A 72,089-nucleotide genomic window follows, 5' to 3' on the forward strand; every position below is an offset into this window, starting at 1 on the left:
TACTTGGTTTCATAAGTATTGAAAGCCGGTTTGTACTTCGTGAGTGATTGAGGGATGGGTCTATCTTTGCCCAGAATAGATTTTTGTTTGAGTTGACTCAAAAGAAAATTTGTTTACGGACTTAAACCAACAAGAAACAACGAATTCATAAAAGAGAAAAAAAACCACACAACAAACGCTAAACACGAATGAACAAACACAAAGACTAACTAACAATCTATTAGATGAGTATTAGTTTGCCAATTAGTATTGAAACCAACAAATAAAACTACGGAACAATAAAAAGAAACTAAGAAAAACTGAAATTTGAGCTCCAAAATGACTTGTGAATAGTAACTTGATGATGTGGCAGTCTACTATTGGGCATGGTTCTTGGCAATTTTTAATTTCTCAAGTTGAAGCTTTGGTCAATTTACAATTTGGGAATTGGGGAATTTGTTTAAGGAAAGAAAATCCAAATAAGTCTTGGAGCCTTTTTTCAACTTCAAGTTTCAAGACTTGACTTTCTTGTACCCATCCTTAAAACATGGATCCTTGTATCATAGGAAGTTGTTGGAAAGGGGTTGATAAAGTCTTTGGTGGTTGGGGTCTTTCAAGACTAATAAGTCTTACACCTTGTTTCTTCACTTTTAGGATCTGCACTTCACTTTATGCTTAACAATTTATGAAGGGGTGAATAACATCAATAACTATAACAACATCCCACCAAGAACAACAACAATCTTCAAGAACAATCAACAACAAAACCACCACAAACGGCTAAGTCTCTTTAGTTTTGTAGTTTTGATTTTAACAAGAGGTGAAAGTTGTGATGAACAACAAGAACACAACAAAAACCTTTCAATATCTACAACAACAACAAATGTTCAACCCAATTCCACAACAATGTCACCATGGCCAAGAAGAACAATAATGCCAACAACAATCGGCCAAGTTATGTCCACAACAACAACAACAACAACAACAAATACAAGCTCAAACTTAGATATAGACTCAAAGTGTTAGTGAAGAAAAATACTAACACTTGAATCACTTAAGATAAGTAAAAATATTTGCCAATACACAACAAGAACACAATTTTCTGCCAAGAACACAAGTTGGACAGATTGCTTTTTTTTTTAGAATTTTCAAAAAAAAAATTCAATAATTTTTTTTGATTTTTCAACTAACAAGCCCAAGATTGATCTTGTAGGAACAAGATCAAGCCATGCTCTGATACTAAATGATACAAGAATTACAAGAGAAACACGAAACACACTCCAAATTAGTCCACTCATCGTAAGGATCCAAGGACCTTTTTGGAGACCACTCTCTAATTCACTACCACAATAATAATACGAGATAAAAATGGTGTATTTGACACCAAAATAGCCACCACAAACTAACAAAGAGTGTATCAAGATAACAAGATAAAGAACAAGATGAACAATATCACAATGGAAACAACAATGCACAATTTTAACTAGAACAACAACAAAGAGTACAAGAAATGTAAAGATAGATAGATAGACAAAGTGAAGGTATAATCTTAAGAACCCAAGAGCCTATTCTACTCTTGGACCCTTAACACTACACACTACAATACCTATCTCTTCGGTGAGCACAAGAGAGACCTCAACCTCCTCTAGCACCTAACGTTCCAATCATGAATCCAACACAAATGATTTCACACTCAAGTTGGAAATCCTAGTTACAATATTTTTCAGCCAAAAGGCCTTTCTCACAAGAGAGAAATGTTCTTAAGCGTTACAACTTTCAATATCAATAAACATTTAAGACTAAAAACCCTAAGAGGTTCTATATATAATGTATTACAAAATAGAATACAAATTGACCACAATACTCCTCAAGGGTGAGGTGCCCATCAAGTGTAACTTAGGGGCTATTTTTAGTGCATTTAGGCCCTCTTTTACACTCCATATGTGCACTTCCTTGGACGGATTCAATATGCCCTTGTTCTTGTCCATCCTCATGGCCGTACTCGTATTAGCTAATGCCTCTATTCAATTCATCATACAATTCAATTTATGGTAATCAAGACCCTCACAAACTATTCATATTTCATTAACAATCTTTTACCACATCCTCACCACACTTTAGCTCAACACATAATTCAAGTTCATCTTCATATAAAAGAACTTCAACCTCTTATTATTCTTTAACTCAACAAGGTCATCGTTTCACAATACATGACTTATAATACTTTTACAATATCATTTATTAATCATTCATACTCATTGGGCCATTGCCCTAGTTCAACACATCACCATATGTGACTAGAAAATCCACTTAGATATTTTCACAAACACCTTATGTACATACCTTTAACAAGGTTATTTTAATGGTAGAAATCATCAAGATCAGGTTTACTCAAGACCCTCATGTTAAACCACATTCTACAATCACCCACGTATTCAATAACATATATAAACATGAGTATAAGTAAGAAATAACATTATAACAAAATCATTCTTATTTGATTTCAAAATCAGTATGTACACTTACTAATCCAAGTGCAAAACACATGGGTTTAAAATAATCTAACAAGGGGAAGAGTTATATGCCTGAAACAACTTGGTTCACCAAGAGTCTTGACTTCACTTTGCCTCTTGAAGATCACCCTTGAAACCCTAGCCTTCAATTCTTTAAATATGAGTTTGAGAGAGTGTTTAGGATGTTTGATCCCAAAGTAGATGTTTAGGAGGCTACAAGAACTTATATAGTGAAAGGACTTAAGTTTTAGGGTGTATAAAATAACCATAGGGCCCTTACTTAAAAGTTAGAAAATGGACCCATCCAGGGGTACGACTCACTAGGGAAATCGTACTGTTGGGTACGAGTAGTACCCTAACTTGTACCCTAGGCTTCTCTGAGGTTACCTACACTATTAAGGGTACGAATACACACATTTTAGTTGTATCTAAAGGGTACGACTGAACCCCTAACTTGTATGCTTTAACCGTATCAAAAATAGTCCACTCAAAGTTCAAGTCCAAACTTTATATGACTCACTTGGTATGACTCGTACCCTTTGGTACGATTGAGGAAGAGGTCACTTGTACCTAGGACAGTGAGTAACCCTCACCACACTGCCTAGGATATGAGAGGAGAGGGGAAGAAGGATACGACTCATACCCCTAATCGTACTCACCCAGTGATATCAATTAAAGAAATTTTTCAATGGTTCAAAGTTTAGGTGTTTCGGTATGGGACACCGTGATGAGTTCTTTACTTTATGTTCCTTTGGGTGTAATCCCCGGTGGATGAGATGCTGTGGTGGGTTCTTTTACTTATGCATTAATGGATGTTTGTATATCATCTTGGTCTTATTGTGATTATGGTTTTATTAGTGATGCTTTACACTTTGGATTATTTACTTTTTATATAATGGTATTTGTGCATGATGAATAGATATGTTATAGTTTTATTCTATCTTGATTATTGATTATATACAGTGATGATGAAGACAATCCAGGTTCGATTCTATACCTTGACTTAGAAATATTATTTGACATTATATTATCTTTATATCATGATTTAGTTTAGTTGGTTGATGATGCCTACTGAATACCTATTATTTTGGTACTCATACTATACTTTTGTACCTTTTTGGTGCAAACTCGAGTACTAGTTGTCACTACTAAGTTGAGATCGTGCAGTGTTGATCTTCTAGAGATGGGGTGAGCGTTTAGAGTTTCGTGTTGCCCATTTCCCTCCTATCTTTATTCAGTCTTTTCTATTCAAGACGGATGTATGAAACTATTTAGACTTTGAGTTGTATTTCCTATTGTCGAACTTAGATGATCTTATACTGATATTACCAGGTCGTGAGAATTGGTATCCGTAGTTGATTGTTTATTGTGGACCATTGTTGTTTATAATTATTTTCATCTATTGTGGCCCTTGTCGGGCGTTTCTACCAAAGTAACCTATTGCCTTAACTTTGAGTTACGATGTTAGCTTACCTACTAGTGGGTCTTAGTAGGTGTCATCACGAATCATGAATTCGATCATTATATATTCCTGTCTGTTCCTTCTTGTTCATGTACGAGTAGCCTCAATAGCCATGAGTTAACATATTTGCTTTTTATGCCTGGTTTACTACTTAACCTCTTTGATGATGCCAAAAAGGGGAAGTTGAGATATAGCTGGTGATTAGTGATAGTGAGTAGAGACATGGCTTCTCATACTCAAGGGGAACATGATGATTATACTTAGGGGAAATAAGGTAAAGTATGGCTTAGAGATATTAGAGATAGGGGAACTCTTGTGGCTTGTATTGCTAAGTCCTACTGGTAGACTGTATGCTGTATGAATGTTTGAAAGATGTTGAATGCTTGCATAGGTTTGTCATCATCAAAAAGGAGGAAATTGTTAAGTCCTTAGTTTTGATGATTAACAAATTGTATGTTGGGACCTGTTTCCTAGAGATTATGTGATGACAAAGTTGTTACCACTTAGGAAACAGGTTGGACTCACCTGTCACTATCACAGTCAAATGACACAGTTGGCATAAAGTACAAAAATAGGTTAAAAACTATTGCCACCTTTTTGTCTCAGCCAATGATATCTCTCCTAGATTTTCTTGTGTCATACTATATATTGCACATCTTCCTCAATAAGAAAATAAAGCTTCTATATTTCTACAACTATATATCTCTCTGAACCTGAAATAAAAAAATCCACATTATAATAGGGAACTGATCGTTCATCAAGCTATATTTTATTTCCTTGTTGTATTTGAGTCTTTGTAAATATGTTCTTAAACGCTTGCCTACATTTTCTTATGATTGCTAGTAGGTGTTGTGGTGTAAATCTCTTTTCTTTGTAATCATCTAGAGTTAGGTGATTTTTAAGCTAGCGTTAGCTTGAGTTTTTAGTTTGAGTTAACTATAGTGTGGGTGCAGTAGAGTTGTTATACTGTTTTCTTATAATAGAGTTATTACTAGGAGAGTAAGGATTAAGAGTTTAATCCTGAAGTCAGGAATCCGTATTCAAGAAGTTGCTTGAATATAGTGGAACTTAGAATCCTGGAGGCAGGTCGTAATTTTTCTCCCTTGAGCAAGGAGTTTTCACATAAAAATTTTCTGTGTTTGCTATTTACTTTATTCCTGCACTTCAAAGCTGATATCTCTTTTAGTTCTTGTTGTGTAAGTTCATCTGGGAGCAGGTCCCAGAGTTGAGGAGTAACCCACTACAACTTTTCAGAAGACCTGTATCAAACAATTTCCAACGTTTTCAAGGGTGGTTCGAGATGTTCTAGCAAGTCAAGCATCTTCAGTTGCTTCGGAGCAAGCTATTAGCTCGGGAAGATTTTATCATCAATATTCATTAGCAAAGGATAGTTAAGAGATTTTGGTATTATTTAGAGACTGGATCAATGTCGAACAAAGTAATTTTGGGCTCTTAAAATTACCGCCTCAAATCAAAGATGAATTATTTGAGGAAAAATGTGATGATGGAATGGACACAATGGAAGAACAAGAAAAAAGCTAATTTCAAAAAATATATCCTCGTAAAAAATAACTAAATTACAACTATAATATTTTGGACATTATAGATATTAATAAGACTAGAGTGAGATCTAATTCAAACAGAATCCTTCCTAGAAGGTGGCTGTATACATTAGATTCTCTTTTAATATTTGCAATACGTGTTCAACGTACAAAATTTGAATAAATATATAGTCTATTCGCCTTAATTTTATTTTAAAATTTATCTTTTATTTAAGGGAACTAATGTTATAAATAACTTAGCTAAAATTATAAAGTTTATATTTGTAACTTTTAAGTTTTGAAAAAAAAAAAAAACTTCAATAGTTGAACTTTATAAAGTTAGAAAAAGTTTTGTAAATTTTATAAGTTAATGTTATAAAATTTCTATAAGTCAAGTTTAATACCTTTTTACAAGTTTTTGAAAAAAAAAATAAAAATTTATAAGTTAGGAAAAGTTTTATAATTCTTATATAAGTTAATGTTATAAAATTTCTGTAAGTCAAGTTTAATATCTTTTTTACAAGTTTTTGAAAAAAATAAATTTATAAGTCAAAATCATATAAATTTTTATAAGGTTTGAAGTAAAAAAAATATTTTTATATAGAAAAATTTTAAGAAGATAAAATATTTTTTCTTAAGTTTTAAAAAAACTGTTTTTACAATTTTATAATTTAAATATAACAAATATAATTTACATTTTAAAAAAACTTAAATCTGGATTCCGATCCAGTCTGACTCGAATCTTGACTGGTAACCAATGAACCGGGTCGGAACACTATAAAATTCTGATAAACTTGGTATGGCTAGTATCGATTCCGGTACAAGACACGACAAAGGGGATCCGATTCTGACGGTCCGCTGCCAAGCCTAGTTGTATGCCAGGCCAAGGGTACAGCCGGGCCAACAATAGCATCAAATATCAATCACTTCCAAGATATATACTCGGAGCGTGACATGAATATTATTACAGATAATAGTGAAGAATAATGGGAATTACATTTAATGGGCAAGCCATTAATATATTTTGAGTTTTGAGTTTGAAAAAGCTAAAAGAAGCCAATCCAAAGATGTTACGGTGTGGGCGATGAAGCCTAGGTACGGTCCTTTGCTTGTATCTAAAAAAAGAAGAAAATTAAACTAACAAATACTATATGCTATAGAATAGGAGGTACCCGAATGGACAAAACGGCAGTTTACGTCATTTAAGCCAAGTTGCACTAACAATTATAACCGACCTGGAAGCGAGAATTGACTCTCTACATAGTGCACACCCCATGCTGCTCCTTTTCTTGCGCTGCTCGTAACACCCTTTTGCTCCCTCTCTCTCATTACCTTTGTTCTTTTTTTTTTTCCCCTCTCCATTTATTTGAGAAAGAAACAAAGGAAATGGAGCAATATTGCGCTTTTTATGAAGGAGAAAGAGGTTGAATTGAGTAAAATGCACAAGGTATAAGAGGGAACTTACAAGGGAAAGTTGAAGAATGGTTTAAGGCTTTTTGTTACATTGGATTTTGTGCGGTAAGATTGACAGATTAGTTTAGTGATTTTATTGTGTGTAGCTATTTTTTCTCGGAACATAAATGTCTGAATTGGTGGCTCGGACTGGTCGGCATCAGCAGCGATATGAGGCTGGTTATCGCCTTATCGCCGGGTATTTTCTGTCTCTCTTTTTTTTTTTTTTTTCAATTTTTTGTTGGTAAATTGGATTTTATTTGATTTACGAATGTGGAAGTTTGGTTTAAATTTTCCTCTTTTAGTCTACTTCTTTTTTGTTTTCTCTCATTTGTGTTGGTGTTGGCTAAATTGCGTTTTGATGATTTTTGTAGAATGTGGGTCAAGTAAGTTCCGCTTTTCTACTTCTTCTTTTGTTTCAATGACAGTGCTTTTGAGTTGTATGATGTGTGGATCAATGGGGTGAAATCTGGTTGAATGTGAATCTCCTCTGTGACCTAGGTTTCCTTCTTAGGATGTTTCACTGTTATAAGGATTGAAGGATGCAATCTCTATCAAGTCATTTTTTAGAAGTCCGCAAAAGAATGTTGCTCTTCTTCCTTTATTTCCCTTTTTGTAATTAGTTTTCTCGTGTTCATGTCAATGACAAAGGGTTTTTAAAGATGATTTTTGAGTTTGACTTGTATGATATAGGTGAAAATCTTGCTATAAGTGGAAGTTGTTTTCAATGCTTGTCCCCGGGAACTATAAAGACCTGTCGGAATGGGATGGATAATGTTCGTTCTAGGTTGCTTCTTGAAGAGTAATATTCTTTGATCAAATAAATTTTATTAAGGAGGCAGCTCTAAGGTATTTTTGTAATGTTCCATCAAAAGCAAAAGTTCAATTCCATTTATTCCTGTAAGAGACTGATGAATCTAGGTTTTAGGCTCATTTACGTACTCCATCCTACATAAAAAAAATATACAACTGACTTAGATCTCCAAAACGGAGTTAACATTTCCTTCGAAAACCTATAGTTCCTTTCTTCCTGGATTGCCGTTCTCTTTTGGCCTGCTTAGGACCTTCTGATGCCAGCATCTAATAGATCCCTTTGTAGTCCATTTCAGACCAAAAAAGTGTAAACAAAATTGTATATGGTGTCTAGAATAGTATGAGGAACTGTGAAAAACAAGCAAGGGTTGAGGAGATCAAAAGAAAAAAGAGGAACTTTTGGAAAGTTAAAGAGTTAGAATAGTGGAGCCAGTTTGGTCTCAGCTTATTTTACCAGAAGTCCATCTCAACATCATTATGGTGGGAATAAGATGAGACTTGAGTTGGTCTTTCATTGGAGAAGCTTCAGATGGATCAAATAATCCTTTAGTATCATAGTGTCTTCTCATGGTTCCCTTTTTACTATGACACTAAAAGAAAGCTGCTCCATATCCTCCCCAATAACAATTTTCCAAATTCATTCCTTTCAAAATCTCTTTTGAGGTCAACTCACATCCCTCTTCATGTATTTAGATTCTGTATGAGACTTATTTAATGATCATTTCTTTTGTTTTCATCACCATATCAAGGCATCCTTGACAGCACTAATTAATTTTTACATGTCCAATCACCATTAGCTTGGTATTATGGTTATTCCACCGAAAATATGCAATGGGAGTTTGGGCTGGTGAATGTGGCAGGAAAAGGACTAATTGATTTGTCTAGTTGAGAGAATGCCTCCTCGCCCACAGTGCACCTTGAATAGCTATGTAGAGTGTTACATTTTAACTATTGCATTGTATTAAAATAAGCTAGCTCATAGAAGTCAATCATTATGACTTGAACATATTTGACCATGTTTTTACAAGTCTAAGAGCTTTCAGTTCTTACAAGAGAGCACTAGGTGTGACATCAAAAGATTGGTCTGTCATTGTTAGACTGAAGATAATATTAATTCAACTCTTATCAAAATTTAATAGAATCCTACAGAAAGTAGCCACTGGCAGAAGGGGGTGGGGTATGATATGCTGAATTGGGTGTCAATACTTATGATGATATTGACATATTGGTATTTGCCTCTCGTCCATAGCCTCAAGACCATAGCCTCAAGAATTAACCTTCTTGACTGCTGTACTTCAGTTTTCCTTATTCACAATGCTGACTGAAGCAGAATCAGTGTAATAACTATAGCATTTCACACTTAATTGCAATTGGGCCTGTTTAGTTATCTAGGTAAACTAAGAGTAGGCTTAAAGGATCAGAATCAGAGAGTAGTTATGGAGCTTTTCATGCCGTGTTGGTAACAGGCTTTCCTGTTGTTCCTCAAAAGGGTTAGTTTCAATCCCATAAGAACCTCTTGTACTAAAATAATTGTTGCAGGTGGATTTTATGGAGTGAAATTGTCCAACAAGTATGAGCTGAGTTAGTACAAACAAATTCTAACTTTTAGCTTTAAAGCAGAAGTCCACGAGAGAAAATACTAGCTAAAATCCATGACATTTTGGCTATTAAAAGTCTTTGTAAGTTCAAAGCTGAACTTGTAGTTGTTTCAATCGGAAGTGAACACTGAAGATGCTCTATAAGCTGTCGTGGGAAGTATCCGATGAGCCAAAATCTTTATAGGAGTTGAAGGTTAAAACTTCAAATTTCTGTATGGTTCAAGACCATTAATTCTCTCAGTACATCAATGAGAGAGTGTTTCAGAGGGTGATTGTTACCCTGCAGATATAGGAATTCAAGCATAAACTGTCATGGTACAAAATAGGGATGTTGAAAGCTATGTTTCTCGGACTCTTCAAAAATGTCAGCAGGTGCGTGTCGGATTCTCTAAAACTAGTGTACTTTTGGAGTATCCAACAGGGATGGGGCATTGAAAGTGAAAAATCTGTGCAACTTAGGTTGAAAATGGAATTGTTTAGTTCATATATTGTTGCTCAATGGAATATAGACTACAACAATGAAAATTGAAGTCACTATGATTTGGTGTTAAGGTCCTGCTTGTATAGTTTGGTGTTCAATTCTTGATTAGAAATAAAATACTTACCCAAGGGTGTGGCGTGGTGGTCAATGAAGTGGGTTGAGAGCCTGAGGTTTTAGGTTCCAATCCCAGCAGAGACAAAAAACACTAGGTGGTTCTTTCCGTACGTCCTTGCCTTGGTGGACATATGTTGCTGAAAGGAGGTGGCGGGTATCTCGTAGATTTATTCGAGGTGTGCGAAAGCTGGCGTGGACACCATGGTTATCAAAATGAAAAAAGAAAAAAGAAAAAAGAAAAAAGAAAAAAAAAATAAAATACTTATTTGCTAGATAAAGTAAATGCTTCTGCTTTAACCCTCTCTTAATTTATCTAAAATGAAGTTGTTCTTTAATGTTAATGAGTTATTCACAAGTAACGTTAAATGTGCCTCTATCTAATTTTGTTTTGTTAACAACAACGATAACCTAAATTACTCGGACTCTTCACTTTTAGTGTCGCGCCCGATTTGGTGTGGGTGTAGGATCGGTATCCGATTTGGTCTACCAATTTCGGGTACTTCTACCGAAAACGATAGGGGAAGTCCGGACAAATTCTGTAATCAAAACAACAGATAAGGTGAAATTGAAGAAAATGGAGTATGTTGTATATAGACGTTTCTATGTTACTGTTTTCCTTTTATTTCCTTTCAGGATTTTTCTCTTGATCAATATTTTCTCCTCATGGTTTCTACATAATATCTCATAGTTTAGGTTTTGTAACTCTAATTTTAGATATTCTTGAATTTTTTTTTGCCGAAACCCCACACTCGTATCTATATCCCTGGATCTTAAAGTTAAGATCATGAAGGATCTAACCTCTAGATCTACACTTGTATCGAACACCCGCGAACACTCGCACTCAAGTCCGTGCAACTTAGCCACTTCAATCCCAAGCAAGTTGGGGTCTTATCTTCACTGTCTATGTACTATTTAAGCTCTATCTTAGTCCAAGCTTTTATAGGATAAAATTTAAAATAAAATTAAAAAAAAGCATTAGAAGTTCTTTATATTTTCTTATAGAAAGACTCCTAAAAAGTAGTCGACTGGAATAAATGTACTAGCATGACTAAAACTTCTGTTGTCTTTATAAAATGTTCTAGTTTTGTATTGATAAATAAAAAAGAAAACTTCAAAGAGCAAATTACAAGCAGGCTAGACTTTACCGTACTAATCCTAATGAGGTAACGACTAAATCAAACATCGATTTTCAAAATAAATAATTGCATTCAATTGAAATATATCATATTAATGCCTAATCAAATCTATGAAAAATTTAATCCAGATCTTTGGAACATGTGTTCAATTATATGATTGAGTTTCTCACTCATCTTTGCAGGAAAATATTTCGTCCAATTTCAAATTTCTCCTTTGCGAAAGTACACTTTATTTTCCTTTCCAGTTGACAATTTCTCATTTTTATTCACCTCCAAATTTCTCAAATTCTCAAAGCTACACATTCTGAATATGTCATCAGCCGCTCCACAATTTTCTTCCTCTGTGGAAAATGGACATTCCAAGAATTTAGGCAAGCGTTTTAGCTGTATTTTTGGGTCCTCTTTAATTTCTTCATACATCAAGAAAAGTAATCCAATAATCCAACATGTGATTCCAAAATGGAGCTCTCATCCCCTTACAGAAAAATATAAAACATTTCCTCAATGGAATTGGTATCTTTCTGATGAAATCTTAAATTATTTGCAAAATGCCACATAGAAATTGAAGTGTCCCTAGGATTTCTACGTAGTAAACAAGTTTGGTTCTTGAATCTTGGACAAATTTTTGCAATGAAGGGGCACATGAGTTGACAAGAGTTTAGGTGAAGTGAAGGATGAAAAATCAGGAACTCGACCATCAACATAGAGTGTATGTTCTAAGAATGGAACAAGAAGATGAGGGTTCTGGACAGTTAAAGGTGATTTTCTTCAAAAATAGGACGTTTCGTTCGATTCACTATAGCGAATAAAAGTGATTTTAACAAAGCAGTTCCTGATTTTTGAGTTGTAACAAGGATGATATCATTTTCTCGAGCTTCAAATTGCTGATGAAATGCAATCACACCTTGGATCAATCTTTGTGATATCCAAAAACCTTGATAATTGTTGATATATGATCCAATCCATCATTTTTGTAAGGGTAGATAACAATTTCTTACACTCTTCACTTAGGCTATCCTCTTGTAGTATTTGGGAGAAGTTTGAGATGTTGTCATGGTTTTGAGGACCAAGTGTTTTCTTCTGGTTAATTAAATACAAGTAAATTTTCTCGAACAACTTAAGTTTTTAGTGAAATGAAAAGGATAAATGACTTTCTTATTTATAGAGTGTCACATCACCTCTTCGATGTCCAGAATTATATACATATACATTAAATTACTTGCCATTAACATTTATGCCACATAATTAAATAAAAATTGAAAAGGAAAAAAAAGCTAATGACTTTCCTAGTCATAGAGATTGTCACGTCACCTTTCTTTTCTCTGTAATTATATGGATATATAAATAGTTAGATTACGTGCCTTTATCATTTAAGTCACCTAAATTATAATTTAAAAATGAAAAAGATAAATGACTTTCCAAGTGATAGAGATTGTTACATCACATCTCTTATTTTTAGAATTACATAGATATATTGAAAGATAATTATTTTCATTATCATTTAAGTCACATAAATCATAATTTTAAAAGATAAATGATTTTCCTAGTCACAGAAAGTGTTAGTCACCTCTCTTTACTCCATTATTACATAGATAGATATATAGATCAATTGTCATTATCATTTAAGTCACCTAATTAAATCATAATTTAAAAAGAAAAAATATAAATGACTTTCCTAGTCAGGGTGACTGCCACATCACCTCTTCTATCTCCAGAATTCTATACATATAAAAATATGGATAGATTACTGTCATTATCATTTTACTAAATTAATTAATCATAATTTACCTATGAGGTAGTGATATGGACTACGTACACTTACCGTCCCCAGACCTCACTATGTGGGAATATACTGGGCATGTTGTTGTATTATCATAATTTTAAAAAGGAAAAAGATAAATGACTTTCCCAAGCATATACAGGCAATGTCATGTTCTTTCATATGAGATAGATTACATGCCATAATCATTTAAGTCACTTGACTAATCATAATTTGAAAAGAAAAAAGATAAAATGACTTTCCTAACCATATATAGAGTGTCATATACCTCTCTTATGAGATAGATTGCATGGCATAATTATTTTAGTCATCTAAATAATCGTAGTCTAAAAAGAAAAAAGATAAATGACTTTCCTAATCATATATAGAGAGTGACAGAGTGTCATGTTTACCTCTTACGAGATATTACCCGCCATAATCATTTGAGTTACCTAATTAATCATAATTTTAAATGTAAAAAAGATAAATGACTTTCCTAAGCATATAGATAGTCATGTTACCTCTCTTACGAGAAAGATTACTTGCCATAATCATTTTAGTCACCTAATTAATCATAATTTTAAAAGGAAAAGGATAAATGACTTTCCTAATCATATATAGAGAGTGTCATATTACCTCTTATGAGATAGATTACATGCTATAATCATTTAAGTCACCTGATTAATCATAATTTTATAAGGAATAAGATAAATGTCTTTCCTAATCATATATATAGAGTGTCATATTACCTCTCTTATGAGATAGATTACTTGTCATAATTTTTTTAGCCACCTAATTAACCATAATTTTTTTCTTATTATAACTAAACTTTATTTTAATTAATTCGTATTGCCCACATATATCTTTTTCTTTTATTGTACCATTGTTTTTTTCTAGGCCGCAGGTCTTTCAAGACCTCTTTCCATGTATTTTATGTTACCTCATCCCCTTTTAAAATGGGGATTTTTAATTTTTTTTGGGATAGAGGCGCATTCAACATTCCTTGTGAATAATTCTTTAACATTGATGAACAACAAAGAAGGTCTTCATTTTGGATACACAAAATCGTGAAAAGAAGAAGAATCACTTTGGATTTATCCTCTTTATGAGAAGCGGCTGGAGCTTTAACAGAGGCTTCCGGTCTAATACTTATTATGGACACTGTGTGAAGGAGTGGATAGAACTGGAGAAAATAATCTTAAAAGAGGAATGGTTGAACTGAGGCAATGTTGAAAAGTCAAAAGTTTGAACAGCACAAAAATCAAGTGAAAGGCAAAGAGTGATCACAATGATTAAAGAACTTGTAGGTTTTGCTTTTGAGTTCAATGGTTAAATCAAATTTGATGGTTTTGATTTCTTTTATTTCTTTCATGTTACTTATTCGGTATAGGCTTAATTTTTTTTGCTTCCAAGCTTACACCATTTTACTTCATTTTTTTTGTTGTTGCTATGTCTTCTACTGATTACAAAGTTACGGGCAACTACTTCTTTAATCAACATGGGTTTGCATTTAAAAATATTTATCTCATAATCTCTTTATTTGAAGGTGTATTCCATTTAGGTTCAGGAATATGGAAGAAAACAGTGGTGAGACATCTGAGAAGATAGTTGAAGTATTGATGATAAACTCGACAAGTGGGCCTGGTCTTCTATTCCCAAAGGTGAGAAATTGTTAGAGCATTTGTGTGTGAAATGGTAATGTTTGAAGTGTTTCTTTTTGGCCAGAGTTAACTGATGCTATGTGGTTTAATCTTGCAATGGATATAGTTTTTTTTTTTTTTTAATCCTGTATCCTTTCTTTTTGAAAATGCTTGACCCCCTCATATTTAAGATGGATAAAAATTGGGCCCCGTGACGGATAATATGGGTACCCGTTGAACTTAGTCAAAGACCCAAGCTTTATGAATCTATTTTTATCATTCTTGGCCAAATTTGATTTTGCTTCTAAGCTTAGTTTTCTGGTTATGAAATTCTCAAAAATCATATCTATATCCAGATTTTCTATTTTTTTTTCAAGATTAATATGTCACTGGGTAGGCTACCTAGTGACTTATTTTATTGAATAGTCCAAAAATCAAAACAATCTTTACATAACGAAAATAATTTGAACTTCACAGAAATATTAAATCTATAATTAATTTAGGACTTATACTTTGTCCCGAGTTATTCATACGAAAAAAATTTCCTACACATGCTTAGTAACCAAACTGGTGATCTTCCATGTTGTCCTGTAAACAGTATAGTTGGCCAGAAATTTTTGTCACTGCATATCTGTGAAATAAGCAGCATATCAGTTACCATTGTCTGATTTCTTTCTCTGAGATCTCTATATGCTTCCTATGTGTCTTTTTCATCCTTTCACTGTTTCCACTCAATGATATTGCAGTTGTAACTTATCATTGTTGAGTATCATTTTCTCTTTCACTAAACCCTGAACCCTTGATCAACTCTTGAAAGGAGTTGCACTCCAACTCAGCATAATCCAGTGCATAGTTAGCTCAGTAATTTGTTAACTTGTTTCCTACTCCGAGTATGAGTGTGATTTGAATATTACACCTTCTCATAATATCTTTGATCTCATCAATCCATGCTATTATATGCCAAGATGGTTTCCAGCTTCCCCCAGTAAAATTCCTCAAGAGTAAAGAATCAGTTTGCACAAGAAAATGAGAGAACTGTGAGTTCTCACCAAGCCTGCAGGCCTCCAATATTGCTAGTGCTTCTGCTTCTGTGGTTGTGTTTCGGTCAATTTCCTTTGCTCTGGCATATATCATATCCTGCTAAAATTTTTTGTACAGAATGCAAATGAGCTCCTCCTTGGAGTTCATCTTGATGCACCATCAGTATTGCCGTTCAGATATCCAGTAGGAGGCAGCTCCCACATCACCTTAGTAACCTTGATTCTTGGAGAGTTGTTGATAAAAATCAAAGAGGAAAGAACAAGAAGTAAACAAAAGAAGGATATGTGGGTTAATATTCAAACTCTTGCATTTATGGGCAACAAGGGACTAAAATCCTCACCTCCCAATTGAAATCAGCAATCTGAACAAAAACCCTAGTTTGAAAAATCAAAGGAAACACCAACAAACCACAAATGGATAATTCCTTGAATTAATCAAACCAAATAAGTTCAAAACTAATTCCAAGATTCCACCAAATTGCACTAACTAATTAGCCACTAAATTCCTTTGGGAATATGCTAAGAGAACTACAACTTCTCAAAATGTTCCCATATAAAATAAAATAAATCCTATTTATACTAAAGAAATAAAGAAGACATTGGTTTTTTACAATATTGCCCTTAGTGAGACAAGTGTCTTGTTTGGTTCTCGCCTTTGTGAATTTCTTGAATTCAAGGGGTAGCCACTTGCACAAATGACCCCTTTTCTTCACTCCCACAAACTCCCAAGCCTCCCTTTTCATGAACACCATACGTGTCATCCATGCCATCCTTGCTAGGTTCGTCCATGCCATCCATGCTAGTATCATCCTCCCCGTTTTGAAAAGAATTCATCTCGAATCCAAACCTTGAAAACACAAGGGATGGACAAACAACCCAAATATCCTCAAAGCATGAGGGTTAGCGCAAGGGTTGGAAACAATATCACCGTGCCAAAGAGGCACAAATTTGAAATACAACCAAATATCCTTGGCTTCCAATAAAAGCAACTCATCATACAAGGCACAAAAGAATTTGTTAAAGCAACATCATGAGACAAGGAAACCACAAAGATCTTAGTGGCATCAAGAATCCTAAGAGATGATATCACAATACTTTAGGAGTCATAAGACATAATTGTTTCATTGCCTCGCAACAATACCACCCTAAAAGTGGTGCAATCAACCATAAGGGTTCATTCGGGTCTAAGAAGTAAAAGACTTATACATCTCTACCTCCATATAAAACAAATCGCATACGATTATGGGTATCATCATAAGCAAAGAGGTAGTAGGGGAAGGTGCTAAGTCTACTATTCTCATCTAGGCCATTCCAAAAGATAAGGACACCGGTAGATAAGGAAAGCCATTTTAGACACAAAACAACTCTCTATCACGCAACTTGCTAGGTAGCTCCATCATTAGGTGTTCAACCATTTGTTCGTGGGGGACTTGGTTCGGATCCCCATTAGAAATAATTGTCCATGAACCTGCCAAAGAGAAGGGATGGTACTAGGCAAAATGCTAGCACCATGATTAGTAGGCAACAATGGATTAGTATTGGCAAGTCCCACAATTAAGTGTTCTTTGTGCACCACTTTCATGTCACTTCTTGGTTCATTGATCTCATACAACTCCCCTTTTTGAGCCAATTCTTTCTTCTCATTTTCAAGTTCTTTTCTCTTAAGTACTTCCCTAAGCTCCCTCATTATCTTGTAGTCTTCACTCACTTTTGTAGTCTTCACTCACTTGATTGGGTGTTAAAGGTACAAGAGTGTGCTTTAGTCTTCCAAATACAAATGAGTATTTGTTGTACTCCACTTGATATCAAACATCCCTACTGGCTAGCCAAGGTCTACCAAACAACATATGACAAGATTGCATGGGCAAAACATCACATAACACCTCATCTTGATACATGCCAATGCTAAAAATTACAATCACTTGCTTGGTTACTTCTACTTCATCATTTTCATTGAGCCATTGAAGTTTTGTATGGTTTGGGGGGTGTCTCTGTGTAGGAAGCTTTATTCTATCAACCATAGTACAACTCACCACATTAGTACTATTTCTACCATCAATGAACAAAGAACATACCCGATCCATCATCTTGAACCTTTTATGGAACAGGTTTACACTTTGATCAGCTTCCTCTTCTTCTTTTGAAAGATCCCCCATGATTCGCTTTAGATCACAAGTAGAGTTCAAATCCTTCTCCAATTGCTCATAATTTACATTTGAGGTTGCTTCATCATGCCTAACTTTAGGCTCATCACAACCATTCCCAACCTCACACTGTATCACATTTTTAGCACAAGGTCCATCACACAACAACATTTGACCTCCTTTGAGGACATTCTTTAGCAATATGTCCTTCGCCTTGACATTTATAACACTGAATGATAGAAGTAGAAGGAGATTGAGGTATATCACGCTTACCTCCATAGGCTTGATTTTCCCTTTTTGTGTTGTAGTTATCTTGAATAGCTTGACTACTATCTTGGAACATTGGAAGACTCACCATGTTGTCACCCATCCTCTGATTTGAAACATCTTGACCACCATATCTATCTTCACACCTTCCTCCTTCATCCCTATACCTATCTCCACTAACCCATTTTCCTTAACATCTCATGCCTTGGTTCGTACCAAAGCCTTTGGGTCTTTCCCAATATTTATTCGGGTTAACCACACATTTCATCATAAAGAGGGTTTTGATAATAGATATCTTGATTGGGTACTTGTGGGTAGTGTTGTTGGGTTGGAACAAAGGGAACATGCAAGGACGCATGTGATATTTTCCTTGGAGGTCCTTGGCTAACAAAGCTCGGGTTCATTCGAAATGTAGTTTGAGGATAGGTTTGGTTCCAATTTGGTTGGGGGTAGTACAGGTTGGATTCTTGACCCGAGGCCTTTCTTGTTTCTTCACTTCGAGTTGTCATAGGAAACTTTCTTTCAATCATACTATCCATCCTTCTCACCTTTTCCTCCATACCTTTAAGCCTTCTGTTCGTTTCTACTACCATTTCATTTACATTGGTCACTCCCCTTTACACATTGGCATATGTCCCATGTTGTTCACCGAGATCCTTCCTCCATGGTTAGATGTTGTATCTACGAAACTCAACAAAAAATATTAGTGGTAAAAGCTGTTGATTTGTGAATATTTAAGATTTAATTTTGTAGGATCTTAATTGATTTGATACCCCACTATGTGGGAATATACTGGGTTTGTTGTTGTTGTTGTTGTTGTTGTTAATTGATTTGATAAAATCATATCTTATTTGTTGTAGATAGTTTAGATAATTAGATAAAAAAGCTTAAATCTTGGTTGTCATATCTCCTAGAATCAAGCGATTTGATTCTGGTATGTTTACTTTCCTGTACTATAAATTTGTAGCTCTCAAATGAATAAAATGTACACTTTTGGTATCAATCTTATATAGTATCAGAGCAGCTTTATTCTTGTGTTGCTAATGACTAAAACAACATTTAGTAGGCTACGTCACCCAGTGGCATTAACAGAAGCCGAGAGTTCTGTTAACAAAGTCCCGACCGAAACAACAATGAACCAAGGTGACGATTCTTCTCATTTTTCCTTTCAGCTTACTTTTCACAAGCTGAATGGAAAGAATTATTTGGAATGGGCGCAATCTGTCCATTTGGTAATTGATGGTCGAGGAAAACTTGGGCACTTGACTGGAGAAACGAGAAAGCCTGTATTAGGAGACCCGAAAATAAACGCTTGGAGCTCAGAAAACTCGATGGTAATTGCTTGGCTATTAAACTCCATGGAACCTACCATAGGTAAATCATATTTATTTCTTCCCACTACTAGGGATGTCGGCGGTTAGAGAAACTTATTCTGACGTAGAAAATGCCTCGGACTTTTGAATTAAAAATTAAACTGTGAAAAGCGTGGCAGGGAGAGAGAAGTGTTACTATTTTCTATAATGAGATGGTTCCCAAGAATTAGATCAATGCTATAATGATGAATGAGAATATTCGAAGGATAGCGTAAAAACAATGAAAAAGGAAGAAAGTGAAAGGGTATATCTTTTTTTAGCACGGTTGAACAAAGATTTTGACGAACTTCGTTCTCGACTTCTTGGAAAAAATCCGCTGCCCACTTTGAGGGAAACATTTTTTGAAATTAGGCGCGAAGAAACAAAGAGGAATGTTATGCTAAAAAAAGATTTCAATTTGGAATCAAAAAATATGGTCATCTGCTTTAGTTGCTGCAAAAAATGAGAATGATAAGAAAAAGAAGCCGTGGTGTGATTTTTGCAAAAAATACTGGCACACTCGTGAGACTTGCTGGAAGATCCATGGAAAATCGCCCATTGGGAACAAAAAAAGGGTAGAAAACTATGGCAATCAAGCCTTTTAGTGTACTAGCGAAGAATCGGGGCTGAAATCTTCTTCAGAATTGCCACCATTCACCAAGGAACAGCTAGAGCTATTGCACAAACTTCTCTAATCTCAACTCCAATCCAGTAAACCTAGTCCTTCTACTCCCACTTGTTCTTTTACCCAAACAGGTAATGTGCCATGTGTTTTTTTAGTACATATTCTACTAGTATTAGCTCTTGGATCATAGATTTAGGGTCTAGTGATCACATGACATGAAACTCCTTTTTTTCCCTCAACTTATACTCCTTTAGCAGGAAATAAAAAAGTCAAAGTTGTTGATGGTTCCTTCTTAGCAATTGCTGGGAAAGGGACAATCAAACTAACCCCTTTTATGACTCTTTTTGATGTCCTTCATGTTCCAAAATTGTCTCATAATCTTTTGTCCATCAGCAACTTGACTTAAAACCTTAATTGTCGTGCTATCTTTGACGATATTTCATGTGTATTTCAGGACAGGGTCTCGGGGAGGATGATTGGCAATACTAGAGAGTCTGAAGGTCTCTATTTTCTTAAAAATGGCGACAATTCAGTAAATTTTAGTTCAGCTTGTTTGAACTCTGTTCTAGTTGATAATAAAGTCATGTTATGACTCTATTGCCTTGGTCATCCTAGTTCTCATTATTTGAAACTCTTGTTACCACAATTGTTCATGAATAAAACTACATCCTTTTTTCAATGTAAATTTTGTGAAATGGTTAAACACAGACGTACATCTTTTTCATCCCAAAGTTACCATGCCACAAAACCCTTCAAGTTAATCCATAGTGATGTTTAGGGACCTTTTAGGATAGCAACCGTAAATGGAAAAAGGTGGTTTGTATGTTTCATAGATGATCACACTAGACTAACTTGGGTGTACCTATTGAAAGACAAGGGGGAAGTAAAACATATATTTGAGGCTTTTTATGTTATGGTTGAGACAATTTCATGAGAAGATTCAAATATTTCGGAGTGATAATTGGGGAGAGTTTTTTAATGACCATCTAAGCAATTTTTTCACTTCTAAGGGAATAGTGCACCAAAGTTCATGTCCCGATACACCTAAACAAAAGGGAGTTGCGGAGAGAAAAAATAGGCACCTTATGGAAGTAACTAGAGCCTTAATGTTCACAAGCGGAGTCCCTAAATTTCTTTGGGGAGAAGCTCTTCTGACATCCACCTATCTTATTAATAGGATGCCTTCTCGTATTCTAAGTTTTAAAACTCCTTTCAATATGTTCAAGACATACGTCCCTACATCTAGATTGACAACTGATGTATCTTTGAGAGTTTTTGGGTGTAGTGTATTTGTTCATGTTCATGATCATAATAGGAGTAAACTTGATCCACGTGCTAAAAAATGTGTTTTTTTGTTGGCTATGCCCCTAGTCAAAAGGGTTACAAGTGTTATGACCCAATTACTAGAAAGGTTATTGTCACAATGGATGTCACTTTTTTTGAATCACAACTGTTGTTTGAAGCTCATCTTCAGGGGGAGAAACATAGTGAAGATTCGAGGGATGAAAAGATCTTCTTGACCTCACATGTGAGAAACAAAGGCATCCAGGTTGTATGATAGATACAAGAAATAGTTTTTTTAGTAATAACAACCTAAATAAGGTAAGAGATCCCAACTTAAATAATGAAAATAAGGATACTGAGGCAATAGAGCCTTTTCATGATACAATTAATGATAAGAACAGGGAACAAACAAAGGAATTACACGTTTACATGAGAAGAAACTGGAATCAAGGACTCTCATTAGAACCAAATGTCCGCCCCGCAAGATCTTACTAATGCACAAGGTAATTCTCCAAAACCCAACTCGAAGGGGCAGCATACGTAAAGCCTCAAGCTTTGGATGCCTAACTCGTGAGCACAAGTGTGAAGCTTGGACAAGAGCTAATTACACTCCAAGGCCGCCCCTCATAAGGGTATTTTTGTCATTGCTTGAAGCAAATAGGCACCCATGGAGTGCAAGCCCTCATTAAGGGCCTTTTGGTCATTTTATGTAATAAAGCTTAGCCAAGACTATAAGTAGCTTCTATTATGTCATTTTGTCTTACAACTTTGATGATATATTTTGAGAATACTCTTGAGAGTGTCTTTGCAAGTGTGGATTCACTTGTGACAAGTGCGGAATTACTTGTGTTGGTTACTAGTTTAGAAACGGTGGTTGCTTGGGAATTCCGGTTCCCTTGAGGTCTCCGTAAGAACTTGGTGTTACTTGTATGAATCTTTGGGTCTTAATGTTTGATACACATTTTGGTTCTTAGTATTTGTGCATTTGTATGTCAAGTTATCTATTTATCTTTATATATTGTTGTGTTTGTATCTTACTCTTGGCTTTGTGTTGAAACCGTGGTATTATTGTTCATCTTGTTAGTTTGGTTGTTCGCTGAAATTTAGTGTTTCCATAGTTGATTGGGATCGCTGAAATCAATCTTGGGATTGTTGCCTAGAAAATTCGAAAATCTCACCAAAAACGTGTTGTTGATGTTTGTTGTTGAGGATTGGTGGCTGAAAAAACGTGTTGTTGATATTTGTTGTTGAAGATTTGAGCTTGAACATGTATTGTTGATTTTAGGGGTCCAACTTGAACCTTAGAACTTCAAGATTCAAAAGTGTGTTCTTGGTGATCTTGGTGTTCTTCACCATCTTCATATTTTGTTGAAGAATAATCTTCTAAAGTTGGTTGTTTGTTAGTCTTGAAAGACTTTTCCAACCACCCTTAAGACTTTCCTAAAAATTTTTTGAGTTTTAAGGTCTCTCGAAGACTTCTCCAACAACTTTCCAACCATTTTCCAAGTTTTAAGGAAGAAGGAGAAGGGTAAGTCAAGGGTGGGGACCATTACAAAGACTTTCAAAAAGGTTGTCTTGCCAAACCTTTTGAATTTGAAAAGGCTTCAAAACCTTGTTTCCCTCCCAAAACCGAAACTTCTCTCTTCCAAATTAAGATTGACCAATCCAAACTGAAAACAAGAAACCTTTTTCACACCAATTTGACCAATCCAAGGCTGCCACGTCATCAACACTACAAGATTATCTTAGGCTCAAAATTTTGGATTTCTAAGTTTATTTTCTTGTTTCTTTGGTGCATTGCTTGATTGTAGTACTAATTGACAAACTAGTAATGACCGACTAGGTTGTGAGTTGGTTTTAAGTCCATTTTATTCGTGTTTACAATTCGGAGAATCAATTTGGATCTATGCCTGGTCGCTTGACGACTAGGCAGTTCACCTAGTGCGGAGACTGGTTGAGTAGTATAGAGAGAGAAAGAGGGATCTGCACATGGTGTTATTGACTTGAAAAAGGCATATCACAAAGTCCCTAGGGAGGTTCTTTGGAGATGCTTGGAGGTGAGGGGGATCCTTGTGGCGTACATTCGTTCGATTAGGGACATGTACGAGGGGGCGAAGACTCGGGAAGGACTGTGGGAGGGGATTTCGAGCATTTTCCGGTCTTGACGGGGTTGCATCAGGGTTCGACTCTTAGTTCGTTTTTATTCGCCGTGGTAATGGAGTGTTGATACGGAGTATTCAAGGTGAGGTGCCATGGTGTATGCTTTTTGCGGATGATGTAGTCTTGATTGATGAGTTTCGTCGAGGTGTTATTGATAAGTTGGAGGTTTGGAGACAAACCCTGGAAGCTAAAGGTTTCAGGTTGAGTAGGACCAAGATGGAGTACTTGGAGTGCAAGTTTAGTGACTTTAGGTAAGAGGACGAGGTGGTAGTGAAGTTGGAGTCTCAGGTGGTGTGTAAGGGGGATAGTTTTAAGTACCTTGGGTCTATGATTCAGGGGAATAGAGAGATTGATGCGGATGTCTCTCACCGTATTGGGGCAGGTTGGTTGAAATGACGGCTCGCCTCGGGAATTTTATGCGATAAAAAGGTGCCTCCCAAGCTTAAAGGCAAATTCTACAAAGTTGCAGTCCGATCGACTATGTTGTAGGGAGCGGAGTGTTGGCCGGTTAAGAATTCTCACGTCTAGAAGTTGAAGGTGGCGAAAATAAGGATGTTGCGTTGGATGTGTGGTTTCACGAGGGCTGACAGGGTTAGGAATGAGATTATTCGGGAGAAAGTGGGAGTGGCGTTGGTGGAGGATAAGATTCGGGAAGTGAGGTTGAGATGGTTTGGGCATGTGATGAGAAGGGGCACGGATGCTCCAGTTCGTAGGTGTGAGAGGTTGGCCTTAGATGGTTTCAAGCGGGGTTGGGGTAGACCGAAGAAATACTGGAGAGAAGTGATTAGACGTGACATGGAGCAATTATGGCTCACTGAGGATATTACCCTCGATAGGAAGGTTTGGAGGAAGAGTTTTAGGTAGAGGGCTAAGGGTGGTGGTCAGGTCATAGGCTGTAGTTAAGAGAGTTTGGTGTAGCTTGGGTGGTAGTGCTAGGGTTGGGGGAGTAGGGTGCCCTTTGTTGGTTAATGTACTTTATTTTTGGTGGTTGTTGTATCGCTGTTATTTTCATCATGTTGTATGCTTGTGACATTTGAATATGGTCCTTTGTCTTGAGCCGGGGGTTTTTCGGAAACCACCTCTCTACTTCTTCGGAGGTAGTGGTATGGACTGTGTACATTCTACCCTCCCCAGACCCCACTATGTGGGAATATACTGGGTTTGTTGTTGTAGTTTCTTGATTCAAGTCCGTACATATTTTCTTTGAGTCGTTTCAAACAAGAATCTATTCCGACCTTAAGCTGCAATTGGAACCAAGTAACTTCATTGGAGTATAAACGAGGTACCAACACTTATGAGGCCAATTGAGTGATACTTCAAAGGTGTGACCTTGAGAGTTTGTGAGGCTGAGTTTTTCTAAACTTAACTTGTTTTTTGTGTTTAGTTTATCATTTCTTTGTTATGTACCATGGCTTCGAGGTGAAGGTAGTCCAAGAACTTCGGGAGAGGTAAACATGGATACTTTGATGGCGGCCATAATGGGTGTGAAACATGATCTTAGTAGTCGGATGAAAGGGATGGAAAGATCTCTCTCAAGGAGAATGGACACCTTGGAAGTTCGTTTAGACTCCAACCATTCAACTCCTAAAAACTACCATGCCTCATCTAGTGGACATGCTCCCCACACCTTCCCTACTATAACTCCGGATACACTTCACCAAATGTTCAATCCACCTAGACAAGTCCATGAACCAACCCCCACTTATCCAAACAACCGAAACCAAGTTCACCAAAAAGCTCCATAAAATTGAGAACCCCTTGAAATACTGAGTACCCCACTAAACCGAAATCCACTAATCCAAATTGATGATGTGGAAGGTGAGGGTCCTTATGGAGGTAAGGAGTTAGATGAAGTGACTCTCTTTGAAGAATTTGTGAGAAATCGGAGAAGAGTTCATGTAGGAGGACATAGGGGCCGAGAGGGAAGGTTTGGTTCGGCTTCTCATGGTAGAGGCAACTTGGGACATCGTCCTCACGTTCACGAAGGTTTAGGGGATCAAAGAGGAAATTTGGGTAGAGACACGGGTATCAACTCCATCAAGATCACTCTTCCTTCTTTCAAAAGAACTAGCGATCCATCTATCTATCTTGATTGGGAGCTACAATGCAATCGGAGTTTCCAACTCAATGAGTTAACTCCCCACAAGAAAGCCGCCCATGCCATTGCTCAACTCGAAGGATACACATCTACTTGGTGGGAGACAAAAAGATTGCAAAGAGCAAGTTAACTCCCCACAAGAAAGCCGCCCATGCCATTGCTCAACTCGAAGGATACACATCTACTTGGTGGGAGACAAAAAGATTGCAAAGAGCAAGAAATGGCAATCTTGACCTTTCGAATTAGGATGAATTGAAGACACTTATGAGAGAGATATGTGATGGAAAGGTTCAAGCAAGAGCAACTGACAAGGCTCTATAATTAAGGTAAGGAAATAGAAGTGTGGAAGAATACTATGAGAAGTTTCAAAACTTGATCCTTCGTCATAATATTGTTGAACCTCCAAATCATTGCATAGCTCGGTTCAAAGGTGGCCTAGATTATGAAATTGTCTCTCAACTAGTTGTCCATACGTTTGACCGAATAGAGTATCTTGTTTAAGCGGCCACTGAGGTTTAAAGGAACAATAATGCCAAGACCTTCGGATGGAACAAGAACAAGGATCCTATAAATTCTTCGAGAAGAAACCCGTTGATAGGGCAATCCAAAGGTATCCACCACGGCTTGAAGGTAACCCATCCTTTACTCCTAATCCTAAAGGTATTGTTTGCTTTAAATGTCAAGGTTGTGGTCACAAGGCTAGTGAATGCCCCAACCGAAAGAACATTGTGTTGGTGGAGGGTGATCCTTTGTTGGGGGTAAAGTGACCTTAAATGATGGTAGTGAGGAAATCCCTCAAGAGAATGGTGGCAATGATGGTGAAGCCGAATTGTTAGAGGAAGAAGGAAATGTTTGTGTGCCTTGCGGGTTGATGATAAAAGCTCCCGTTGCAGATGTTTGGCCCGAAGAAAGAGAGGTCTTGAATTTTGACCTTTTGATGAGGAAGAACCTGAATGGTGAAGGTGAGAAGTTTCAGGTTCAAGAAGAACTTGGTGTCAAAACCAAGCACTTGTTATTCACCACCTTCTGCACTAGCATTGTGCCAACTTTCAAGTTGAGGCTTAAGGAGATGAATTCCCATGGTGCAAGTTTAGAAGGCAAAAGAGAAAGCTCAAGTCTTTGTTCCAAAGGTATGTACCTATTCCCTCCTATTTCTAGCTTTCCTTGGGATCATGATAACATTTACCCTAAAGTAGACAATGCTATGAAGATATTTGATTTAAAGTCCTACTTAGATGGTATTGATGTCTTTTGGAATGGCTTGAGTGTACTTGGAATGTATGGCCTCCCTATTTCAGTTTGCAAGACTATTTTTTGTTCCAAGAAGCGTCTATGGACTCCACGTGATAAACAACTCTTATCTCTTGTTGTTTGTCACACTTATGTGGATAGACAAGTTGTTTCTTCTTTGGAAGGGTGTTCGGGTTTGGGGGATTAGATTAACTATGGTATAATTGATTGTGCTAACCCTAACCTGTAATGCCTCGAAACCTGGTCCCGAGACGTCACACGGTGCTTAAGACTACGAGTAGCCTTAAGCAAACTCTGTCTGCCTTCTACTAAGTCTGAATCTCATAATGAAAGAAACAGACATAAGAGTCATACTATATGTGGAAAAACTGTCTGAATATAATATCTGAAATGATATCTGAAACCTCAGTACTGAATAATCTGAATCAAAACTAGTAGTCTGATAAGCCTCTACTACTAATAACTAGAGAGTCACTGGGACAAACCCCTGTTGACTCGAACTGTCTGAAAATACTAAATCATCTAATACTGATAAGCTGAAAATCTGAATAACTAAGTCTCCGAACTATGAGGACTCACCAACTGTAGGGATGTAGATGGAGATGTTCGAAATCACTCTCGCTGCTGAAACTAAGCACGTGAACCTACATTATGAGACAATGTAGCACGTAGCACGTAGACGTATATGTGGATCAGTACTTTGAGGATGTACTGAGTATATGGGGGTGAATGCATAAGTAAAACATTATCTCAACATTTGTATCAATTTGCAAAAGAATTCATGCTAAATGTAAATGACTCACATAAGCTGGAATATGTGAAAGCTGAAAATCATAAATTCATGAGTAGTAAATCATACTTTATAAAACTAGTGAGTCATACCATTCAGTTCTAAAAGCTGTAATAATGATCTGTCTGTAAAACATGCTGCCTAAGTGTAGAAAGGACTCACTTTTATATTTGAAATCTGAAAGCTGAAGTCTATAGCTAATATCTTTATGTAAAGCATAATCTGAATAAAGTTGTGAGCCTTTACACTTAGTTTTCAAAAAGCTTTTCTTTACTAATAGGGAATTCTCTTAAAAACTGTTCTGCAAGGGAGGTTCTTCTAACCAACATAAACCATGTGAGCTAACATGGAGTCCAATATCTTGTTTTCGATGGGGAAAACCTCACGATGGGGAGAGGTGTCATACTCTTGCCAAGGAGTATAACCTAATCTAAGTGATCACATCTGTATCTGTCATCCATATAGAAATGGAAATAATCTGATAATTTGTACCTACGCTGGCTATGTAGTGCTGTGGAAGTTAGGGCACGCTAATCCCATACTTCCTACTCGGTGCTAAATACTACTCCCTTTTTAATCTGTATGCTCATTCTGTTGGAAATCTACTTTAAAACTAGCATAAGAGTTCATTATAAAACCAATTATGCATTTATCTGATTTAAATTTGTAATAAAGCTAATCTGTTTTCTGTAAGCTGTAGTAAATCTGTAAAGTGGATTCCAAATCTTATCTAAGGATCAAAGATCAAATCTTTATTGAAAGTCTGAAAATAAACTGAGCATCTGATGCTTAAAGCATAATCTCTTGAAATAATAATTGTTTTATCTGGGGATAATAACCCATGCATCAATTTCATGTCAAAACATCATAATAATCATGCTTGGTAACGAAAACAATGATAATTTATCTCAAAATCTGAAAATTACTGCAATAGGCATGAAAATATGAAAATAAACATGCAATTCAACTTCCAAATCACTTAAAATCTCATAATCTTGCAATTAGCAATATTGGGTATGAACCCTAATTTAAAACCAATGTATAATCATTCAAAATCAAATAAATTTGAAATAAAAACTTGGTTTTGGGCACAAGGATGAAAGAGAATCCTTGTTCATAAACCCAGCATACCTTAATTGATGAAATTTCTAAGAAAGCTTGAACTTGAATCTCTAGTTGTGCTTTTGATGATGAACTCTTAATTATCTTGATTTGGGAATCCTCAACTTTAGGCTTTCTTGGAGAAACAATGGAGGAAATTTGATTTCTTGGAGCTTAAGTTTTGAGCTCTAGGGTTTTCTTTTAGAGAGAATTGATGAAAATAAGCATAAAGTGCTTAAGAATGAGCTTAATTGCTTGTTTTGGACGAATTGGGGCTTGAGAATTGACCAAAAAGCCCTTTTTTTATTTTTTATTTCGTCGGAACTGGAATAAGGGAAAAATTCCCGATTTTTCATGCCACTGCGATGCGCCACTATACAACTGGGAAATGGGGCTCCAACGCGATGCGGTGAAATCACATTGGGTCTTTGGAAAAAAGGACAAGTTCTACTTTGGCCATCACCGCAACGTGCCACCATCGCGGTGAGCCACTGGAAGACGACGACTGGGATAACTTTTTCGCGATGCAGGCCAATCGCGGAGGTCTACTGGAAATTGGCAATTGCCAAATTAGCCCTCTCCGCGACGCGGTGCTTGCCTAAATGGCATACTGCTTTACTAAAAATGCCATAACTTCTCAATCGAGTATTGGATTTAGGTGAAATTGGTATCGATGGAAAGCTAATTCAATTTTCTACACAATAGAGGGTCTAGAACTGGAAAATTCCCTGCATAACAAAGGTTATTCATTTTTGAAGCTTACCCTTGACGTTCCAGGAGCTAAATTGAGCTATGAGCTAGGAAAAAGTATGGGGTATTACATAACCCTCATGCCTTGAGGAAAATGTGTTTGCTTGTGTCTCCTACTGTTTTTCAAGGTTTGGATTCGAGGTTGAATCCTTTTCAAGAAGGGGAGGATGATACGAGTCGATGGGGCATCATACGTAAATTCTCAAGCTTTGGATGCCTAACCCGAGAGCTCAAGTGTGAAACTTGGACAAGAGTTAATTACACTCCAAGGCCGCCCCTCATAAGGGTATTTTTGTCATTGCTTGAAACAAATAGGCGCCCATGGACTGCAAGCCCTCATTAAGGGCCTTTTGGTCATTTTATGTAATAAAGCTTTAAAGCTTAGCCAAGACTATAAGTAGCTTCTATTAGGTCATTTTATCTTACAACTTTGATGATATATTTTGAGAATACTCTTGAGAGTGTATTTGCAAGTGTGGATTCACTTGTGACAAGTGTGGAATCACTTGTGTTGGTTACTAGTTTAGAAACGGTGGTTGCTCGGGAATTTCGGTTCCTTTGAGGTCTTCGTAAGAACTTGGTGTTACTTGTATGAATCTTTGGGTTTTAAATGTTTGATACACATTTTGGTTCTTAGTATTTGTGCATTTGTATGCCAAGTGATCTATTTATCTTTATATATTGTTGTGTTTGTATGTTACTCTTGGCTTTGTGTTGAAACCATGGGGTTATTATTCATCTTGTTATCAACTTGTTAGTTTGGTTGATCGCTGAAATTTAGTGTTTCCATAGTTGATTTGTATCCTTTACCCTTTTTTAGTTTAGACCTTGATCTTCCAATTGCCAAATGTAAAAGGTTAAGAGAAGTCACTAACTATTCCATGTCAAATTTTTTGTCATATAGAAACTTATCCCCTTCCTATATAGCTTTTCTTTCTCAATTATCTGGAATGGAGATACCGAGAAATGTGTAGGATGCTTTAAACATTCCCGAGTGGGAAGAGGCAGTTCTTGAGGAAATGAAAGCTTTGAAGAAAAATGAAACCTGAAAAATGGTGGAACTACCTCGTGGAAAGAAAACAGTGGGCTGCAAGTGGGTGTTCACCATCACATTTAAATCAGATGGGTCCTAGAGAGGTATAAGGCATGTTTGGTAGCAAAAGGATTCACTCAGACTTACGGGATTAACTATCTTGAGACTTTTTCTCCGGTTGCCAAATTGAATTCAATAAGAGTACTTCTGACTATTACGGCCAACCTTGATTGACCCCTCCAACAACTAGTCGTGAAGAATGCATTCTTGAATGGAAAACTCGAAAAAGAAGTCTACATGGACCCCTTCTCCAGGTTTTGAAGAAAGGAATGGAACTAGAGTGTGCAAGCTAAAGAAATATCTCTATGGGCTCAAACAATCTTCAAGAGCTTGGTTTGAGAGGTTTACTCAATTTGTGAAAAAACAAGGGTATACACTCAAGGGCAAACAGATCATACCATGTTCACTCGACATTCTCTTAAGGGAATGACAACTATTCTGATAGTGTATGTTGATGATATTATACTTACTGGAGATGACTTGTACGAAATGGAGAATTTAAAGAAACAGTTAGCCTCGGAGTTTGAGATTAAAGATCTGGGCCAGTTGAAATATTTTCTTGGCATGGAAGTAGCGAGATCGAAAGAAGGCATTATGGTGTCACATAGGAAGTATGTACTAGATTTTCAAAGAGAGACTGGAATGAGTGGTTGTTGTCCAGCTGAAACACCCATTGATCCGAATATAAAATTCGAAAATAAAGATGGAAATTCAGTTGACCACAGTCAATATCAAAGACTAGTGGGGAAGTTGATCTACTTGTCACATATGCACTCTTTAAAGGAAGAGCACCAAGAAGCTGTCAGCGGTCTACAGGATCCTAAGATATCTTAAAAGTTCTCTGGGGAAAGGATTGTTTTTCAGAAAAAGTCAACGTAGTGCGATTAAGGCTTTACAGATGCAGAATAGGCAGGTTCTACTACTGACAGGAGGTCCATAACTGGATATTGTACATTTATTTGGGGAAATCTTGTGACCTGGAGGAGTAAAAAGCAGAATGTTGTAGCCCAGCAGTGCTGAAGTCGATTACCAATCTATGGCCCATGGGATTTGTGAAATGATTTGGCTCAAGAAGATGATGGAAGAACTCAAAAAACCGTTTGGTTTACTAATGAAGTTGTACTGAGACAATAAAGCGGCCATAAGTATTGCTTACAATCCAATTCAACATGATAGAACAAAACATGTTGAAGTGGATAGGCACTTCATAAAAGAGAAGATTGAAGAAGGAAATCTGTGCGTGCCTTTCGTACCAACAAATCAGCAAACTGCAGATATTTTCACAAAAGGCTTGTTTAAATCAAAATTTGAAATTCTTGTAAGAAAGTTAGGTATGACAGACATTTACATGCCAACTTGAGAGGGAGTGTTGATTTTTGAATATTTAAGATTTTATTTTGTAGGATCTTAATTGATTTAATAAAATCATATCTGATTTGTTGTAGATAGTTTAAGTAATTAGATAAAAAAGATCACATCTTGATTGAATCAAGCGATTTGATTCTGTTATGTTTGCTTTCCTGTACTATAAATTTGTAGCTCTCAGGTGAATAAAATGTACACTTTTGGTACTAATCTTACAAAAGCCTCACGTCACTAATATATAAACTCTCAACTCACCTCCTATAGTGTTGTCTCAAAATTGGTAGTGAACTAGCTTTTCTCGATCAATTCAAGATCACCTACCCTTTGTGGTGGAGTGGATTCTTCTGACTCTTGAAAGAAGGAAGACTCGATTGAAGCTAAAAGGACTTGAATCAAGAAGTTTATCTACGAATTAAGATGTGAAAAATTGAAGAAAAGAAGCACAAAAGAAACAGACTAAAAAAAACAAACAAAAGTAGAAAAATTACTTGTGTTGCTTAATTTGATAAATCAAAAAAGTGATTTGATGTTTTAAAACTAATCAATGGGTGATTAAATATGTTAATTACTTATTAATTAGTAAATTGAAGGAGAAAGAGTTTTAAAAAAATCACGAAATTTGGACACTTCGAAAATTTTTGAGGCCTTAAAGAAGTTCACCACTTTAAAGGATTTGACGTGATGATTAAAACTAGTTAACACGTGATTAAATTTGTTAATTACTTATTAAATCATTGAGGAATCTAGGAGACAAAGTTTAAAAAAAGAATCACGAAATTCGGACACTTAGAAAAAATTTTAGGTTCAAAAAACTTTTAGGACCTAAAAAAAAACTAAGTGCACATTGTGCTCTCTAAAGTGGTAGTACATGCGCCACATGGTGCAAGTAGATTGTTGGTGTGCTGACACCTGCTGTGTTGTTGCTCAGGTGGCTGCTGCGTGACAGTTAACGGTTGACTCAAGCAGCTCTTGTGAACACTTGAAATTGTATTGCGAGATGTAGTGCTCCCAAATAAAAAGGGACGTAAGTACATATAGAATTGTACTTTTATGTAAAGCAGACATAATAACACCACAAGGGAACTGAAGAAATTCATATGGAAGAATTGGATGTACCATCATATAGAGTAAGTATCAAATAATAAAGGAAATAACATTTGATAATTGATAATCTTTAAGTAAAGCATGAGGAAAGTGATCGATAATCATCAAAAGTTATAAATAAATACCATTACTCTTAGTTTAAGAATATCTTTAAATCTTTAAGTTATGCATATTGAGAAATGATGTCAATAATCGTGAAAGCTTTAAATATTATCATGTTTTTTAGCTTTAAGATATATATAATCATTTTGTGGGAGATCCTAGTCACAAACAACATGACATTTGATTAACGTTCAATCGACTGAGTCGTCTTCACCACGATTGCTGCGTGGATCGATTTGTCTATATATAACAATATCTTTGAGCAACCCAGCTCCATTAAATATGGGGCTCGACTATCTAGCCGACATGCCTCTTGGTGGCCATAGCCCTACACCAGCAATGTGTAGCTTCGAGTATTGGAACCTTTTGCCCATACCTTCTTATTTTCTATGATGCTCCCAAAACATGAAAACATATAGCTTGGACCCCCTTTTTGGCCCCTTTAAATTATTCATCATCTTTAGCGCATTGGGCCTTTTCATAAACCGTGGCTTATTGCCTAAAAGTTCAGGTCAAATTTGTGGCTTAATAGCCTATGATATTTAGAATCGATGCTTGTGGCTCAATAGCCAATAATATTTCTTTAAAGCATTTGAAAAGCTATCATAAATGAAAACAACCTTTAGAAGCATCTTGAAGGCATGTAGGTAATTGTAAGCTTTAACCAAATAAATGGGCAGGTAGAAAATAACATGAAAGCCTTCACAAATATTTGTAAATCTTAGTCATTCAATGTCATATGTATGTATATTGATATATGCCATGGAGGACACATTGCTGTGAGAGTTAATATCCCAAGGACCTTGGCTCTGAGAGCACGTGTAAATAGATATCTTTTAGACCTTCCCCACTAAAGGCTATGTTCATGAAGTATTCATGGCATTTGAGGACATTATTCGTGAAAGGGTATTCATTTTTATCTTATAGTGATAGATATCTGTTGGAGCTACCATAAGTTGGTGCAACTAGTATGTCGAGGGGGTACATTCATCCCAAGAGGATATATTGTGGGAGACTAAGGTCATAAAGCAACCCGTGTCTTGTGTAGACCCAAGTATGGAGAGCACATATGCATTTAGATGCCCTTTATCTAGGAGCATTGGAGAAATGGGCTTCTTTCTTTCAAGTATAGGAGACATGGCATTGGAAGAACATTTTAGAAAGTTCGCAAAAGTCTAAAGAAAGAAACGTATCAATATTCAAGCATATAAGAAACCTTTGATTAATATAGCATACTAGTCCTATGAACCCACCAAATTAGTAATCACCAGATAAAAATCGAAGTGGAAAAAAAAAATCTAAAGTCCTGAAGAGAGGTAGAGAAAGAGAAGGAAATAGAATTTCGACAACCAGATAAAGTTGAAAGAGTGGAGAGCCCTATCACTGGAAGTCGTAGTTCCCTTATGTCTGCTTATGAAATTTTATGACATACTAAGCTAAGGTGCTTGGATTCGGGTGTAGGTGTCCAATACGGGTGCCGATCTAGAGAGGGAGATCCTTGATGATCTAAATTTAAGATTAGAGGATACAGATCCAATTATGGATACACCCCGGGTGTGGGGATTCGGTTAAAAACAATTCAAATATCTAAAACTAGAGTTATAAAACCTAAATTATGTGATATTACATGGTACTCAAGGAGAAAGTATTGATCAAAGGAGATAAAGGGAAAATGAGTGGCAAAAATTTTTATACACAAGGTATTCCATTTTCCTTAATTTCACTTTAAATTTCGTTTTGATTACAAAAAACATTGAATTTGAATTTGTCCGGAATTTCTCTATAGATTTTGGTCAAAGTATTCGAAATTGGTTGACCAGATTGGGTACAGATACAACTCCCAGTATCATGTCGTGTTGCCACGGGTGCGACATCGAAAATGAAGAGTCCAAACAACTTAGCATACTAGTACTTCACTCGATCAACGGTTAACACTTGAGGGCATACTTTGTTTTTCTTAATTATTGTTTTTTAAGCATGTGTCACTCCATAAAGGGGAACCTTGGAATAACTGGTATAGTTGTTATCATGTGACCATGTGGTCATGGGTTCAAGTCCTGAAAACAGCCTCTTGCAGAAATCTAGGGCGAGGTTGCGTACCATAGATCCTTGTGGTTTGGCGCTTCCCTGACTCCGCGCATTGCGGGAGCTTTAGTGCAGCAGGCTGCTTCTTAAGCATATGTCACACATGACATATTGGTTTTCTTACTTGTTCGTTTATTTTGACCGTTCTTCCTGGTTTCTACTTTTGGGCATTTTGATGCCAGTTGATATTGCTGAATAAGTTTAACTTAAAACTCTTTTGGTTCATTTGATCACAAGGTTGAGTACCTTATGGGTGCTGCTTATTGACATCTCTGGCGCATTTTGTATAAATAGGGTGGTTGGGAAAATGATGAAACGGTCAAGGAGGCAGCTATCCGTGAAGCCATAGAGGAAGCTGGAGTTCGAGGGGATCTAGTGGTAAGGTCTCTTGAAGTATCTGCTTTGTTTTACTTTTATTTTTGGTACACAAGTAAGTTATACTTTCCTACTGGAACTTTGATGTTAAGTTGTGCGGACTCTTCACTTTCAATGCTGCACCCATGTCGGATACTCTAAAAATACACTAGCTTTGGCGAATCTAACATGCACCCACTGACATTTTTGAACAGTCTGAGCAACATAGCTTTGATGTATGTTTCTATCGCTTATGTGATTACTTAGTGCTCGTTTCATTTTATACCAGTTGAGCATGGACCATTTGTTGAAGTCAGAGACTACTTACACGGCAGAAGTTTTTTGGACCCTTTTCTAGAATTCAGTTCTTATAAATTCAATTATCAAAATGGTCTTCATGTCTTCATTTTACTACAACATACGTAGTGTAATCTTACAAAATGGGGTGTGGCAGGGTAGAGTGTATGCAAACCTACCCTATCTTGGTGGCAGAGAGGTTGTTTCCTTCCTTTGTACATATACTGTAATTGTTTTTATTGATACAATGGGAACCTACACCACATACCAGGTGCACAAAAGAAAGTAGAGAATTCTAAACAAAATGTGATTTTCTACGACATCCAGTCATCAAAAGTAGTTGGGTTTGAAGTGTCCCAGAAGTATGCAAGTAAAAGAACGCTCACTAATCTGTCTATATTATTATAAAAGTGGGAACCTCAAAAGTTGAAAGTTGAATTACTAAAATGCCCTTCTGAAGAACCTATTTTTATGTGTAATAAGAACTAAATAAAAAACTAAATGCTATTATAAGTAAAAGTGGTCATCGTGGATCTTCTTCTTCACTGTGATTTTACCACGAGGTTATGGTGGGATATATTTAGGTGGTTTGATACTTCATGGGCAATGCCAAGAACTGTGAAAGAATTGATGATTAGTTGGAAGAGTCGGAGGAGGAGGAGAAGACGCAATTGGAATGTGGTTCCACTCGCATTGATGTTGGTGGTATGGAGAGAAAGAAATAGGAGAGCTTTTGAGGGGGTAGAATTGAGCTTTTCTCATTTGAGGAGTAGCCTCTCGGTTCTCATTTTCTTTTGGTACCCATAGAATTCCAACTTGTATAGGAAATTGGGTTGAGTTTGTAGAGAATCATTTATTATTGTAGATTCTTTACTTTTTGTATACCTCTTGTATACAACCAATTGTATGGTCATGTTTATAAATGAAAATACGTTTAACTGATTAAAAAATAAAATAAGTAAAAGGTGTCGGACGTTTTTAAGGGATGCATCTATTCTTAGAAAGGTGTTAGATGTGGTGGTAATTTTTTCATTGCTTATAAATATTATAAATTATAATTCAATTTCCAATACTTGAAAATAACTTCCAACCGTAAATTTTTTCCTTGCTTTCTTAGATTCTTTAGCTACTATACCATTAGATTATTACCATCTATATGAGATATATAATATCTAATATCATATTTAGGGATTATTGTAGTTGTTGTTGTGTTGTATAATCGGTAAAGTTTTGATTTATCATTCCGTATTCTCGTAGTTGTAATATTCCTCATGTTAAAAATACTATTCCGTCTTCTTAGAATTGTAGAATGGGTGAGATACTAATACAATCCATATGAAAACAATTCATCGACAAATTCCTCTATTTTAGTGGAACATAGAAATTGTATAATCGGTAAAGTTTTGATTTATCATTCCGTATTCTCGTAGTTGTAATATTCCTCATGTTAAAAATACTATTCCGTCTTCTTAGAATTGTAGAATGGGTGAGATACTAATACAATCCATATGAAAACAATTCATCGACAAATTCCTCTATTTTAGTGGAACATATTTTCTATATTTATTCTTTAAATTAATTAAACTTGATTGCCAATTGCCATTCATTCTTTTGAAGATCTATACGTTTTAACCCAAACATATTGCTAATAATATATGTCAACTATTAATATTTGATGTATTATATTGATATGGGATACGCGCGCAACACACGTACGGGGAGAGTAGTATCTATAAAAGAGTTCTCTATTCTTTGAGATGTGCTGCTATTCGTTTACATCCATAGCGTAAGAATGGGAACCAAATGTGCAGCATTATCGATTCAATCCCTTAGGCATTCCATATTATGCACCACTGCTTGTATGCAATTGGGCGATTAAGATATATATGATTGAGTCGTGAACACGCTCCCTTGTTTTCTTCCCGTAAACCACCAGCTATTTAAGTTGGCTTTCTCTTCCTTATTCTCAGATGCTAGAATGAACCCCTGTGCTGTTCACAAAGAAAGACACTTCCCTAGGTCTCTAGGTTTCCAAACTGACTCGTGAGGGAGTTCCCTTTTCACCCTCCTCACCAACAGCCTGTGTTGAAGGACTTGATTATGAAAATCCCTTATTCTGACCTTTCCCTTTTCACGAGGCTCTATATGTGGGTCGTTTGCATGTATATGTTATCCATCATTTCAGATAGTTCCTTTCATCTTCCAATCTTGCACCTTTCACCCAAATTCGAGTCCTATAATTTCACCTCTTCCCGAATTTGTAAACCTGGGAAACTACAACTATCTTCTAGGTAGAGTTGTTAAAGATTGATAGGAATGATAGACATAAGGGAGCATCCCCATCTCAGCTGTTCTTTCAGTTTCAGAAGCTAATTTTGTTTATATTTCTTATATTGAACTTTTACATTTTTATTGAAATCCTCTCACTCATTCATTATGCTCCTCCATAATGATACTCAACGTGGGTGCTTTATATGGTCTGTCCTTCATTATCTCCTTTGAACTCCATATTTGTCAGTGATTACCTTCTTATTGGATTCATTATCTCAAACCCACAACCTTTCATGGAACTGGATTATATAGTCATATTTTTCCAGCACTTATGGCATATAGATTTCGGGTATTAATTTTCCAGCACTTAATTGCATGTCGATTTTGGGTCTCCACTCCTTATCCTGGAGTGAACTACCTCAGTCGTAAACAGGGTTGCATCCAATTTTTGTCTACTTGGCATAAAAGCATTTTGGGACATTGAGACTCTATCTTCCAACACCTTCTGTGGTCTGAGAGAAAAAAAATGCAACTTCAGAACTTGAACTCCAATTGCTAGCCAAGCACAATTATGGATAATCATATTGCAACTGCAAAATGGGGTTCCATCAACTTCTTATGTTAACTTCTTTCATTCGGAAGACATGACAGTACACGAAAAATGTTGTTAGCGCACTCCTCAACTTATCAATTAATGACAAGAAGTATGCACCAATTGCAAAGACTTGTAGGTCTAAACTCTAAAGTCCTTGATTATTTTTAACTTGTAAAAAATAAAATAATGGTCCATTATTTCTTTGTTGTACATACACACAGAATGCATTTATACTCTCTTTCAAATTTCCCATGGAGTGCGTTTTTGAATGCACTTGAAATTCTTCCTTGAATGTGTGTCCCTGTGGAAAAATGCCATTGTGAATCCATCTGGGCAGGAGATCTATCACACTTACAGTATTGCTTCTCTAGGAAGTCTCTCTCCAACCACCGCCTCATCTTGCGCCATAGTTTCTAAAATTCCTTCACCTAAGTTGGTCTTTGTTGCAGATCCTTGTTACAAAACAGTGTGTCAAGTCCCTTCATAGCTCCCCCTCCAATTTCCACTTCACTTTCATAGTCCAACTCCTTCACCTGTATTGCTGTCACAAAGTTCCTCCTCTAGTAAACATTGCTATCAGATGAAAAAAGTTCCAGTTGAAATCTCCCCCTTTTAACCTAGAATCTTCTAATTTAGCCTCCAAACAAATTGCCGTGTTCACCCACTCATTCTTTACCTCTTCTATCTAAAGTTTTGTTCTAGCCTCTAACAAATGTCTATAGGTTTTCTTGATAAGATTGTCAAACTTTCGTGGTTTCTCTCTACCAAAGTAACTACGTGAAATAACCTGTAACAAAAGAATAGAACTAGATGGACGACATCAATATAATTCCAAGTCTTTCCAAATAACTAGATTTGAAGGTTATTTTAAATAATTAGTCCTGTTACACTATCATTGAGATTCTCTTAGTTACTACAGCAGATAAGTGTATTTCAATTTAACTATGCCTTACCCTTTTGCTTTTAAGTTCATTTCCCTCTATATTTAAAAATCTTGTGTTATAATTAACTTTTATATCAGAGATCTTTTATGACATGAACTGAAACTGAGTAGGCTGTGATAATAAAATTTCCTGCTTCTTTTGTCTCGTGTCAAGTATTATGTTAGGTGGAACAATGTTTTCTCTCTTTTTCATTTTCTTCTTCTTTTCCCTTCCATCACTTGAATATAGCAGAAAGTTTGAAGTCTTAAACCTGGGATTGGACTCTTAAAGCTTCTTCTAGGTTCATCCGGTACCTACACTGGTGTGAGGTAGCAAGTACCCGATGAATTGGTCAAAGTTGGTTGCACCATTGGTTGTAAGATTGTGAATAATATGCATGTCTGGCTGTACGTGGTAATTAGATTACCAAGAATTAGGAATTTCCTTTTGATTGAGTCCATGACTCCCATCCTATTAAGGAGCCTTCTTGTTTGTTTACCCACCAATGTCACTAAATGCTTGATCTCCTCTTATTTTCCTTTTTCATGCAAATGTTTTTATTTGTTTTATTTCATTGTTTTCTTTTTCATAAGATTTTCATACATTTGTATTTTGAAGCACTTTCTGGGACACTACTTCTTTAAAAGCAAGACACTTCAGGACGAGTTCAGTCCGGAAGGTTTGTGTAGAGCTGCCATGTTTGCTTTGTTGGTGAAGGAACAGCTTGAGTGCTGGCCTGAACAGAGCCTTCGGAAAAGAAGTTGGCTGACAGTTCCAGAAGCAATTGAATGTTGCCGGCATCCATGGATGCGACAGGCTCTTGAGGAAGGATTTTTAAAGTGGCATGACAGTGGTATGACAAGCACAATGAATTGTGTGGACTAGTTGTTTCGCTCCTCTGACCAACATTCAGGTTCCTTTTTCTGAACTTCTCGGTAGGAAGACACCTATTCTTAGAGCTGGATGGGGTCATGGTGTGTATTAGCTTTAATTTCATTTTAGGACTAGGAAGTTAAGAGATGTGCAAATAGTTGTTTTACATATTGAACCACATTTTTAGTGATTTCTCATTGATTCCTTGATGGTGAATTGGAGAAGAAACAAGAAATTTTCCTCATGTCTCATTTCGCTCCGATAACCTCATTTGGACAAACACAAGTTAGTTCAGCAAATGTTGCTTTCCTTGGTAGTATTGTGACTACGTTGTTATTTCTCGTTTGACATAGGACAAAAATTGTGCATATTAAGGGGAAATTATCACGAACCAATAATGTTAAAATCCCAAATTGGCTACTATTCTCGTAATGCAGGTAATGCAAAGAAAAGCGAAAGAGGGTGTTTTTGTCACGCTCCTGCTAATCACTAGGCTCCACAAGGGCATGCAATTTTCGGAACAAGGGTTAAATTTACTCTTATACAATTGGAATTTGTATGAATACGTTCCGCCTAATTGATATCCTGCGATGATGGTTTGACACTAAATTTCCTCTGATTTGGACGAAGCTGTGGAATAAAAATATGGGGTTAAGTTCAGAAATAGCCCTAAAATGGGTCGATCTTGATACTTTGTCCTCCATAAATGTCTTACAAAATAACCATCCATAAGTGGCAACCTTTATTTTTTGGCCCTACTTAATAAAATTTTGCCCATAAAATAGATATTAACTCATTCCCCGATAAGCAGTCTGCACAATTAATCAAAAATTCTGCCTTAAGAGGCAAAAGTTAGAAGTTAAATATGTTCTTATAAGGTAGACGTTCTTATTTTTGCCAATAATGTAGATGTTCCAGACAATGAACCCCATAATTGATGTGTCTTATAGGGAAATTAGGTTATTGTCTATTAGACATAAGTTCTAACTTTTGCTCATAAGGTTTAGGATATTTTAAGACAGTGAACCTGCTCAATTGACCACAAGTTCTTCCCAATAGGCGAACATAAGAACTTATTTAGTGAGGATAAAAATTTAAGATTTCACACTTTTAGGGACGATAATTCAAGACCGGATACTCGGGTGACGAAAATTCAGGACTAGACACTTTGGGCGACACTAGGGGTGTGTTTGGTATGAAGGAAAATATTTTTCAGAAAATGTTTTCCAGTTTTCTTATGTTTGGTTGGCTTATATGTTTTGGAAAATGTTTTCCAAACCAACTTATTTTTCTTAAATCTAAGGAAAATGACTTCCCTTCAAAAAGTAAGAAAAACATTTTTCAAAACTGTCTTTCAACCTCACTTTAAAGTTGAAATGTTCATACAATTCTCAAAATCTACCTCGCTCCCCGCCCCCAATACCCTATCACCCCTATCCCACCCACCCCACCCCTACCCCTACCCTTATCCCCACCCCCAAAATTCAATTGTTTTAAAAGTATTTCAAATATTTTTCTTAGTCCATCCCCTACTCCCACCCCACCCCTACCCCTACCAGCCTCCCTTCAAAAATAATATCTACATTTTATTAAAAAATTTAAATTTTTCTCTTACCCTCCTCCCCCTTACAAGCCCTCTCTCCCATCCTCCCCCAACCTTACAATAACAAACTCAGTGTATTCCCATAAAGTGGAGTCTGGGGCCCCCCAACTGACTTCCCACAAGAAATCCCATGGTTTTTCTGGTACCTGTGCCATCAATACTACATCCTTATGGAGTTCAAGTATGATGCCTTCAGGCATTTTGATCGAACCAATCAAATCTGAAAAGGTTCATGTTATGGTTTAAGCCATGATAATATTGGGTTTGATGCTTCAGAGATTCCTACAACTCAATAGTATTCATGTTGCCTCAACTGGTAGGATCTTAGACAACGACGTCCAAGATCACTATTGATACTCTCCCTGTAAGATAAACAATATGAAGCATAATTATTCATCTTCTAACATAAAAAATGCACTCCATACGTGATATGAACAGAGGAAAGGGGAAAATAGAACTTCACCAATGATCATCTCTACTGAGATGAGGTCCAACAAGAAATAAAAGAATATCATCCATCGTATGAAATCACACAAGATGAAGTCTTTAATGTCATCAAAATTATAGGGATGAAAGATCCTCTGAAGGAATTTGAAGGTTCACCCAATAGGAATAGTTACTTCACTAGATTGCTGAAAAGGAGCTTGGAAGACCAAGGATACCTCAAGCAGAAACACGATATCAACTGGTGGATTAAAGAAGGCTACATGAGCTCATCACCAACACCATACAACACTTATTAAAAATTGATGCCAGATGACATGTGCAAGAAATTACCATTTACTGCATGCTCCATGGAATTGGCTCTCTAATTTTACCATGAAACCCTCTTAGATGCATTACCATCTTAGATGGGTTACCCTCTCAGAAGGGTTTTCCTGCAAGATTCCTATCCAACTACTTATTATACACCTATAAGAAACTTATTCACCAGCTTACCGAGTGCTTACAAGCTGCTTATGCACCTGATTGCAAGGAGCTTACAAGTTTCTTATCCACCTGCTTGCATGTTGACAATAAGTTGATTGGTCACCTGCTTGCACATGTTGTCACATGCCAAAAACATGTTTGTTTTTCATTTTATAAGGTTTAGTCACATGTTTGTGGATCCTATCTTGAATAAATTAGTTTGTAGTTATATCATAGAAGTGAGTGCTTGATCTTAGGTAGATTTGTGCACGTAAGTGTTTTTATCCAGCCTTATTTAGCTTAGTTTTGAGGACTTTTCTTGAGCTTAATGAGATAATCTTGGTATAAATGAGCATATATATATTAATTTATGTTTTGAAAGTGTTCAAGGTCTGTTAATAATGAGTTTGGAGTCAAAACATTAAGTTACATTCAAACGAGAAACTAGTACTCTTTGCTTGAACTATTTTCCTTTCTAGTTCAGCGTGTTGGATTCAATTGAGTTTTGAGCTCTAATTTATGGTTCTTGATATTTTAGGATGCTTGGTGAGTTAATAAAGAAGATAAATGGATGGTATATAATCTTTAAATAAATATTAAAAGTCACCATAAATCTCGGACTTGAAGGACAAACGCATAGGACAAAGTATTACAAAGTCTGGAAAAATTGGAGTCATTGGCGTGCCACGGACCCTATGCACCGCGATAAGGTCATGGAACTCACTTGGTGACATAATAATATGTCAATTCCAGTATGACTCCATGATTTCAATGTACCACGGACCCTGGCCATGCGATAATGGCATGACACGTTGGTATGTCTAAATCGGCTAACTTAGGCCTAGTATAAATAGAACACCTGAACATTATTTTAAACACCTTGGACGACCTTGGTGCTTGAAAATGAAATGTAGAAGGATTATATTAGGGTTTTTACTCTTTCACTTTAGTTTATTATTGGATTTATACATGGATTATATGGATTATTTTATCATGATTCTTGTTACGTGCATAAATGGTTAGCTACCTTTTTTTGGGGTTAAGGCCAAGAATATGATTACTCTTGTTCTGAATTGAATTGGTTTTGGTTATTTATAATTGTTGGTTGTTTTATTATTCTTTTTATCACTATTTAAGGATTCATGGGCCTTAAAATACATGCTTGATTCTAGTATGAACCTAGAAGGAGGAGCGATAGGATAGAACGTGGGATAGATGGAATAGGATCATAATCTATCACTTGAATTGAAGTTATGATTTGATTTTAGGATCGGAGTATACCTAGTTATCACTATTAGGTTCATATACAGGAAGAATACAAAGGCATTTAACTTAGTACTTGCATCCTCGCTCAATGATGTAGTTGTGAGGCTAAGTTTGATAAGGGATTAGAGGTTTAGAAGACTGTAATATGGTATTAACCCTGTGAACCAACAACCTAGATAATCAAATAAACCAACAAAGATATTTATCTTAGTATGATTGTTAATAGTGCCTCAACCTTGGGCTTCTCCCCATTGTTGTTCAAGAACCTTTACTTTACTGTATTGTTTATGTTGCCTTCAAGTTTATAACTCTCAAAATATTTTGGTTACCTTAGCATTTTCTTAATCTTAATAGTTGAATGAGAATTGGATAGTTGTTTAACACAAGTCCCTGTGGTATCAATACTTGGATTTATTAAGGCCATTTTACTACTTGATGGACAACGTACACTTGCATGTGCACTTGGGCACAATAAGTTTTTGCTGTCATTACCTGGGACTTGTACGTTGGAAACTACTTTATTTTTAGTTTTGATTTTTGATTTCTTAAGTGCTAATTACTTGATCTTAGCTTCTTAATTTGCAGGCACAGGTTTCAAAAGCTAATAAGATGGCAAGGGATAGGGAGTTGGTTAAACCTAACCCCAAACCTGAGCAATGTTTACATCAATAAAGGAGAGAAGTAGCACTTTTCAATAGAATCCCTTAAATTCAACAAGAGGAAGATCATCTTGCACCCATGGTTAAAGATCCACCATCACGCAGGACAATTTGCAAAGTGGAAATCCCACTTGCGACTAATGTTTCTGCCATCTAAAGACCCCTGCATGAAGTAGATTTGAGTTAAAGTAGAACATGGTGTATCTTTTGAACAGCAACGGGCAATTTACTGGCTTGTCACATGAATATTCACAGGTTAACTTGCAGAATCTTTTGGAGATTAGTGACATGTTCATACTCACTGGGGTATCCACCGATTATGTAAGGCTGACACTCTTCCATTTTTCACATTTGGTGGAAGCAAAGAAGTTGTTAAATGCTGAGCCATAGGTTCCATCACCACATGAGATGAATAAGATACATACCAGCAATATTGAAGAAACATTGAATAAGATCTTGGCAAAGCAAGAAAAAATGGTTGTTGAAATAAAAAATAGCAAGTGGCTCAGCAGAAGTTAGAGCAACAGTTGGGGCAACTAGCTTAGGCACAGAATACTAGGCCACAAGGTGGATTTCCAAGTGATACAGACTATCCAAAATAAGTCATGTCAATCACCTTAAGGAGTGGTAAAGAGCTTTTTGATAGGCATTCAAAGAAAAATAAGAAGGTAGATGAAAAGTTGATTCCTCGATAGGTGGAAAGTATAGATGCTGAAAATTTAGGAAAGTCTGAGTACTTGAAGGTAAATACTGCTAAGCAAGTGAAAGAGAGACCACTGATCAACACCCAAACTACACCTCCAACTAAAGGATAAAGTGGCCGCTATCAAGTAACGTAACTTAACTAGGTTGGGGTCGAACTCACATGGAAGACGAGGATTAGTATCTCTAGTTTGTCGACACAACGGGCTCCAGTGTGTTGCATACAAAATCTGATAAGTTATGTACCATCAACTGTCTTGTGGACTCAATGAAGAATTTCATCCTTTAACTTTTTAGTCTCAAGATGTTGCATTACTAACCGTTATCCTAGATCCCAATTAACTGTTACCTTTTGAGTCTCAAGTTATTAGATGATAGTTAACTGTCTTACATAAATGATACCAATTAGCCTAGATCGATAATTAATATTTAAATTACTATTGTGATTATCTTTTCCTAGTCACTCCTACTCTTGTGGATTAAGTAATGATATTCTTGGCGGTATCTTACCATTTGCAACCGCTAAGACATCTATTAAACTGAATATAATACAATACATGTAACAAAACTGGTTTAGAACAACTTAGCACTTCCCCTACTTTGTCAACATGTAAGGGTTCCCACAACCCTAGCTAAGGGCTTTAGCCGCTCATGCTTGTGAAATGATCAGGAGAATTCATTACATAAAGCATTAAACAATATAATAATGATCAACAAGTAAAACCCAAAGACTATAACTGAAGTATCAACCAAAATCAAGAACAAAGTAATCACAAGATCAAAATTGAATCCTTGTATCAAATATAAGTTTCTAAGTAGTAATAGTAAACTAACTACAGAACATCCAAAGGGTATTTATAGGATACAAGGAGACCTTACAAATCAAAACTCAAACAAATAAGGAAAATTCAGGTCAATAACCACTTACTTAGGCCACCTATGGACCGTAGATGGTCCTAAGTAAGTGCCAGACCTCCTACAAAGCTCCTAAAACTCTATAGACTTGAACCTATGACACTTATTTTGTCACCTATAGACCATAGGTGGAACCTATAGACCGCAGATGGTACCACAGATTGTAGGTGCCCTTAGTAAGTGACAGAGTTTACTTTTTCCTTCTTCTACGACTCTAGACTTCAAGTTTTGACACCTACTTTGGTCACATACTCTCGATAATGGCACTTATGCCCAAAAATACTTATGTAAGTATCCCAAAACTTCAATTTATCATTTTTTTTTCATTTAGTATCCAAAACCTAATTTCCTGCAAAACATACTGAAAACACATCATATCTCACAAAACAACCTAAGAAACTTGCATATATCTATCATTTTAAGCATTGAAAGTACTATAAATCCATAGCACATCAACACCCTCAACTTTGAACATTTGCATGTCCTCAAGAAACACAATAAAACAAAACAAAAACACAACGCTTAACTAGGAAAATCTAAGGCTATCTGAAGCAGTCAATCATCACTTTAAGCTCAACTACATTACCCCCTACTATATAATCCAAAACCAACTATGTGTATACATAAAGCATAACAGTGAGACACAATGGAATCAAGGTATGACAATTACATTAGCAACAGAAAAATATGCATATATACAAGCTACCCTACCCAAAAAAGTAAGCAGCAAGCAATAAAACCCTTGAGCCCTCACAACAAAGAAGACCCACTCACTCATATAAAATAATGCATAATAATGCGGGGACGGTTAATAGACATTTACAACCAAAAGAGAAGTTCCACCAATGCACATCAAATACCATAGGCTTTCCTTTTTTTTTTCTCACCTAAGTTTTCAGATAGTCAAGTTAGGATGACTATAGGACTTAATTCAACTTGTAATGTAGGATTAGGGGCTAGTATGGTACATATGGATATATCAAGTAACTAATCCTCCTTGGCAATACACTAACTTTGGGGTCCACACTTCAACCAATTTCCTTTTTTTCACCCTTATTTCTCTCTTTTATTCTTTAATGCATATTCAAATTGGGTGTGGTTTCTTTTATTCCTTTTTTTTCTTTTTTTTCTTTTTCTTTTTCTACCACACCCAACCTTACTATCTTTTCTCTTATTTGTACCTTCTTTATACCCACTTTATGTTATGCACCCCTATGATGGCCACCCTCAACTTAAGGCGATTTGCCTAAGTTAAGTGCATAATGTCCAAGGAGGACCAGGATCAAAATAGGTTTATTGTAACACAAATAGGAAGATGAAAGGTGTAACAAGAAAAATAGGCTATAAGGCTCAAAATTAGGATCAAGGGATACTATTTCACATTGGGAAGATCATTTAGGCTAAAAGTGGACTAATATAAAAGACAGCCTATGATCCTTTCCTAACCGACTATCCTACAACCTAGGCAAGACTAACCATGTAGGAACATCCAAACCATGGTGAATGTCCTATACCATCTAGACATTAGCTTTCTAGAAAACAAGAGTAGTCTTAAATTATATAACAAGCCCAAATCACCAAGCTCAAACTCTCTTTTCTCAATTTTCTTATCAAGATATAGTTTCATTCTTTGTTTATATATGGCAGAACTCTCATAAAAATAGACTCAAAATTTATCAAACTCATTTATCTTACCTAATCTCAACCTTGTTGCATCACACCATGCAAAATTCAACCTTTTCAACACCTATAGTGCATTGTGCTCAAGCTCGACCGATAAGTAGAATGTCTTGCCTTATACGAGTTGATGTAGGAAGGCATTTATGGGAGTCCTATGAGCTATCTGATAGGCCCAAAATACATCATCCAATTTTTTAGGCTAGTTAGTCCTATTGGAATTCACTGTGTTTGCCAATATAGACTTGATCTCTCTATTAGAGACCTCAACTTGCCCGCTTATCTGTGGATGGTAAGGTGTTGCCACCTTATGCCTTATACCATATTTATCAAGAAGTGCCTTAAATAGACGATTGTAAAAATGAGACTCACCATCACTAATAATATCACGTGGAGTGCCAAATCAAGAAAAAAAGTTTTTCTTCAAAAATGTAGTGACACTTCACTTTCTTTATTTGGAAGAACAACTATGTAATGCCCTAATTTTCTGGAATCATAACACCACACGGTGATCATGATCCCGAAGGACCATAAGCTAACCCTCTACTGATATTTGTACCTGAGCACTGTATAATATAGTATAATAAATGCAGAAAATTAGCGGAAACTTGACATAAGGTTCAAACCATCTAAAATACTCAAAATTGAACACTAAATACTGATACATCTATCTAAAAGCCTCTAACTTCCAAACTATGGAGTTGATGGGACATGTCTCTAACTAACTCCGTCTACTGAAAATAAACTGAGCGTAATGCCATAATAAATTAAGGATCATCCTCAAATAAAGAGGACTCACTGCTACATCTACAGCTGTTGACTGAGTCTGGACTGCTAAGGGTGCTGTGGATCTTGCACTTTTGAACTTATGGTATAAAACACCATATCGCAAGAGAAAAGCATACATCAGTACTTTGAATATACTGGTATGGTAGATAAGGTAAGGCTAAATGTAAGGGATTATGCATGAGCATAGCTTAACTGAATAACATGAGAGTACTGAATGAGAACATATGCATGAATGCACAAATAATAACTAAAATCATCGTGACTCTAAATACTGATACTCGGATACTGCTTTACTGACATCTAAACTCACTACTAATACTGAGATACTGGATAACTGAATCTTTTGATATTGATAACTGAGTACTGAAGTTAAGATTAGTCCTCTTTAGCGGTTGATCTCTGAAACTGATGATACTGAAGCTGATTAGCTGAATCTGCTCATATCAATGATTGAGTTCTGAGTTTACTGCTATCGACTGACTAAATCTGGGATCAAACCTTTCTAATGGATGATCTTTGAATCTACTAATAATGATAAAGAATGACTGTATCTGAGATCAGTACTAAATGCAATGGTTTTCTAAACAACAATGAAATGAAACTGAGCTAGGTGGAATACCCTAGCATGGTGTCTCGACCCAATGGTAGTGCCCAAGATCACTTAGCCCGGGCTCCTACCTATAGTCCCAATTTGGGAATTACATAAAGTCAAGTACACAAGATCACTTAGCCTGGTACTAAATATTCGTGTCGGCAAACACGTTTTCCAGCGATGAGCCCTTACACTCAAATGCCTTCTTTGGGCATCCACCTATCTCATGTAAAATTGATGCATTCAAATTTTATCTGATTCAATCACATATCATATTCTGTAAGGTATCGTCATACCCTACTTGCAAGTCCTCAATATCACTTCCATATATGTATAATCATGTAAAAACCAAGGTTCTTCATCATTTTCAAGTGGTGAACAATATTTATTTCAAATTCATGCTCTCTTTTGTTGATCACAATATGATATGGGGTATTAAGACAGTATCATGGGAATTCGAAAGCAATTATCATTCATATTTATCAAACTTCCATGGAAAATCTCAAATCACATATGCATGGTTTCAACCATTAAAGTATATAGGCAAATAATTCTCATGACATAAAGTAAATGACTTAGAAATCATATTGAAGGCAAGTTATTAGCATTTGATTGAAAACCCCTATTTAAAAGAATGCATGTTCATAAAAACTACACCCATGAGATTTTAGGATAACCCCACGTACCTCGATTACAAATATTAGATACTTCTCGAAGCCTACGTTGACAGGATTCCAAATATGTAATTTGTTCCTAAAACCCCCGGTTGAATCTCGAGTTGCTTGGGCTTTTATTTTGAAACCCTAAGGAGAATCTTTGAGCACTTTTGATGAATGAAGGTGTATTTTGGGGTCCTTAGAACTGAATTTCGTGATTTAGGGCTAAGTAAGGGTGGAAAAGGACCATTTTATCCCCCAAACGGAGTGTTTAAGTCACTTGAATTCTTTACATAGGCGCCGCCTATTCCATCGCCTATGTTTACATAGGCACCGCCTAGCCTATCGCCTATGCTTTCCAGTGGCCATGGGCGATTGGTTAGAAGACGCATATCACTTGGAAAGGCCATAACTTCTTGCTCAGGTGTCGGATTTTAGCAAAATTGGTATCATTGGACAGCTAACTCGAAGACCTATCATTTGACACATAGTAGGCTCCCTAATTCGACATATACAGAGAGTTATGGTCAATGGAAGCTGAAACAATTTACAACGTCCACTAAAACTCAGTCGATCAAAATAGTTTCAACTCGTCCTTGAGTTGAAGGACCTCTATGGTCTAAATTCAAGCTTGAATGGATTCACATGCTCCATAAATAATTAACATGCCGTATTGGCATAGGATTTTATGGCTTCGGGATTTATCAACACATCGGAATCATGGTCTATATTGTAGCCCAAAATGTGGGGTGTTACATTATCCCCCTTTAGGATCATTCATCCCTGAATGATGATGCGGGACACAGACAGACACGATTTTAAGCATAATAAAGAACTAGGAAAGATAAGATAGGAATAGTACCTTCTGTCTCATCTTCTATCGAAGCAAACTAATTGGGATATCTAATTCTCATGTAATCTTCTGACTCCCAAGTTGTTTCTTCAACTTTCTGATTCCTCTACAGTACCTTTATTGAGGCTATCTCTTTGCTCCTTAGCTTTCGAACTTGGCGATCTAAAATTTCAACGGGCTTTTCTTCGTAAGACAAGGAGTCTGCCACTTTGATACCCTCTACTAGCAATACCATAGAATGATCTCCAATGCATTTCTTCAACATGGATACATAGAATACCGGATGAACAAAACCCAAACTTGCAGGCAATTCTAGCTCATATGCAATTGTACCAATCTTTTTTAGAATCTGATATGGCCCTACATAGAGAGGGCTCAATTTACCCCTTTTTCGAAACCGCATAACTCCTTTCATAGGAGAAACCTTGAGAAACACCCAATCACTAACTTCAAACTCTAGTTCTCTTCTCCGAACATCGGCGTAAGACTTCTGACAACTCTGAGTAGTCTTGAGTCGTTCTCTACTGATCTTCACTTTCTCTATCACCTGATAAACAAGATTAGGCCCATACAAATAAGTCTCACCCACTTCATACCATCCTATCGGAGACCTATATCTCCTCCCATACAAAGCCTCAAAAGGAGCCATCTTGATGCTGGCATGGTAACTATTATTGTAAAAAATTCAACTAGTAGCAGGTGATCTACCCAACTACCTTTGAAATCAATGACGCATTCCCTCAACATATCTTCGAAGGTCTGAAGGTACACTCAGCTTACCCATCCGTATGAGGGTGGAAAGCTGTGCTCAAATTCACCTGTGTACCTAAACCCTTCTGAAAAGATCTCTAGAACTGAGATGAAAACTGCGTATTTCTATCAGATATAATGGACATTGGTGCCCTATGCAACCGAACTATCTAGTCAATGTAAATCTTAGCATAACCCTCTCCCAAATAATTAGTCCTCACAGGCAAAAAGTGGGCTGACTTTGTCAACTAATCTACAATCACCTATATAGAATCATACTAGTTTTGGGACCTCGAAAGTTTTGTAATGAAGTCCATGTTTATCATTTCCCACTTCCATAAAGGCAGGGCTATCTCTTGGGAAGTACCACCTGGCCTCATGTATTCTACCTTCACTTGTTGATAGTTTAAACACTTGGACACAAAATTAGCTACATCATATTTCATGTTATTCCACCAATACAAGATTTTCAGATCATGGTACATCTTAGTAGAGCCTGGGTGAATAACATACCTCGAAGTGTGTGCCTCATTAAGGATTCTTTCCCGTAGGCCATCAACATTCGAAATGCATAACCTACCCTGAAATCTCAGAATACCATCACCACCAATTTCAAATGACATAACATTTTGTTGACCCACATCTTTCTTGATTTGCATCAAGATGGAATCTTCAACCTGCTTCTCCTTAACTTCAACACAAAGGGATGACTTAGCTAACTCATTAACAATTACCCCTCCACCTTTGGAATCTAAGATTTGCACTTCCATATTTTCAAGGCGGTGAATATCCTTTACCATCTCTTTCTTTCCTTCTTCTACATGAGAAAGGCTGCCCATAGACAACTTGCTGAGGGCGTCGGCTATAACATTTGCCTTGCCCGGATGGTAATGCAGACCATATCATAGTGTTTCAAAAGCTCCATCTAACACCTCTGCCTAAGGTTCAATTCTTTCTTAGAGAAAACATACTGCAAACTCTTATGGTCAGTATAAATATCAACATGCAATCCATAGAGATAGTGCCTCCAGATTCTAAATGCAAATACCACAGTTGCTAACTCCAAATCATGAGTGGGGTAATTGCGCTCATGCACCTTTAACTACCTAGATGCATAAGTTATTGCCTTACCACGCTGCATCAATACATAACCAAGTCCCACACAGGATGCATCACAATAAACTACAAAATTATCTACACCCTCGAAAAGGGTCAAAAAAGGAGCAGTAGTTAGCTTGTTCTTCAACTTCTCAAAATTGTTTTCACACAAGTCAGACCACGCAAACTTCATCTTTTTCTAAGTCATTTTAGTAAGCAGAGCAGCTATGGAAGAAAAACTCTCTACGAACCTTCTATAATACCCGACTAAACCCAAGAAGCTCCGAATTTCGGTTGGAGTCGTGGGTCTGGGCCATTTTCTCACTGCTTCAACTTTCTAGGGATCCGCTCTTATCTCTTCACTGGACACAATATGCCCCAGGAGGGAAATAACATCTAACCAGAATTCACACTTATAAAATTTGGCATACAGTTGATGATCCTTAAGGGTCTGAAGAATAATTCAGAGGTAATTGGCATAATCCTCGTTACCCTTAGAATAGATCAGAATATCATCAATAAATAAATGACGAACAAGTCAAGAAACTGACGAAACACTATTTATAAGATCTATGAAGGTTGCAGGGGCGTTAGTCAACCCGAAGGACATGACTAGAAATTCGTAGTGACCATATCGAGTTCGGAAGGCTATCTTGGGTATGTTTGACTCCCTAAATTTCAACTAATGATAACCCGAACAAAGGTCTATTTTTGAAAAACACTTGGCATTCTGAAGCTGGTAAAAAAGGTCGTCAATCCTAGAAAGAGGATATTTATTTTTAATCGTGACCTTATTCAACTAATGGTAGTCTATGCACATCCGAAAGGACCCATCCTTCTTTCGCACGAAGAGCACGGGTGCACCCCATGGGGAAACACTAGGACGAATAAAAACTTTGTCTAGGAGGTCTGCAAGCTATTCCTTTAACTCCTTTAGTTTTGCAAGAGCCATTCTATATGGCGGAATAGAAATAGGACGAGTGTATGGCAACACATCAATGCCAAAATCTATCTCCCTATCATAGGTATCCCTGGGAGATCTTTGGGAAAGACTTCTGGGAATTCATTCACTACAGGGACCGACTGCAGAGGAAGATTTTCAACTTTTGAATCTTTTACTCAAATTAGATGGTATATACAGCCTTTGGAGATAAGCTTTTGGGCTTTAAGATAAGAGATAAAGTGACCTCTAGGTTCCACAAAACTCCCTTCCCATACAATTGGTGTCTCATTTGGAAAAGAAAAAGTGACCTTTTGGGTTCTGCAATCAAGGGTGGAATAACACGAATGAAGCCAGTCCATCCCAAGGATGGCATCAAAATCTATCATATCCAATTCTATAAGGTCTGCCACAGTTTCCCTACTATGAAAAGACATGACACAATTTCTATACACCCTTCTAGCAACAATAGAATCACCTACAGGAGTAGAATTAGAGAAGGGTTCTACAATAACTTCGGGCTCAAACCCGAAACCAACAGCCACATATGGGGTCACATAAGATAAAGTAGACCTGGAATCAAGTAATACATAAACATCACGAGAAAAGATTCATAACATACCGGTGATAACATCTAGTGAAGCTTCCGCCTTTTGGTGGTCAGTCAAAGAATATAACCGGTTGCGATCGCTCCCGGCAGCTAAAGGGGTAACCTTAGGAAAAAGAGCTATGGAGGCGGCTTAGGACTTAGCCCCCCCTCTCCCCCATATTTTCTCCCGTAAAAGGACAATTTCTCTGAAGGTGACCCACTTTGCCACAAGTATAGCAGTTTCTCCCCTCAAACTAGCACTTCCCTAGATGATTCCTTCCACAAACCTCGCACCGCAGATAAGTACGACACTGCTGGGCCACAATGCCCTGAGACTGTGTACCTAGATCTTTGGATCCATAAGGAGTCTGAAAACTCTAAGTTTGTCTGTCTATTAGTAATTTGGATGCTGGGGCGCTGGCTGCTGACTGTGCATTATTCCAAAACTTCTTCTTCTTCGACCACTTATTACCCCAGTTGCCACTCTGCAGCTGACTCTGGTGCTGGTCCGCAGATCTAGCTCTCTTAGCCTGTCTGTCTTTCTCTCTAGATTCAGCAATCTTTTTCTTCTTCTCTTCCACCTGCTGCATATGAATGGTCAGTCGAGCAAAGTCTAACTCCTTATTCAACATAGCCCCCTGGCACTCAAGTACCAGGTTATCAGCTAGGCCAGATGCAAATTTCCTCATTCGGGCTCTCATATTACTAGTCAACTCTGGTGCATAGTGGGCTAGTTTATTAAACTTCAAAGTGTACTCCTGGACACTCATACTGCCCTTCTTCAGATTCATAAACTCTTTCGCTTTGGTCTCCCTCAACTCCAGAGGAAAGAATTGATTAAGGAAAGCTTCTACAAATTTGCCCCAAACTGTGGGCTCAACACTTTCACCTTTTGCATCTTCCCAGTCGGCATACCACTGATTCACAACGTCCTTGAGCTGATAGGTTGCTAGCTCCAACCCTTCAACCTCATCCACATGCATCACCTTAAAGATCTTTTCGATCTCATCCACGAACACCTGTGGATCTTCCTCCACCTTAGTGCTAGTGAACTTAGGTGGGTTCATCTTCATGAAATGTTCGGCTCTAGTAGCCTCAGACGTAATAGATGCAGACCCAACATCTTTCGATCATTGAGCCTGGTTAGCTACCAACTGTGTCAATATATGAATGGACCGCCTGAATTCTGTATTTGAAATATATCCCTGAGCAGTTGGGGGACGGTTAGCATTAGTCTTCGGAGCTCGAGGTGGACTGGTCGGGACTGGAGGGACTCCTAGAGTATGGATAAATTCTGGAGTGTGAGCCCTGTTATGGATCCGCATCCTATGGATGGGACGGACCTCATCTTCCTAAGCATTCTGATCGATGATACGACGTGGAGGCATAACTGTGTTTATGGAACACAAGTGACCATTGATTAATGGATAATTCAGACTCTGAAGCACGAACTAAATCACAAAGAAGGGAAACATTTCCTGAACACCTAGTAGCCCTCTGCTTATAAGTGTGGCGCACTATACACCCATAAATAGGACTCTACCCGATGTGATTTTGCAACCACCCTGGGACCATGAACCGCGCTCTGATACCAAGTTTCTCACGACCCGAACCAGGACCTGGCCGTGATGAGCATTTTGAACCATGTAGGCCCAAAAGACCCCTACCTGTCTGGTAATCATGTACCTAATTCCTATGATCAAAGTAATGCAGAAGAAACACGATAATTCAAAAACATGGTCATAAATATGAAAAAAAACAATAATAGGGAGATAAGGTTCCCCTAAAATCAATCAACCTTTAAACAACTGTCTGCAAAAATCTATAGAAAATGATTGAGTCAAGTAACCGTATATAAACTGAGACAAGCCCCCGGTAGACCCCAAAACTGAATATAAGATAAAAGGACTGTAGGATATAAGACCTTTCGAAACATAGAAGGCTCACCACTTGTCACTGTAACTCTATCTGAAGGATCTACTGATTTTCTTGACCCCTAGACTGGGCCTCTGAACCTGAGAGGTTGGAGAGGGGAGGGGATCAGAAAAAAAGTACTGGTACACAGAGATAACAAAACAAAACATAATATTTTAACAAAATGTAGTTGAGAGCCATTATAAAGCAATTTTGTATCAAATCATTTGAAAACACTTGGGTGTAATGCAATGGTTTTCTCAACAACAATGAAATGCAACTGAGCTAGGTGGAATACCCTACATAATTTACACCAACTATCTAACCTCGGTTGCCACCGAGATTAGAGTATAAGTGAGGGAGAGATACACAAGATTGCATAGCATGGTGTCTCAACCCAATGGTAGTGCCCAAGATTACTTAGCCCGGGATCCTAACTATATTCCCAATTTGGGAATGACATAAAGTCAAGTACACAAGATCACTTAGCCTGGTACCAAATCTCCATGTCGGCAAATACATTTTCCAGCGATGAGCCCTTACACTCAAACGCCTTCTTCGGGCATCCACCTATCTCATGTAAAATCGATGCATTCGAATTTCATTTAACTCAATCACATATCATATTCTGTAGGGTATCGTTATACCTGACTTACAAGTCCTCAATACCACTTCCATATATGCATAATCATGTAAAAACCAAGGTGCTTTATCATTTACAAGTGTTAAACAATATTTATTTCAAATTCATGCTCTCTTTTGTTGATCACAATATGATATGAGGTATTAAAACATTATCATGGGAATTCGAAAATAATTTATCATTCATATTTATCAAACTTCCATGGAAAATCTCAAATCACATATGCATGGTTTCAACCATTAAAGTATATAGGCAAACAATTCCTATGACATAAAGTAAATGGCTTAGAAATCATATTGAAAGCAAATTATTAGCATTTGATTGAAAACCCCCATTTAAAAGCATGCATGTTCATAAAAACTACACCCATGAGATTTTAGGATAACCCCACGTACCTCGATTACTACAAATATTAGATGCTTCTCGAAGCCTACGTTGAGAGGATTCCAAATATGTAATTTGTTCCTAAAACCCCCAGTTGAATCTCGAGTTTCTTGGGTTTTTATTTTGAAACCTAAGGAGAATCTTTGAGCACTTTTGATGAATGAAGGTGTATTTTGGGGTCCTTGGAACTGAATTTCGTGATTTAAGGCTAAGTAAGGGTGGAAAAGGACCATTTTATCCCCCAAACGGAATGTTTAAGTCACTTGAATTCTTTACATAGGCGCCGCCTATTCCATCGCCTATGTTTACATAGGCACCGCCTAGCCTATCGCCTATGCTTTCCAGTGGCCATGGGCGATTGGTTAGAAGACGCATATCACTTGGAAAGGCCATAACTTCTTGCTCAGGTGTCGGATTTTAGCAAAATTGGTATCGTTGGAAAGCTAACTCGAAGACCGATCATTCGACACATAGTAGGCTCCCTAATTCGACATATACATAGAGTTATGATTGATGAAAGCTGACACAATTTACAACATCCACTAAAACTTAGTCGATCGAAATAGTTTCAACTTGTCTTTGAGTTGAAGGACCTCTATGGTCTAAATTTGAATAGATTCAAATGTTACACAAATAATGCCGTATTGGCATAGGATTTTATGGCTTCGGGATTTATTAGCACAGCATAATCATGGTCTTTATTGTAGCTCAAAATTCGGGGCTTTATAGTTCCTTACTGAGATGGGTGACTATATCTGACAGTCCTAATTTCTGAGTTCTACTCTGAAGACTGTTATTGAAACTGCAGCTGGGGGAGTTCTCACTTAACTGATATGCCCCAAATCTGATCTAGTAGGGACCAACCTGTAACTCCAGCTGGAAGGGTGTCAATACCGTGCCATGGGTAAAGAACTCTGCTATGGTCAAGCCTCGCTAGCGGGTTACCCTGAACAGGAAGTCAAGCCTAAGGAAATATGATAGTTAAGCCTTAATCCAATGGGTGACTCCTTTTCCTGCGCTGGCTACGTAGATCTAGAGTTCAGGGACTATTACTAATTATTCTTCCTCTCAAATGGGAAGCCATCATTCTTGTACTCGGTCGGTACTAGTTCCTATTCACAACTGAAAGAGACTAAACTAATTCTTGGACTGTACTAGACTGAGCTGAATCTACTACTGATTATCTTACTTGACTGATCTGAATGAGTATACTTGATTCTATTATCTGACGAAATACTTTTAAATCTTGTTATCTGACTGGATGATACTAAGTTCTAATTGATTTCTTGAATTCTACTGAGGTATGAAATTGAATTCTTGAATACTACTAAGATCTGAGCAGAGTACTGAACTGAAGTTGGAATGCTAATGATACTTAGATTACTGAGATTTCTTAAGCTCTGTAACTGTCTGAGAGTACTGCATTTTGTAACTGACTGAGTTCTAAGGATCATGGCTTGACTGAGATTATCATGAAAACTGATACTGGCTCTAGACAACAGCTAATTTTTTGGGTATAAATACCCCCAGTACTCGATAACATAAAAGTAAAACATAACCATTCTTGAATAATCATGTCCATGGACTTTCATTTATAACACAATCAATTCGATATCTCGTCAATCACTTGAATGTCATACACATGTAAATGTATAGGGAATGCATACTAATATCTCATAATTGTTCAATAAGGAATACACATGGATAAGAATGCACACAACTTATCATAATACATTCACTAAGGCATTTCAACAAATTTTTGGCATGCACTAGTTATCAGAAAATTGGGGATTTCACGTTTAATGTACTAAATAGGCACTATTATCTTTACTTAAGAATTCTTTCAAACATATGGGGAGCATGCTTTGGTTATACCGCAGATTCTATACTTACTCATCATGAATACATCAATATCATACAACTTGAAGAGGGTTTATCATGAACATCATACAATTCATCATATACTAGAATCAACTCTTGAAATTGGTAGTTTAAATCATGAATTAAAACCCCAACAATACAAAATCATGAACTCTAATACACATAAATCATGAAATCTCATAAATACATAAACCTAAAATTTTTGAAAAGGATTCTTAAGCTTCTTGGGTAGAAGGAACCTAAGAATCAACATCTAACATACCTTAGAAGACTCTTGCTTGAAGGTTCTTGAAGAAAATCCTTAGTCTTGTTCTTTATTTCTTGGCTAGGGTTCTTTCCCCTATGAGGGAAAATATAATGTTCTTGAGAGAAATAACAACAACAACAAACCCAGTGTATTCCCATATAGTGAGGTCTGGGGAGGGTAAGATGTACGCAGTTCATACCTCTACCTCTAAAGAAGTAGAAAGGCTGTTTCCGATAGACCCCCGGCTCGAGACATGGCATACTAAATAAATTCATAGAAAAGCATGGAAAAAGATGGCATAACATAAATACGACACCCACAAGTAATAGAAAATAGAAAAAAGTAAACAGATTTGTAATAAAGCATGAAACAAGGTATCATAACAAGAATAATACCCCCACCAAGTAATTCCTTACACTAGCGACCCAAACTGACCCTAGCCTTCTGCCCTAATTTGCATCCTCCAGATCTTCCTATCTAGGGTCATGTCCTCAGTGAGCTATAAGTGCTCCTTGCCCTGCCTAATCACCTCTCCCCAGTACTTCTTTGACCTACCCCTACCCCACCAAAAACCATCCAAACCTAGCCTTTCACAGCTACGAACCAGGACATCCATGCCCCTCCTCATCACGTGTCTGAACCATCTTAATCAGACTTCCCGCATCTTATTCTCCACTGGAGTCACACCAACCTTCTCTCTGATAGTCTCATTTCGAACTTTATCCCTCCTAGTTATCCCACATATCCAACACAACATCCGTATTTCCGCCACCTTTATTTTTTGAATGTGGGAGTTCTTAACTGGACAAAACTCCGCTCCATACAACATGGCCGGACGGACTGTCACCCTGTAGAATTTGCCTTTAAGCTTGGGTGGCACCTTCTTATCACATAACACCCCCGAAGTGAGCTTCCACTTTATCCATCCTGCCCTAATACGGTGCGAGACATTCTCGTTAATCTTATCGTTACCCTGAATCACGGACCCAAGATACTTGAAACTATCCCTCTTACATACCACCTATGATTCCAACTTCACTACCACCTCATTCTCTAGCCTCACATCATTAAACTTGCATTCCAAATACTCTGTCTTGTTCCTACTCAACCTGAACCCTTCAGACTCAAGAGTTTATCTCTATAACTCTAATTTATCATTCACACCCCCTCCCCCCACATCTCATCAATCAAAACTACATCATCTTCAAAAAGCATACACCAAGTCACCTCTCCTTGAATACGCCGCGTCAACACATCCATCACCAAAGCAAACAAAAAGGAATTAAGAGTAGATCCCTGATGCAATCCTGTCAAGACAATAAAATGCTCTGAGTCTCCTCCCGTCGTCCTCACCTGAGTTTGTTCTTGAGAGAAAAGTGAGGAAAATAATGGAATAAGGGCTTATTGGGTGTTTTATTTCATATTTAGGGCTGATAGGGGTCATGGGAAAAGTCTAAGATGCCCTTGGAATTAAATAACGGAATCTAAAAATCCCAATTTATTATGCTGGTGCGACGCACCATAATTGCGCCAGTTTACTGCAAATTGGACAATTGGGAAACTGCTTGATGGCGCGACGTGGTGGAAATCATGTTGCCACCTTGGTTGCAAACTGGAAAGGCACCGCAACGCGGTGGATTGCATTGGTGCACTAGAAATTGACAACTCTGAAATTAATCCTTGGCGCAATGCTCTATAATTATGGTGGCTCACTGGATTTTGATGATTGCCATTTTGATTGGCTCCACGATGCTCTAAAGTACCAAGTGGTACACTGTCTCATTAAAATGGCTTTAACTCTTCGCCCGAGTGTCGGATTTTGGTGAATTTGATATATATAGAAAGCTTATTCAATTTCTCATGTGATAAAAAGTCAAAATCTTAAAAATTTTAGATGGAATAAAATATATTTATCTCTGAAGAAATATCTTTGATATTCTAGAGATGAATTTAAACTAGGAGAAGGGTGGGGTATTACAATATCTCCCCCTTAGGAAAATTCATCCTCGAATGAGATTGATTTGGCTAAAAATACTAGCAGGCTGAACTTACTTGCTGGACATAAACATGAGAAACATGACTATATGAATGGAACTACTGATATACTGAGGTTTTATTCTGAACATGCATATCTGATACATGGAATACACGACTGAAGCTACCCATAAGCTGAATTCTCATAATGGACATGCATATCTGATGCATGGATTCGTGACAGAGTTTCTCTCGTGAATGCATGACTGTATACACTGAATAACTGAACTCTTTCTACTGAACATGCATATCTAATGCATAAATATATATATATATATATATATATATATATATATTTGATTATTGAATGCATGACTGAGTATGCAAAGATAACTGGTGCTAACTTCATAAGGAGAGTCTGAAAATGTAAATGAATGAGTCTAATGACATGAAAGCATATGAATATTATGGGGTATCTCCCTCTTGGGACTCTATGTCCCTCTAAGAACACTTTGCAAAAATACTAGGGCGGTGCACAGGGCACCTATGAAATGGGTCATGATTAATCATCTGAGATCTGATACTAATGCATGACTCATGAATTGAAATTAACTTGAAACTACTAGGACTTTCCACCTTTTAATAGTTATCTTTCCTTGAGATTCAGATAGCATGACTAGATGGAAAGATGAGAAAACAAACTACATGGATTTGACTGTCTGACTACTAAACTGACTTGCTGGCTTTACTATCAAGCTCATCCTGAAACTTATACTTAATTGAAGTACTTCTTCTACACTCTTTCAACTATACTCTCCTCTTTAGCTTCAAGTCATCACCATAAGTCTGAGAACACTTTACTAAACTCTGAACTGAACTACAATCAATCTACTCTAGGGTATGGGGCATAATAATACACATGAATGATGAACTTATCTGGAAAGTTTGCACCTGAAAGTATAAAACTCACTGCTAATACTATGTTTTTGGAATACAACTCGCAATATTCTTTAGTTTCTGCCATCATCATCACATACCTACACCTCTTTTTGACACATGCTTGTCTTGCTAAATACATCATCTGCTTATGTTTCTTCATCAACTACTAGGATCACACCTCATAACTCACATCCAAACCATCACACTTAGTTTTAGATCAATAACCTTAAATTCTTGCATGCACTGTTCAAGCCTACTGATTTACCTCTTATACAACTACCCCCATGAATACATAATCTACTCTATATGGTTAATGCTATCCCAACTCAACTAATGCTAAACTCCTGGGTTCATGCTTCTAACTCTAGGTCATATGCTGTCATAGGATTCTGAGAAAGGATCTGATGGAATACTGTTAAGCCTGTGGGCAATCCCATAACTGTCTGCAGGGACGGTCTGAGAAACCCCTATCTCTAGGACTTTGAGCTTCACTATTTCTATTACCTTGACAAGACTAGAGCATGTTGATAATCTACATAACTTTCTCAGAGAACCTTTTTATAGCACGTTCTGAGACATCAAAGAAGGAAAACTTTTCCTAAAACATCTTATAGCCTCCTGTACATAAATATGGTGCACAACATACCCATGCATAAGACTCAACAAGATGCGTCTTTTCAGACCTCCTAGGACACTATTAAACCTTAGGCTCTGATACCAAGTTTATAACACCCTAATTTTCTGGAATCAGACTGCCACACGGTGCTCATGATCCCGAAAGACCACAAGCTAACCCTCTACTGATATCTGTACCTGAGCACTGCATAATATAATATAATAAATGTAGAAAATTGGTTGAAACTTTCCATAAGGTTTAAAACATCTAAAATACTCTAAACTAAACATTGAATACTAATACATCTGTCTAAAAAACCTCTAATATTTGAACTGTGGAGTTGATGGGACATGTCCCCAACTAACTTTATCTACTGAAAATAAACTGAGTCTAATTCCATAATAAAATAAGGATCATCCTCAAATAAAGAGGACTCACTGCTATATCTACAGCTGTTGACTGAGTCTGGACTGCTAAGGGTGCTCTGGATCTTGCACTTTTGAACTGATGGTATAAGACACCATATCGCAAGAGAAAAGCATACATCAGTACTTTGAATATACTGGTATGGTAGATAAGGTAAGGCTAAATGTAAGGGATTATGCATGAGCATAGCTTAACTGAATAACATGAGAGTACTGAATGAGAACATATGCATGAATGCACAAATAATAACTAAAATCATCGTGACTCTAAATACTGATACTCGAATACTGCTTTACTGACATCTAAACTCACTACTAATACTGAGATACTGGATAACTGAATCTTTTGATATTGATAACTGAGTACTGAAGTTAAGATCAGTCCTCTTTAGCGGTTGGTCTCTGAAACTGATGATACTAAAGCAGATTAGCTGAATCTACTCATATCAATGACTGAGCTCTGAGTTTGCTACTATTGACTAACTAAATCCATGATCAAAATTTTCTAATGGATGATCTTTGAATATACTAATAATGCTAAAAGATGATTGTATTTGAGATCATACCTATATAGTAGAAGATCTCTGAATCTTTTAATAATAGAAATGACAGACTGAGTTTGAGATCAGGCCTATCTAACGGGAGATCCCCGGCTCTATTAGTATTGATATTGATAAACTTTATGTGAGACATATCTAGCGGGTGGCCCATAAATCTATGGAACTATCTAAGTTCCTTACTGAGATGGTGACTGTATCTAACAGTTTTGATTTATGAGTTTTACTCTGAAGACTGATACTGAAACTGCAACTGTGGGAGTTCTTACTTAACTGACATGCCCCGAATCTGATCTAGTAGGGTCCAACCTATAACCCCAGCTGGAAGGGTGTCAATACCGTGCCACGGGTAAAGACCTTTGCTATGGTCAAGCCTCTCTAATGGGTGACCCTAAATAGGAAGTCAAGCCTAACGCAATATGATAGTCAAGCCTTAATCTAACGTGTGACTCCTGGTCCTACGCTGGCTATGCAGTTCTGGAGTTCAGGGAATATTACTAATGACTCTGCCTCTCTAATGGGGAAGCCGTCATCCCTGCACTCGCTCGGTGCTAGTTCCTACTCATAACTGAAAGACACTAAACTGATTCTTAGACTATACTAGACTGAGCTGAATCTATTACTGATTATCTTACTTGACTGATCTGACTGAGTTTACTTGATTGCTTTATCTTATGGAATACTTCTGAATCTCATTATCTGACTGGATGATACTAAGTTCTGAATTGATTTCTTGAATTCTACTGAGGTATGAAACTAAATTCTTTAATACTACTAAGATCTGATCTGAGTACTGAACTGAAGTTGGAATGCTAATGATACTTAGATTACTGAGATTTCTTAAGCTCTGTAACTGTCTGAGAGTACTGAATTCTATAACTAACTGAGTTCTAAGGATCATGGCTTGACTGAGATTATCATGAAAACTGACATTGGCTCTAGGTAGCAGCTAATTTGTTGGGTATAAATACCCCAGAACCCAATAACATAAAAGTATAACATACCATTCTTGAATAATCATGACCATGGACTTTCATTCACAACACAATCAATACAATATCTCCTCAATCACTTGAATGTTATACACATGTAAATGTATAGGGAATGCATACTATTATCTCATAATTGTTCAATAAGGAATACACATGGATAAGAATGCATGCAACTTATCATAATACATTCACTAAGGCATTTCAACAAACGCTTGGCATGCACTAGTTATCAGAAAATTGGGGATTTCATGTTTAACATACTAAATAGGCACTATTATCTTTACTTAAACATTCTATCAAACATATGGGGAGTATTCTTTGGTTATACCACAAATTCTATACTTACTCATCATGAATACATCAATATCATGCAACTTGAAGAGGGTTAATCATGAACATCATACAATTCATCACATACTAGAATCAACTCTTGAAATTGGTAGTCGAAATCATTAATTAAAACACAACAATAAAAAATCATGAACTCTAACACACATAAATCATGAAATCTCATAAATACGTAAACCTAAAAATTTTGAAAAGGATTCTTAAGCTTCTTGGGAAAAACAAACCCAAGAATCAACATCTAATATATTTTAGAAAACTGTTTCTTGAAGGTTCTTGAAGAAAATCCTTAGTCTTGTTCTTTATTTCTTAGCTAGGGTTCTTTCCCCTTTGAGAGAAAATATAATGTTGTTGAGAGAAAAGTGAGGAAAATAATGGAATAAGGTCTTATTGGGCATTTTATTTCATGTTTAAGGCTGATAGGGGTCATGGGAAAAGTCTAAGATGTCATTGGAATTAAATAAGGGAATCTAAAAATCCCAATTTTTCATGCTGGCATGATGCGCCATAATCACGCCAGCTTACTGGAAATTGGACAATTGGGGAACTGCTTGATGGCACGACAGGGTGCAAATCGCATTGCCACCTTGGTTGCAAACTGAAAAGGCACCATGATGTGGCAGTATCGCGTTGGTGCATTGGAATTTGACAACTCTAAAATTAAGTCTTGACGTGATGCATCATAATCGTAGAGACACTGGATTTTGACGATTGCCATTTTGACTAGCTCAGCAACATGCTAAAGTACCAGGTCGTACACTGTCTCACTAAAATGGCTCTAAATCTTCACCCGAGCATCGGATTTAGGTGAATTTGGTATCGATAGAAGGCTTATTCAATTTACCACGTGATAAAAAGTCAAAAGCTTAAAAATTTCACATGGAATAAAATATATTCATCTTTAAAGCATGATCTTTGATGTTCTAGAGACAAATTTGAACTAGGAGAAGGGTGGGGTATTACAAACTACCTCCATCCATTTCAAATATAGTCAACCGCCACTAAAATATACCTCATGCCATAGTAGCTCATGAATAGACACATGAAGTCAATTCATCATACATCAAATAACTCTAGCTCTAAGATAGGTGTCTTAAGGAGTTTATAACATCATAAAATATTACCTTGATGTTGATTTGGTCATAATATTATACATGATAGTGAGAATCCTTATAAATTGTAGGCCAGTAAAACTCACATTGTAGAATTTTATGAGTTTTGTGTGTACCACTATGATTACCCCAACTGGTGATGAATGACAAGCTTTAAGAATGATCATCATCTCTACCTCAAGGATGCACCTCTAAATAACACTATCCACACAAACCCTGAAAAGATATGGATCATCCTAAAAGAACTTCCTTACCTCATGCATAATTCTCTTGGATTGTTGGACTGAAAGATCTTCTAGGACAGATTACTTGCCAAATAGTTGGCAAAATCAGTAAACTAGGGGATTAATGTAACGCCACAAATTTGGCACCCAAAATGCTACACGGTGCTAACAATCCCTAAGGACCACTAGCCAACCTATGACAGATATCTGTATTAAGCACTGCATAACATACTGTATAAATATGGAAAAAAGGCTGAAAGTCCATAAGGTTTGAATATTTGATAAAACATAACATTTGAATAATGCGGTATCACCATACCAAAACTGAAATAATTGTCTGAACATACTAGTCTGAAAGCCTCTAAACGTTCTGAATAAGGAGTTTATGGGATATGTCCCCAACTAACTCCGACTGCTGAAATAAACTAAGTACCAAAGAAATGAAATAGTCAAATAATAACATTCTCGAATGATGGGGATTCACTGTTAGTCTGTCTGCTGAACGTTTGATCTACTAAAGATGCTCTGGAGCTCGTGCTTCTGAACCTATGGTATGAAAATACCATAGCACGAATGTGTTAGTACAATTGAATGTACTTGTATGTAAGTGAGGTAAGCTGAATGAAAGGGGTTTATATGCATGAACAATACTAACTGACTTAATAACATGAACGTGCGAATACATGCATAAATACGTGAATTGTAACTGAGATCATGACATCACTAAATTTGAATACTGATAACATAAGTTTTGTATAACTTATATACTATTATCTGAATGACTGTGTCTGATAGTCCTATTTCTGATAGAACTAGCTGAGTTCCATACTGAACTGGTGACTGTATCTAACAATCCTGAATTCTGTAGAATTATCTGTGTTCTATTACTGAGACAGAGACTTAGATTGTAACTGTGGGAAGTAGTCATCTAACCGACATGCCCTAAATAAGATAATATAATTGAATTGTGGTCCAATCTGTAACCCTAATTAGAATGCTGTTAATACCGCGCCACTGGTAAGGACAAGTTGTGAGTAATCCCTCATCTAACAGGTACTCTAAGGAGAACAGTGGGACCCTCATCTAACATGTTATGTCACCTCATCAACACTCATCCAACAGGTTAGATGTCTCAACCTACACTGGCTATGTATTTTTGGAGCGCGAGGATTGCTTCTATGAATCACACCCTCTACTCGCAGGTGAGTTCCCATCCTTAGGCTCACTCGGTGTTGCATCCTACTAGACACTGAATTAATTATACTAAACTAACTGTACTGAGTTTACTGAGTTCTGTTGACTGATGGAATATTACTGAGATATGATAACTGACTGAGATTATTGAGATTACTGAGATTACTGAGTTTTCATGAGACAAGAGACTGACTGAATTCTACTGAACATGGCTTGATTAAGAGTGTTTTGAAAACTGACACTGGCTCTAGGTACTCAGCTAAATTGTCGGGTACAAGTACCCCCAGGACTTGATAGCATAAAACTGACAAGACATAACACTTCTTGGACTCACGACCTTAATAAACAATCCCTAATACAATCATTGGGGAATTTCATGAGGAACTTGATTATCATGGTTTGGTACATAAATAGGAATGCATATAAACATGTCATAATTTCATAGGGCTAATCTCATAAACAATCCATTAAATAATTTCAATGCATAACAATAACGTGGAAGTAATTTTAAAGATAAGGGTAAAGCATGGGTTCATCAGTTTGGTCATAATTGAGTCCTAAAGCATGATTCTTATTCACTTGGGCATTTTATCAAACACATTGCATGCACAACCTTAGTATTAGGAATATACACTACTTCATTCATTTTGGTTACTTTAATAAACTCAATTTAAAAGTTTCCAGCCCACATACTAGCATAATTTCATGAAAAGTACATAAAGACTCCAGCTTGGGATTCATACAACCACATCAACATAATTAAAATCAACTCATCACATGGAAATCATAATTCATGAGTTTAAAATGTGATTCTTAAGCTTCATGGGTAAAAAAAACCCATGAATCAACACTTTACTTACCTGGGTGGATGATTTCTTGAAGATTGGTGAAGGAAAGCTTGAATTCTTGCCTTGGGATTAGACACCTAGGGTTTCTTCTTCTTAGGAATTGATCTTTTAGAGAAACCCTAATTGGTTTTGTGGATGAATAAGAAATCTATGAGCTCTGGTTTGGTATAATTAGGGGTCAAAATGGGTGAAAAAAGACCCAAATACCCTTTTAAAAAGGGCTTAGAATCGCTGATCGGAAGTGGTAACGGTTTAGGTAATAGTCCATCACTAGCTCGACGGTCCGTCAGTCTATCCCATCGTACTTGGACAGAACCTGAACTTCCTGCCTTGTCTACGATGGTTTGGGCGATGGTCCATCGCTAGCTCGATGGTCCATCGCTAGCTCGATGGTCCGTCGTTCCTGACCGTCACACTTTGCTAGAAGATGGATTCACTGCCTTAGTTACGATGGCTTGGGCGATGGTCCATTGATAGCTTAATGGTCCGTTGCTATCTCAACAGTCCATCGCTAGCTCAACGGTCCGTCGGCCTGACCGTCGCTTATGGGCGATTTCTAAAGTTCTCTGTAAAACATCCATAACTTTCTACTCTGATACTGGATTTAGATGAAATTGGTATTATTGGAAAGATAATTTAATTTTCCATATGATAACAAGTTGAAAGTGGAGAAATTATATCTAATTTAAATATTAATCATTTAGGGAGTCATCACTAACTCTTCTGGAGACTAGATTTGACTTAAAGAATGTTAGGGATATTACGATATCTGCGCTTTGGGAACATTCATCCTCGAATGGGACTGACTAGACTGGGAGAGCTGATAGACTGATCTTACTTAAGGGATGTGAATATTTGAACATGTCTATATGTCTGGAACTTCTGATATACTGAAATCTCATACTAAATATGCATGTCTAATGTATGGATATATGATGGATAGTCTTCCTGGATGCATGACTAAAATTATGGAGAAGCTGAGTTTCTCGTGATGAGAATGCGTATCTGATGCATGAATACGTGATTGACATGATACATGAACATATGACTGGATATGCAAGGGTATTTGATACCAAGTTTATAACTGAACTTTGAACATGAAACTGAATAAGCTTAAGGAAAGCTATTACCTTGGGCTGAGTTTGAATTTGTGGAGAAGAGGTAAGGGTACTTGGTCCGCATGTATGCTTCTTCTTCCCAAGTATCTCCCTTAACAGATTTATTTCGCCAATGAACTTTGACTAGAGGGACTTCATTGTTCCTTAGTCTGTGAATCTGATAGTCAAGGATTTCGACTGGGATTTCCTCATAAGAGAGACTGTTCTGAATGTTTACGCCTTCAACAGGGACTACGACTGCTGGGTCACCTATGCACTTCTTTAGTAAGGAGACATGAAATACTGGATGCACTAAAGCTAGATCTGAAGGCAACTCGATCTCATAAGCTACTTTGTCGAAGCGACAGTGAATTTTGAAGGGACCGACATATCGGGGACTGAGCTTTCCCTTATTGTCAAACCTTTTCACTCCCTTCATGGGAGAGATTTTCAAGTACACATAATCACCAATCTTGAACTCGAGATCCTTTCTATGCATATCTACATACGATTTCTATCGGCTCTGAGCTATTTTCAACCATTCTCTGATCAATTGAACTTTCTCTAAGGTGTTGAATACCAAGTCAGGCCCTATTACTGCAGTCTCACCCACTTCAAACCAACCAACTGGAGATCTATATCTCCTACCGTAGAGAGCTTTAAATGGAGACATTTGAATATTGGAATGATAGCTGTTGTTGTATGAAAACTCAATGAAAGGCAAGTGGTCATCTCAACTCCCCTTGAAATCAATTGCACATGCCCTTAGCATATCTTTCAAGGTCTGAATGGTCTTTTCTACTTGACCATCTATCTGAGGATGAAAGGCTGTACTGAGGTGAACTTGGTTACCAAGACCCTTTTAGAATGCTTTCCAGAAATGAGAGATAAACTGGGTACCTCTATCTAAAAAATAGACAACGGAACGTCGTGCAATCTGACCAACTCTTAGATATAGAGTATGGCATAATCCTCGGCTAAATAAGAGGTATGGACTGAAAGGAAATGAGCTGATTTGGTCATCCTATCTACAATGACCCAAACTGAATCATGCTGACGATGAGTACAAGAAAAACCCATCACAAAGTCCATGTTCATGTTTTCCCACTTCCAAGTAGTAATACTTAATTCCTACATAGACCCACTAGGCTTCTGATGCTATATCTTAACCCACTGACATGTAGAGCACTTGACCACAAACTCTACAATATCTCTCGTCATCCCACTCCACCAATAGATCTCCTGCAAGTCTCGGTACATCTTAGTGGCCCCTGGATGAATAGAGTAGTGCGCACCATGCGCTTATGCAAGAATTCACTGCCTCAAGTCATCTAAACCTGAAAAACACAGATGACCCTGACAATGAAGAACACCATCTCTCCCTTAGGAGAAAACCTCTACCTTCTGATCTCTGACCGACTCTTTCAACTTAACGAGACTGAGATCTCTATCTTACTTTCTTTCACCTCGGATACTAGGGATAATTCTGAACTATTCTGAATCCATATACTACCTTTTTCTGAATCGACTAAGCGGACACCTAGTCGGGCAAGCTGATGGATTTCCTGAGCTAAATTCTTCTTACTGTCCTCAACATAAGTAACACTACCCATAGATAATGTATTGAGAGCGTCAGCCACTACATTGGCCTTGCCCAAATAATAAAGGACACTCATGTCGTAATCTTTCAAGAGCTCTAACCACCTTCTCTGATGGAGGTTAAGATATTTTCGAGAGAATATGTACTGAAGGCTCTTGTGATCTTTGAATAAATCTACATGAACACCGTTCAAGTAATGCCTGTAAATCTTTAAGGCAAAAACTACGGTTGCTAACTCAAGATCATAGGTCGGATAATTCTTTTCATGGGATTTAAGTTGTCTGGAGGCGCAGGCTATGAAGTTACCATTCTGCATAAGGACACAACCCAAACCTACTCTAGAAGCATCACAGTACACAACGAACCTATAACGCCCCAAATCTAGCACCCAGAACACTACACGGTGCTCATGACCTCGAAGGACCACAAGCTAACCCATGACTGATATATGTACCTGTACACTGCATAATATACTATATAAATATAGAAATAAAGGCTGAAAGGCCATAAGGTTCAAAGATCTGATAAAACCTAACATCTGATGGTATGGTATATCAATACCAAAATAACTAAAATAACTAACTGAACATGCTAGTCTAAAAGCCTCTAAACTATCTAAATAAGGAGTTGATGGGACATATCCCCAACTAACTCCAACTACTAAAATAAATTAATTAATGAGATAAT

General features: G+C 36.9%; 1 protein-coding gene and 1 pseudogene across 9 annotated transcripts; one reads left to right on the forward strand and one right to left on the reverse strand.

The window, feature by feature from the left end:
- The first annotated feature begins 6,459 nt into the window (after positions 1-6,459).
- On the forward strand, positions 6,460-40,728 carry LOC107863724 (nudix hydrolase 16, mitochondrial). Of its 9 annotated transcripts, none has more exons than XM_016709828.2 (5): positions 6,597-7,146; positions 7,641-7,796; positions 14,395-14,509; positions 35,394-35,477; positions 40,158-40,663. In XM_016709828.2, the coding sequence occupies exons 3-5, from the start codon at positions 14,420-14,422 to the stop codon at positions 40,422-40,424; spliced, it is 441 nt and encodes a 146-aa protein (XP_016565314.1). In that variant the 5' UTR covers positions 6,597-7,146; positions 7,641-7,796; positions 14,395-14,419; the 3' UTR covers positions 40,425-40,663. The 9 variants fall into 9 exon arrangements, with proteins under 9 accessions (XP_016565309.1, XP_016565314.1, XP_016565310.1 ...); XM_016709824.2 differs by lacking the exon at positions 7,641-7,796 and having other exon boundaries at positions 6,597-6,942; positions 7,037-7,146; XM_047408044.1 differs by lacking the exon at positions 7,641-7,796 and having other exon boundaries at positions 6,597-6,942; positions 7,037-7,146; positions 14,410-14,509.
- Positions 11,198-12,289, reverse strand: LOC124896536 (annotated as a pseudogene).
- Positions 40,729-72,089: the final 31,361 nt, after the last annotated feature.

Source organism: Capsicum annuum, chromosome 3 (assembly GCF_002878395.1).
Source record: "Capsicum annuum cultivar UCD-10X-F1 chromosome 3, UCD10Xv1.1, whole genome shotgun sequence".
NCBI lineage: Eukaryota > Viridiplantae > Streptophyta > Magnoliopsida > Solanales > Solanaceae > Capsicum > Capsicum annuum.

Bases quoted from the DNA above. Each gene is read 5' to 3' on its own strand.
- LOC107863724 (XM_016709823.2), top strand. From the start codon at position 7,076: ATGTCTGAATTGGTGGCTCGGACTGGTCGGCATCAGCAGCGATATGAG. The intron at 14,510-35,393 runs GTGAGAAATTGT...TTGTATAAATAG, and splicing joins CTGGTCTTCTATTCCCAAAG to GGTGGTTGGGAAAATGATGA. The intron at 35,478-40,157 runs GTAAGGTCTCTT...TGTATTTTGAAG, and splicing joins GAGTTCGAGGGGATCTAGTG to CACTTTCTGGGACACTACTT.